Raw genomic sequence first — 72,089 nt, 5'->3', positions numbered from 1 at the left:
GTTCCTGAGGTTCAAGGGGAGACTTTGTGTACCAGCAAAGAAAGAATTACGGGATCTACTACTGAGGGAGATGCACAGGTCTTTATACACAGTGCGTCCGGGTAGCACCAAGATGTATCAAGACCTAAGACAACACTATTGATGGAGCGGAATGAAGAGGGAAGTATCTAATTTTGTAGCTCAATGTCTGGTGTGCCCGATGGTTAAGGCCGAGCATCAAAGGCCTTCAGGAACACTACAACCAGTGTTGATCCTAGTTTGGCCATGGGACAAGATCAGCATGGACTTCGTGACAGGATTTCCTAAAGCCCCTACGCGGACAAGACTCAGCATGGGTGATCATCAATAGGTTGTCCAAGACAGCTCACTTCATCCTCATTCAAATGAGCTATTCAATGAGCAAATTGGCATAACTGTATGTCCGGGAGATAGTCAGACTACATGAGATTTCATCCAAGATTGTGCCGAATCAGGATTCTCGGTTCACGTTAGCATTCTGCAAGAGTGTGCAAAAGAATCTGGGGATTAGTATTTCTAAGGGTAGCTCCCATGAAAGGGTGATGAGGTTTTGAAAGAAAAGCAAGCTAACTCCCAAATTTATTGGCCCGTTTGAGACCCTGGAAAGAGTAGGGGTAGTGGCTCACAGACTAGCACTCCTGCCACAATTCACAGCCATGTACAATGTATTTCACATCTCAATGCTTCCAAAGTATGTGCATGATTCCTCCCATGTGATCGAGTACGTGCCCTTCAAGTACACAAGGATTTCTCCTATGAAGAAGCACCGATTCAAATTCTGGATCGAAAAGTTCAAGTGCTCTGTAGCAAAACAATCTCGACGGTCCAAGTGCTGTGGAACCACCACCTCGAACAAGAGGCAATGTGGGAGCATGAGGACGGTATGAGGGAAAAGTATCCCACCCTTTTCTTTGTGGTACGTTCAATCTCGAGGACGAGATTGTTTTTAGGGGGGTAGAGTTGTAACACTCAAGTCCTACTACGTAGGTCCTTACATCATTTTATTAATTCTTTAACTTCAATATTTTGAGATAAAGATTTTTATTACTTTTTATTATTTTATTTTAATATGAGTATGCTTTATTTTTAAAATATGATTTATTAAAATAAATCAAGGGTATTATTTTTTTTTTTTTAAGACTTTGAAATATTTTCTCTTAAGTCCTTTAATTTTATTCATTTAGGAAATGATCCAATTATTCTCTACCATTGGATTGGTAAGTGAAAAGTATCCTTGAGGTGGATAGATCTCCACCCTCCATCTCCCTAGCTTATGGAATAAGCTTTGACTAAAGCAAAAAGTTCCTCCCACCCTTTGAACCCGTAAGCTTCCAAGATAAGCAACAAAATCTTTTTTTTTTTTGTTTTTGTTTCCTTGGACTTGAGCCAGTAGGCTTCCTAAGCAAGTCACAAAATTCTTTTCTTTTCCTTGCACCCATCGGCTAAGGCAACGAAAGAGAGAAGAAAAAAACAAAAACTAATCCTAAGGTATATCTACTCCTACCTGTCGACCCTCACCCAAGGAAAAGAGAAAATTTTACTTCCTTTCCAAGCAAGCTAAAGCCAAAGCCACCTTCATCCATTTCCTTCTTCTTTCCTTTTAATTTATTCCCTAGTATGATTTATATGTGGGTTTTGAGTTTCACCATTTTCTTACCCATAATGTTTCAGTTTTAGGGTTAAAACAGTTCTATCATTTTGGCTCTTCATCCACATGACTATACCACCATTTGGTCCTCTATCTTGCCTCTTGAAAAGAGCTAAGAGCTTAAGGTAAAAAAATATTAATTTGACTCATTTGTTTTTAGTGTGATTTTGGAAGCCAACTAAGTTGTTTTAGCTTGTGTTTTAATGTGGTTAATTTCCTATATTGCAAATAAATATGTATGTTCTATTTTTGGCCCAAACCGAATGGTATTATAGTTGTTTTGCTATGTATTTTCCTATATTTCAAAAATACTATGTTGTTATTAAACTTGGTTTAATCATAGGTGATGATTAAAGTGATTTTAAAATATATATGTTGGTATCATGTGCCTTGTATTGAGGTTTGGTTTAAAATTTTTGCTTGGTTCTATAATTTTATATCCTACTCTTTAAAGGTATTAAGTGGGTAAAACATAAGCTTGAGTGTTTAAAGGTTTTATAGTCGCTTAATGGGTAACTTTGCTATACTTTATGCTATATTTAATTTTAATGGGATATGCTAGTTAAACTAGAAAATATCGCTTATATGAATAGATCATAGCTTAGTAGTTTAGATATAAGAGATTAATTGTGCATGATATATTATGATATGCAAAGCTGTCCAAACATTCCTAAGTCCATATCATGTCATGTCTTGATGTAAAAATAGTCCATTTATGTTGTCCCTTGTTTGGTTAAATTCTACCTAACCCAAGAGTTCAAAATGTTGATAAGCTAACTTTTTATAATAAGGGACTACAAATTGATTTAAAGGGCAAGTTTCCTAAACTTGTTTATCCTACTTGAGATGCCTAAATCTATTTTAAAGCTCATTATTGAGAATTTCCAGATTTTATCTCCTAATGTCCACAACCCAAAGTGAGCTTGAACCAAAGAGACCTTGCTTGAAGTCTATGAATTCATAACTACTTTTCATGTAAGCTTTTAAAATAGTCTTTCCATGGGCAGCTAGCATGTCTTAATATTTAAATTATTTCTCTTGTAAGTCGGGATGAGGAGTAGTCATTTGGGTTAATGTTAAGCATATAAGAGACGTTAGATTGTAGTATCGTGGCTTTCTCTTTTTGAAAGGAGGGCTAAAGAATATTGTATGAGTATTAACACGCTTATGCCATTTAATGGAATAGGACCTATATTGACGTTGGAAGTATCGAGGAGTATAAAGGTAAGTAGCTATGACCATACTTCTTACACCAAGTTCTCTTTATGAAAGAATGTCTCTCTCTCTCTTTTCAAATGTTCTTCTAAAGAAAGAGTGAATGTATATATTATGTACAAACTCTTTCTTGATAGCCCCTGTTAAACACTCTATTGATTATAATTGTGTGTATGTGTATAAGGTAATGCATGCACGAAGGTTATAAATCATGAGATTTTCATACATGCTCTCTCAAGAAACTTATTGGTTGTTTCTATATATATTATAGCGTGGAAATGTATTTTGTTTATAAAAATGCATGTGCATTAGATTAAGAAAAGATGATGAAAATGTTTTGATTGCAAAGGAAATGAAATTAATGTCTCATGTCTTATGCTTTAAGTGATGCTTTAAATGAGTTTTAAAATGTCGATATGAACTGATGTTAAAATGTTCCTATGAATTGATGTTAAAATATCCCTATAAACTGATGTTTTATGGATGCCATGAAAGATGATGTTTAAGCTCATGCTTTTAAATGATGTTCTTCCATGAATGAACTGTTAAATGAAAATGACTGAAAAGAAAGAAATGAAAAGACTAACATGAATGGAAGAAGGAAATGACTGAATGAATGAATATTTTATTGTATGAAAATACGTAACAGCCATATGAATGAAAATGGTACCAAAGGAATGGACAGATTGCAATGCTGGGTAAGTAATACTGGTAGTGCACCCAGTGCTGCCCTGACTAAAAGGGATTCCCAACCTGTGGCCATGGGTAGAATCCAGATCCAAAGGAAGACTGCTAACCCTAACACACATGGCGTAATAGTGTGTACCGGCCAAAAAAAGTGAAACATGAAAGTGTAGTTATTTCTTAAAATGCCTATGTATGAAATCATAATTATTGCTTATTTCTTAAAATGTTTATGCATGAAAGTATAACTTATTCCTTAAATTGTTATGCATAAAAGCATTGTCAAGATTAGCAATTGTTTATGTATGCATGTTTTCAAAAGAAAAGATTACGTGATTAATAAGTTAATAGCATGGTGTACTACTTACTGAGTATTCGACTCACTTTTGTTTTAAATGTTTTAAACGACCAGGTAATGACGAAAAGGCTGGGAGAAAGGCACTACTGCAGAAGGAGAGGCTGATGCTTAGGGTCTTCCTTAACTAGAACTATTATGATTATGAATGATAGGTTATGTTTATGGTTGAACATTCTATTCGACCTTATATGGATGATGGGTTATGTTTTATGTATAGACGTTTTATATTGGGATGGACTCTGAAAATCTTTTATGGATGAATGTTCGAATATAATGTCTATCAGGTGTTCCCTTTATTAGATTAGAAATTTAGATTACACGTGTGTCATGTTCATGTTGATCGCATATTACTAGAAAAAAAAAATAGAAAGTAAAGGACAGGTATGTACATCGCAATCCTTGCCTTCCCGGGGCAGGGTTGTGACAATTATGCCAGAAGTACCTCTCGTGAATTATACATGGAGATGTTTGAAAAATCATAATGATATTACATCACGAGTATCCCAGATATAACTAACTGAGAAAATATTGTTTTAAAGACACACTTTGTACTAGAGACATAATGTTACTTGAAGCGAACTGATAGATAATATGTTATATATAACATGACATATATGTGAGATGCATGACTTGACATAACATGAAACAGATAAATAATTCGTTACATGGCATAACATGCAGTAGACAATATACTTAACAAGGCATACTTGCAACAATGAATATTATATGACATGACATACATGTAACAGATGGTATACTTAACTGAACATGACATACTTGCAATGTACAGCAATATGTGACAGAATATCTTGTGTAACAGATGAATATCTCGTGATAGAATAAATTATGTGTAACAGATAAATATGTAATGACTTAGCATGACACATATGATAACAAACATACACACTTTAGTTCCTTTACTTTTCACTTATACACATTAAACTGATAGTAAGTTAGAAGCTAACTTACCTCAATTTTCGCGTTTCTAAATAAAACTCAAGTGCGATCATGAGAAATTGAAAGTAATGATTTTTAAAAGTTAGAACTCAATCAGTAACAATTAGAGATATGGAAAAGTATCAACTTAGAGTAAAATTACTATTTTACCCTTTATATATGGGAAAATAACTATTTTACCCATAATTTAAGGATTTTACATCCTAACTCCAAAAATTACTATGTAAATTTTGTCATAAGCTCAAATATCAATTCAAAAAAATTTAAAACTAAACACAACCATTAAAACTCTATAAGGGCCGAAACTTACATAAGCTATTTTTCTTAATTTTTGTTACAATTCTTAGAAATTTTAAAACTCATGATTAAACAAAAATTTTCTTCTAATATAATCATAATATATTCCTAAGAATAATCATGTTTTGAATAATAAAAAAAAATCAACAAAATCACTAAAACCATATTTGAACTTTTTGGTTTTTTTTTTCTTCCAACTTCAAAACAGATTTTTGTTTCTAACTTGTTTTGATCAACCTCTTGATCCAAGACTTAAAAAGATGTGATCTTCAAACCAAAATATCGCATGGTTTAAAAAGGCGTCCTAAAATATATCTAAGCTTTAAACTCAAGATCACATGGTTAAAAATAACCAAAACATGAATTTAGCCAAGAACATCATCACTTTGGCCTAACCAAATATCTCCTTGCATAAAATTTCTTTGAAACTAACATCAAATATCTTCAAAACGACATTCTAAGATGTATATAAGAGGCTTAGGATCTTCAAATAAAAATATCAAAGCTATTGAAATAAAATTAAACCATAAAATATTTAAACTTTCTGAAAACAGAAACTGTTTTTCTTCTTCCAGTTTCTAAGTTTCTAGATTTAAGAAAATCTTTCATCATGCAGCAAATCCTCAACCAATAACCATATACACATGTTAATAGTACTCTATAAAAAGTTCAGACCAAGATCTATTCAATAGCTTGGTCAAAAACTTCAAAATATAACACTCTCCAGGTTATCTCCCAGAATGACCTTTCTAGGGCTTAAATAACTTTTGACCAATCCAATAATCTTCAAATAGAACAAATAAGGTATCTATGTAAACTAAACTAAACTAAAAAATTAATAACATTCATGAAGGAAACTTTTCGAGAAAACACTTACAAAATCTTCTAATAAGGCGTGCAAAAGAGCTCAGAAAAGCTGCCCGAGAGTGTCTTTTGTATTTTATCAAAGCAAAGTGTAAAGAAGAGATGATTTCTTGGGAAGTGGACTGGAGGGCTTCTTATACAACTTATAGAAGAAGATAAGGCTGAAATGAAGCTTGAATATTGGTCTTTTCTACCTAATACAATATACAAAAATCAGTCTAAGATATTTTCTCTTGGTTGAGTGTAAAATTTAAAGAGTGAGGTGGTCCTTTAGCTTTTTACTTCAAGAACATTTTAGGCCCTTCTTTTGGAATGATCTGGCTAGCCAAGTGGAGGTGCAAAACTTAGCCAATAAGCAATGCTAATGTGGTCAAATTCATGGGCCTTAATGAGCCTAAACCAAATGTGCCTAAATTTTGGGTTTTAAGAGGTTGCCCAAATCCAATATAGAGGCCCAATCAAATTTTCAAGGTTAACAAGACTAGATAATGATATTCTAATACAAATTTGAATGATTAATAGCATGTAGAAGTAAGTTAATCAAGCGATTAAACACAGTGCTAGAAACTGATTCATTTAGGTTTTGGATATCAAATTTATGGTTTGGATAAAATTGTTTCGCCATAAAGTCTAAAATAATCAATTTAGTCTAATGGCACAAGCCATAATGTATTCTGACACTTATAACTACTTCAAATAATTAGAATAGCACTTCTGGCACCATAGTGAGTAATAACACTAACTATACGTTTGATCAATTTGTGAAAACTTATAAGGTTTTCATAAGGTTCTTAAAGCCAATAGAAATTCTACCATTGAATTTCTAGCGGGCTATTATACCATACCTCATGTGCCACACTCACTGTGAACCCTACAAGAACTAAAATGTGGCTCCATCAGTGTTAGTGCCTAGTGCACTCCAGTGACCAACTAGTTAGGCCCCGACTGCTACCCGTTGACAGTATTTTGTCAATTCAGAAAATTTCACACCTATTTAGATACTCTGGCGTGCACTAAGGAGTTTCACTAGGAGATTTCCTCATCCTAGCACTTAGAGTCATGATTGACATGAATAACTTGACATGACTATTCTCGAAATATACAAACTATATTCAAGACAAAACATGATTGGAATACGAAAGGACATAAATCCTAACTTAACCCAACATGACTTGAATGTAACTCGAAAGACATGACTTACTTGAGATAGAAACATTTCGTAAATTGACATAACATGTAACAGACAATATTTCATAACATAGCATAACATGTAACAGATAACATACTTAACATGACATTCTTGCAGCAATGAATATTGCATGATATGACATACATGTAACAGATGACATATTTAACATGTCATACTTGCAATGTATAGCAATACGTGATAGAATATCTTGCATAACAGATGAATAATTTGTGACAGAATAAATTCTGTATAACAGATGAATATGTAATGCATGGCACCTATGATAACATACATGCATAAACTGTAGTTCATTTACTCATTACATATACACATTAAACTAGTAGTAAGTTAAAAACTAACTTATCTCGATCTTCGTATTTCTGGGCAAAACTCAAATGCGATCACGAGGAACTGAAAGTAGTGATTTTTAAAAGTTAGAATTTAATTACTAACAATTAGAAATATGAAAAAATATTAACTTAGAGTAATATTACCATTTTACCATCTACAAGTGGAAAAATGACAATTTTACTCTTAACTTAAGGATTTTGCATCCTAACTCCAAAAATACCAAAATTTACATATCTCATATAGATTTTGTCCTAAACTCAAATATCAATTCATAAAAATTTAAAACTAAACATAATCTTGAAAACTCTATAAGGGCCGAAACTTACATAGGCTATTTCCTTTGATTTTTGTTGCAATTCTTTCAATTTCAAAACTCATGATTGAACCAACATTTTTATTATAATATAATCATAACATATTCCTAAGAATAATTATGTTTTGAATCATAAACAAAAGTCATCAAAATCACTAAACCATACTTTTACTTTTCAGTTTTTCTTCTAAGTTCAAAAACAGATTTTTGTTTCTAACTTGTTTTTATCAACCTCTTGATCTAGGACTTAGAAAGATGTGATCTTCAAACCAAAACATCACATGGTTTAAAAATGTGTCCTGAAACAGATCTAGGCTTTAAACTCAAGATCACATGGTTAAAAATCAACCAAAACATGAATTTAGCCAAGAACATCATCACCTTGGCCTATCCGAATATCTCTTGCATAAAATTTCATATCTTTGAAACTAACATCAAATATCTTCAAAAAAATATTCTAACACGTAGATAAGAGGTTTAAGATCCTCAAATAAAAATATCAAATCCATTGGAATAAGATTAGACCATAAAAGATTTAAACTTTCTTGAAACAAAAACTAATTTTCCTCTTTCAGTTTCTAAGTTTCTAGATCTAAGCAAATATTTCACCAAAACTTTTAATCATGCAACAAATCCTCAACCAATAATCATATGTACATCTTAACAATGCTCCATAAAAATTTTGGAACAAGATCTATCTATTAGCTTGGTCAAAAACTACAAAATATGACACACTCTCTAATTTATAAACCAGAATGACCTTCTGGGTTTTAAACGACATTTCACTGATCAAATGATCTTCAAATAGAACAAATAAGGTATCCACGTAAACTAGAATAAAAAAAGTAACAACTTTTATAAATGAAACTTTGTGAGAAAACACTTACAAAAGCTTAGAATCAGGCATGCAAAAACGTTTAGAAAAGCTGCCCGAGAGTGTTTTTTGTGTTCTATCAAAGAAAAGTGTAAAAGAGAGATAATTTTCGTGGAAAGTGGGCTAGAGGGCTTCTTACACAAGTTATGGAAGATAATAAGGCTGAAATGAAGCTTGAGTGTTGGTCCTTCTTACCCAATACAATATACAAAAATAAGTCCAAAATATATTTCCTTAAGGTGGAGTGTACAATTGAAAGAGTGAGGTGACCCTTTAGCTTTTTACTTCAAAAACCTTCTAGGCCCTCTTTTGGAAAGATCTGGTCAGCCAAGTGGGAGTGCAAAACTTAGCCAATAAGCAATGCTAATGTGGCCAAATTCGTGGGCTTTAAAGGGCCTTAACCGAATAGGCCTCAATTTCGAGTTTTAAGAGGGTTTGGGTTGCTATCGAGGTCAAATCCAATTTATCTTAGCCCAATCAATTATCCAAAGTTAACAAGGTTGGATAATGATATTCTAACATAAATTTAAAGGATTAATGTGAAAGTAATTTAATTATGTGATTAAACACAATGCTAGAGAACGATTCAGTTAGGTTTTGGAGGTCATCTTTATGGTTTGGATAAAACAGTTTAAAATTTTAGTTTCCACCATGCTTTTGGGTTCTCAGTTGGATTCCAACCATAAAGGGTTTTACTAGGGTGTAAATCCTCTTTGGTTTGTCACAATTTGATTGGTCGGATGGAATAGAGTTTTGCTTAAGTGGCATGATCTCACACCTTGATTCCTTCAAGTCCATCAAATGTTCCTCATGGTGTCAATTGTCTAATACTATTCACTATGTGTGGCTAAGATCTTGTCAAGTATTCAAATAAAACTTCTCTAACCTAATTTGGATATTCCACACTGTGTCTTGAAAAACACTACACTTAGTGCGCTTATCAAGGTTACTATTCACTCCAAAAAAGTGAATAATAAACTTAGTACTGAAAAATTTTAAATATTCTTATAAACCTACAGTGAAATTCGTTTACTGAAATTCAACCCCGAAGTGCCCCTAAAAATAAAAACACAGTTTCTAACATGTGTTTTGTCCGAAAATTTGAAAATGGGTTATTGCTCCATAAAATCCTAAATTATCAACTGAGTCTAATCACGTGTTTGACCCACTGTTTTTGAAGTAGCATATAAATATGTAAAAAAACTTCTGAACAGCTTGATTTATCTCTTGTGAGGAAGTATATAGATGCCCTTCTCCATCACAAATTTTATTAATTGTATTGGTCTTACGCCTCTGAAAACCACATTTGTGAAAATAACTAGTGTTCCCGTCACCCTCTTGAAGCCATCTTTGTTTTCACTTCAATTCCTCTTGTTCCATTCTCAAATTAACCTGCTTTTGAATATGTTTTATTTTCTTGCTGATCTGATCCTTGATTCCTTTCATGCAGTTGTAGTACTTTTCCTAACTTATTTTCAATAGCTTCTGATGTTTCCTTCTCTTGTTTCTTGTTCCAGTTGAGTAACTGAACTTTGCAACTGTTTAGTTTGTTTGAAAAGGCTACCTCTAAGTTTTCATTTCTATATTGACCATTCCAAGTTGCTGAAATCAAATGTTTACAATCATTATTGAGGCCCCTAGTGTATTCATATCTAAACATTCTTGCTCTCTTTGCTGGTTGTAACTGAGTACTTATTGTTGTTAAAATAAGATTGTGATCTGAAGAACATGTTGCTAATGTGGTGACATAAATTTCTTGGAACAAGGTCATGCATTCAGTATTAGCACAAACTCTGTCTAATCTCAACTTGGTAAACTCCAAACCTTCTCTATTGTTAGACCAGGTATGTTTGAGGCCACTATACCCCATGTCACTCAAGTTAGTATCCTGCAGAGCTAGTCTCAGCCCTTCCATTTGAGCAAAGGTTCTTTGTGGTCCTCCCCATTTTTCATGTTGGTGAAATATTTTGTTAAAGTCTCATATACACAACCATGGTCTATGGTCAGAAGGTTGTAATATTCTTAGTAATGCCTTCTCTTTTTGCAATTATTGGGTTGCCATAGAACCTTGTTAGTGTTCCTAACTTTTGAATCATTAAGTTTGACATAAATGTGGTAATTGGTATAAGTTTCCAGTTCTATATCACAAACTGAATTCCACATCATTGCCAACCCTCCACTACCTCCTTTTGCATTGACAGTAAAGATTCTATCATATCCTATGGTATTTCTGATTCTTTCTATCCTCTCCCTCGAGCTCTTAGTTTCCATGAGAAATAGTATTTTTGGGCACTTTTGCTTCACTAAAAAATGAAGCTTTTGAAATGTTTGAGGGTTCCAAGCCCTCCTCGACAGTTCCATGTTATGCCGCTCATTGTTGCTAGTGGGGTTGCTCAACAGCCTTCACCATAGATTCTTGAGTTTTGCTCCTTTAGGAGTGAGCCCTTCTTTCTATTTTTTGGCAACTACTTTTTGGTTTCCACTGTTTATCATGTCTTTGTCTCTTTTCCTTCCTCTTGTTTCAACTCTATTGGTGATGTCACTATCCATCTCATCTGGCATAGTTAAGTTAATAGCTCGTGCCCTTCTTTTCCAACCCATTGGCTTTGGTACCACATCCACTTTCTGCACAGGAATTGTAAGTAGTTACCACATCCACAATTTGCACATGAATTGTGTTAGCAACATTCTGACTTGCTTGAAGACTTAGGTTGGAGTTCTTGATTGTGTTCTGATTTCCTTCCTAAGCCTTAATATCCTTGTTCCCTCATGATACTCCAATTCAACTATTTGTTTTCCTTTGCCATTAGCTACTTCAGATGGATTATAGTTATCAAGTTGCTTACCCTGAGCAGCTTCAAGAGGAACTTCTTCTTGGGTTACCTGATTACCATGTATAGTAATTATAGCCCTAGTACTTGGACCCTCCTCATGTCCTTGGTTAGAACTCTGAATTATGTTTCCCTTACCCTGTAATCTTTTATCTCCATTGCCTAGTAAATTGAAAGTTGTGGCCCTTAACTATTAACCATATTGAGATTGAACATTTCCTGAATTGCTGAATCTTGTTTTTCCCATTACACACACTCGGCCAACATGTTGAATAACCCCACAATGAAAACAGAATAAAGGTGGTCTTTCATACTTCAAGTCAATCTAACTTAGTTTGCCTTCTACTCTAACCAACTTCCCACGAGGAATAGGTTTAGTGATGTCTATGTTGACCCTAATTTTGAAGTATTTTCCCGGTCCAATTCCATCCACATCCACATTCCCTTAGAGAGGATCCAATTCTTTCATCTCCTTCATAGGTCATGCCTGCTAAAGGCAAACCATGTAGTTGGATCTAAAATGGTTCTTGGTAAAAAAACCACTTCATTAGGGGGAATACTTCTATCAAAAGTTTGAATACAGATTAAATGTTTATCAAAGGTCAAAGGTCTTCCATTTATTACACGTTCAATATCCACATCTCTTTAAAATTCAACCAAGAACATGTGATGCCCCACCTCATTGAAGCTAATAGAACCCTCAAGATTCCAAACTTTTATCAAAGTTGCTTTAAAAGTTCTTTTGTTAAGACTCTTGTCCATCAAAATTAGTAAAAGAACGAACCTTTGAGCTCTTGCATCTGCACGTTTAGTATCTTCAACTGTGAATTCCACCTCTTCTTTCTCAATATCTATTAGTTTGAAACCTTCCCATAACTTTGTTAGTTCATCTGCCATGGCTATTTGTTTGCAAACTTTGCAAACAGTTGAATTCTGATGTGAATATAGAGAAATCCTACTCCATTGCCTCACTCAAAAAAGAAAGGACTTTGGATCTAAATATTAAAACTGAAGATTTCAGGTATCAAAACCATGATATTAATCTGATCCTATTTTGTTTTGTTTTGGTTTTTTTTTTTTTTCGTTTTTATTGTTTTGTTTTGTTTTTTTGTTTTTTGTTTTTTTTCTCTCTCTTTAACATTGAAGTTGGACTCGACCGCCCAAATTTGGACCAATCGAACTACCCAGCCACCGAGTTTCAGGTTATGGCAAGCCCATGGACAGCCCCACTAGAAGTAAGACTCACAAACCCATCTCTCTCTCCCCCCCCCCCCCCCCCCCCCCCCCCCCTCAAACCCATTTAGTTGGAACTTGGTTACCTCTACGCAAAGAGAACTCGGTGTGTTCCTTCTACCCGCAAAGGTTCCAAAGAATCCAAACACCTTCCTTCTGAAGGGGTACGAATACCTTTTAGCTGTAAATTCTACTTTCTGTACGCATATTTCACAAATTTTCGGTCTCCACTCCAATCCTGCGCTTGCCCCCCTCTTTTATTACTGTTATGTGCCGACAAGTAAGAAAAAAAAAAGTCCTTTGTTTTGGGGGTTCGATCCTTTGGTGTTACCTCTACTCTTTACTGATAATCAATCTGTTTTCTTGTCCTGGGTTCATTTGCTGTTCATCCGAATTGGCTCCCACACTAAATCGCTTTCTGGGTATTGAAGTTTTGTTATCTTACTGCATAATTACGTCTAAAGTTGGGTAATTTGTACTCTTCTATTCGTTCTCGGATTTTTTCTCTTTTTTTAATGCAGGAGTTTGTTTTGGGATTTTGTTTATTGCTTAAATTTATAGTAGATTACTTATTCTTATGGGGTTTGATTGCTTCGTACGGTAGGATTTCCTTTTCCCTTTCTATTGATATTTTTGTAGTGGGTTTTAATTAATATTGCTAAGAAGCATGCATATTGCGATCTATTTAGTTTCTTTCCCTTTCTTGGGAACTATTCAGATCTCAGGAAGACATTAACAGTAACTATTTTCTTCCTGTGAGGTCAAGTACATTTTAATTTAGTGCAATGTGTTTGCTTAAACTCGTTTTGTTCTTTTATAAATATGTTTTTAATTTATTGGAACGTGGATCATCAATTTTATGGGCCATTTTACTGGTAACATACAGAATTTAGATTTATCCACATGAGAATTTGTGTTAAATGCCCGTAAAATCCTTGAGTTGACTTGATAAAATGTATTGTTGAAGTCATGTAATGTAAATTTCTTTCATTGATTATAGAGTTTGTATTGCGAGCCAATGTGATTGAGCTTGTAAAATGATATTTCATTAAACTTATGCTCTCTATGAGATAGAACACAGCTTAAATTGGCGTTTGAACAATTGTTTGACCATTAACTGTAACTTGCATAATTGGATCAGACTTTTCAAGGACAGTTAAATTGTTGTGTAGATATAGTTTCCCTCTGTCCATTTCCCTCTGGCAAAAACAAAGGTTACAAAATCCGGCAAGTTTTGGAAATGCTGCCACCTAACTGGAAATAATTTTTTGAACACGAAGGAGTAACTGTAGAAGTATGGAAGTATCACAAGAAATAAAAAAACAGCCTGCTTTGAATGTGTAATGATATCATGGATTATATATACTTATGGTGTGTATAAATATCTCCAAATCTTTTTACTTACCAAAAAATGAACATTGTCTGGTCTTTTAGAATTTTACAATGTAGTGGTAAAAATGTATATGATAAGAATGCTATTAGAAATGTAATGTAATACTCTGAATGGAGTATAGGAAGGTGGTGAATTGGATCCCACATTGCTTGAGAGATAACAGTTCTAATGACTCCAAAGATCCCATGTTGACTAGTTTTTTCTGGAGTATAGGCCTAAATGTTGCTTGAAATTTCTTTGGGTCATTATAAATGGTATTAGAGACAATCCCAACTAGACTTGTGAGACTGGAGTTGTAACACCTATGATGAAATGGCTTGATGAGGACGTCAACGATTTAAAAGGGGGGGGGGGGGGGCTTGTAATACCTCCCACTTTGAGTATAAGTAGGTGGTTTATGAGATCCTACATTGCTTGAGAATGAGAAGTTTTTGCCCTTTTTAATGATTCCAAGGGTCTCCAATTGTAACATCATAAGCTTCTTACGTATTACCTTCCTCTTTTCCCTTTGCCTGCAGGGGTGGATAATAAAATTGGGAGGATTTTCCAAAATTTTTTGTGGGTTGGTCTTGGAGAGGAAAGAAAGTTTCACTTGGTAAGTTGGAACAAGGTATGCTCACTTGTTTCTTGTGAAGGTTTGGTGTAACAACCCGGCTCAATAATTCTAAGGTCGAAATATTGATAATTTTTATTGGGCCTAAATTATATCTAATGGGTCATATTGGATAAGCCCACGGGAAGGTTGTGGGGGAGTTGGTGTTCTAAGGAAGTTAGAGGAGTGTATGGGGTAGGTTTGTGGAAGTTCATTTGGGTTGGTTGGGGGAATTTGTCAATCATATTAAATATAAGGTGGGTGATGGGACAAGGATTAGTTTTTGGCATGATACTTAGTGTGGGGATACGGCTCTCAAGAATGTTTATCCTTCTCTAGTCAGGATTGCTAGTGATCAAGAAGCTGCAGTGGCTGACTCCTTTATTTTTTTAAACAATAAGCTCCAATGGAATGTAAATTTCATTAGAGATGTGCATGACTGGGAAGTGAACATTGTTTCTGATTGTTTTGGAAGATTACACCACATGAAGATTGTGCAGGGAAGGGAAGACAGTCTGCAGTGGATACATGCTGGAAATTCCAGATTTTCAGTTAGCTCCTTTTATAAGGCATTAACTTGTCATTGTGCCAACAAATTCCCTTGGAAGAGCATTTGGAGATCTAAGGTTCCTAGTAAGGTTGCATATTTTTGTTGGTTGGCATCTCTTGGAAAAATCTTGACCACGAATAATTTTAGAAAGCATGGTTTTTTTGTTTCGGATTGGTGCTGCTTGTGTAAAAAAAAATGGTGAATCTGTTGACCATTTATTTCTACATTGTGACGTGGCTAAGACTTTGATGGATGAGATTTTTGGTAGGATAGGTTTTGCTTGGGTGATGCCCAAGCAAGTGGTGGATCTTTTAGGCATGTTGGCAAGGATTTAAGGGGAGCCATCATATTGTTGCGACATGGAAGATGATTCCTTCATGTTTGATGTGGTGCTTATGGTTGGAAAGGAATGGGCGATGCTTTGAAGATAGAGAACACTCAAGGGGAGAGCTTAGAGAGTTTTTCTATAGTACTTTGTGTACTTGGGCTAAGCTTCTTGTATTAAATGGAGATAATGTTCATGATTTGCTCTTAGCTTATACTAGCTCTTAGCTTGTATTTAGGTGTTATCTCTTGTATACTTCCCGTGTATTTGGGCTATGCATATTTACTTGTCAATAAAATCCCTTATTACTTATAAAAAAAAAAAAAAAAACATTATATGCTAGTGGGATGATATCCAAACAACCTGTGAAACCCACGTAGAATTGTGGTAAGTGTGTACATCCAAACTTTCAATTATTTGATCTTTAGAAACACAGAAAGGTAGAGGAATCTACTTTCCAAAGTTTCTAATATATGTAATATGTCTAGTTTATTGATTCATTTTTGGTGATAATGATTAGAGTCTTTGCTGTTGCTTTCCGTATTGTTACATTTAGCTTTGGAATTTATAACTGATAGTTTGACAAATTTATCCAGAGAGTTATTCTTGTGATTTACTGGTGATGGGTTTCAAATTAGATTCTTTATTGTCTTTCTGGTTGTAGTAATATATGGGCTGAGGTGCACATTTCATGGGAGGCGTTGAGGATGAAGAACCAGCCACAAAACGCACGAAAGTGTCTTTTGAAGAATTGAGAGGTCTTTCAAACGGTTCATCTTTTATAGAGCCTGTATCTGCTTCTTCGAGTGATTTGATGGCTCGACCCCTAGCATCTGAAGGGGACAAAGAGGTTGTTGGTTCTAAAGGAATTATTAAAAGAGTGGAATTCGTTCGAATAATAGCCAACGCGTTGTACTCTCTTGGCTATAAGAAGAGTGGTGCGCACCTAGAGGAAGAGTCTGGAATACCATTACACTCCTCCGTGATAAATGTGTTTATGCAGCAAATACTTGATGGAAATTGGGATGAAAGTGTTTCTACATTGCTCAAAATTGGACTGTCAGATGAAAGGATTGTTTTATCAGCCTCTCTTCTGATTCTAGAGCAGAAGTTTTTTGAACTTTTGGATGCAGAAAAGGTCATGGATGCATTGAAGACATTGAGGACTGAGATTGCACCTCTATGCATTAATAAGAGAGTTCGTGAACTTTCTTCCTGCATAGTTGCTCCTTCACAGTGTAATCTAGTTGGGTCTTGCAGTCAAGACATTGTGAGGTCAAAGTCTCGTTCAAAGCTACTGCTGGAGTTGCAGAAACTGCTTCCCCCAACAGTTATGATTCCTGAAGACAGGTTGGAACATTTAGTTGAACAGGCGCTTCTTTTGCAACGAGATGCTTGCATTTTCCACAACTCTTTGGATTATGAAGTGTCATTGTACACTGATCATCTGTGTGGAAGAGATCAGATTCCCTCCCAAACGTTGCAGGTTAGAGAATACTTTTCTGATAATGTTTGTAAGCTTCACAAATAGTTTTTACACATTTCCATTTTTACTCTCCTTTTACTGTAACTTGATGCACGGGAAGCTTCTTTCTGTGGTTGTAATCTGCTTCAGTGGTGAACAGTATTAGTGGTATGGTATAGGTCTTTATCTTCTTTCTAATGCATGTATTATGGATCTGGAAAACTTATGTTTCTGCATGTGTCTACCATTACTACTGGTCACAACTATAATTTTCTCATCATGTTTAGCAATTGAAGCCTTTTACTCAGGTTTAGTACTTATTCTGTGGGGTTTTCTCAATGTTGGGGCTATTGCTTGAAGCCTTTATTATTTTATAGGTATTGCTTGAAGCATTTTTTAAATAATATGCATATTTTTTACTTATTAAAAAAGGATATATATATATATATATATTTCTTGCTATTTTTTTATTTTTTTTTGCTATATTTTCTTTGTTTTTGCTAGGATTTCATTTGGATTGGAATAGACAGAAAGGGGTTTCAAGTAAGATTTGGAGAAGGCAAATGACCAATAAACTACTGGGATCATAATACTTGTGATAAGTGTTTGACTCATTGTTAAAATATTGGCTGACCATAGCTGCACAGAATTTGACTGATCAGAAGTAGTTGAACATTGAGTATGCTAAGGTGGGTTGGGACATCTGATTTGAAGAATGGGAAGCTTCTAAGTGAAAGATCTTGTGGTAGATGAGATAATGACCTGGAATCTAATGTATGTGGGATATCCGTTTTCTCATTGGAGCTCTTGGGTAAAACTTGTGTGGAATTTGCATATATTTGGCCAAGCATAGTTTTTGTGGATTGCTTGTGAAGGAGAAGAGCTACTGTTCATGTTAGTTTAGATTAAGCTTACTTGATTCAGTGGTTTCACTTATCATCCCTCTAATTTCATGTGTTTGAGAGATTTTCCTCCTTTCGTAAATTGGGAGGACATTTGATTTTGGATACATGTCGAAAGAGGCTCTTTTCTAGTAACTAAGAGGAAAGTGTTGAATCTGGTTCAGTGGAGTTTCAGGTAATGAGTTTCTGGAAAATTTCTTAAAACCCCATGGATCACTGGTTTTTTCATACAGTAGGTGCACTGTAATCCTCTGAAAGACATACATGTCTGTTTGGAAGGGCTGGTCAGGATCTGGAAGTTACAACCTGGTTTCCTTATAAGATATGAAAGGCTGTAGTGTTCAATTGCTAGTTTTTCTGTCTAGCGATAAATTAGGGAACCAAATGAAAACATTATATTGGATATATAAACATTTGAAGGATAAATCTGGGAAGGAATAGCATTAATAAAATTATGAAGCGTGGAAGGATTGAAAAGGGCAGTTGTATATAACCTCCAGCATGTCTGATGATTCCGTACAAATGGGGTTTAGAGAATGTTACAGCTATGGGTAGTTAATGTAACGCCCACCCTTGTGGTGAGACTTTAAGAAATAGTTTTTGAAAATGAGACAAGAATTACTGAACTTTTTAAAGCTTTTCCATTCCTCCCCAGGATATAAAAGATTCCATGATTAAAAACTAAACCTGCTTTGAAAATCAAAAGAGAGTTTGCAGCGGAACTCATTAAATTAAATTACAAAGTCCTTTTACAAACCATGAATTTATACATTAAATAAAACATGCCTAGGCTTCTATCCACTTTTCTGTGGGCCATGTCCGTCCAGACTCTTTGTCCTCATTTCATTCCTGGGTGGGGCATACATAAAAACAAAATGAGCCAAATACTTAGTAAGTGTTACTTCATACTGTAAACATAGGCTAACGTAGGTTTTCATTCATATATTTTTCATTTCTATCCATACATTACATAAAACATTTATTCACTTGGTAAACATTACAAGGTGGTGTTTTCTTTAAGAAGGTTTTCCTTCCTCACTAAAAAATTTCCCATACCTTGTTCATTCCTTCACAAAGAGTTAAACAATTTCACAACATTCAATTTAACTATTATCACTTTTCATTGAATGACACACTGTTATGCCCCTTGTGTTATAGCTTTAGCGGTCGGAGTCCATTTCACCCACTTCATTGATACCATCATTCATTCAGTCATTGACTGTTATATAGCATCATACATTAAAACATTAATTTTTTTTCATTTATTTTATTTCATTTATTCCTTTCAATACTTTCCGTTTCATTTTTTTCATCCCTCGGGTTTATAAAACATCATTTCATAACATTGAGCATAAAACATCATCATTTTGCTAAGGTGACGCTCTTGTATGTCCCGTTTACCAGGCTTTTGCCAATTCTTATGATCAATAAAATTTTGTTTACCAATAAAAAAAGTCATCATTTCATTTTATGGATCATAAAGACAATAATTACTGCATATAACATCCATTTCATCATGCATACAATTCCCATAGAGATGCATAAAAAGGGGTTGCCAAAGAAAGGTCATTACATACATATACTTCAAAGCATCTTTACCTTAGCATAGATTTTAAAAACATCATTTCATTTCTAAGAAAAATATTTCACTTTCTTCCATTGCATAAAAAGACATTTTCTCATAAAAGCATTTCATATCAATAGAAAACTCTAAAATATGAACATAATATTTACCTGGACTCCATGCCATTTTCATTTCATGCAATCCATTCATGTGTGTGTGAGATAGCAACCTACATTCATACATAGCTTTACATTGTTTCATTTTCAAGTGTATATGCAACTTAATCTTAAACTTTCATAAAATTACCATTGACTTAAACTTTGTTCACTTTGACTCATTCAATTATCCAATCCATCCTCCATACATTCTCTTACCACTATTTTCTTAATTTCAAAGCCATAACTTGTGACCCTTTGAGGTCACCTTTGCAACAAATTGCATCCAACTTCTTGGCCCGTCACACTGTTGCATCTATTCAATTCATCTACAAAATGCTCAGCACCCTTCCTCCATATATGTATCATTCAACCCACATGGTATAATCCAAGACCCTCCAGCATACATACATTGATCCCAACACTTCAACATCGTACATAATCAAGCTCCATTCACAGTCATCTAACCATAATTTTAATATGTGTAAAATAAAGAGAAAGGAATAGAAGTTATACCGAGAGAGAGGCTAGAATCCGAGTGTTGAAAATGTCAAATATAATATTGCCATGACTGTAAAAAAGGTGTTGCTGTTGTCTACAGCTTGCATCAATTCTGTTGCTACTTGAAGCTTTTGTGGCTGCTGCTTGATGCTTTTACAAGGCACCTTGGATGGAGCAACCAGCTATGGCTTGAGGGAAGGGGAGATTGGGTGGTAGAGGGCTAGAATAGACTGCTGCACAGCCAACTGCTGTTTCGGTTGTGACACAGATTTAGACTTGTGATTGCTGTTGATTGGTGTGTTGCAGCTGCTGCTTGGTACATCTATTGATGCTGATTGATGGTTCTGCAAGAGACCTAGGGTGGTGTAGTCATTTGTGGCTTTGTGGAAGAGGAATTCGAATTGTTAAGGAGTTGGAACAAACTGCTGCATCTGTTGCTATTTTTCTACTGCGGTTGCAGTTGTTGCTGTACTATAATTTTCTTCTTCTGCTGCTTTAGAGCTGGTTGTGGTCTTAGATTTTAAGGTCATTTGGTACTCCTAATGTCACATGTTGAGGCTGAGTTGAAGAGATGAAATAAAGGTAAACAAAGGGGCTGAAATTTAAGATGAAATGAGAGTTAAAGTTGCTGACTTTTCTGCACTAGTAGGACAGCCAACAGCTTCTGTATTTTATTGTTTTCAAATCTTCCCACTTTCTAATACCTTCCTAATTGCAAAAGCAAGGATTTAGAAGTGATTAAAATGAAGATAAACAAGCTAAAAAGTCGACCCAATAGAAACTAGTAGGAAGGAAACTATTGCAGAAATTCAGAGGAGAACATGTTGCTGAAATTCTGCTGCTATGTTTCAGTTTTGGACAGAATTAAAAGAGTGATTCTATTTGTTGCTTTGGTGGTTGCTATGGTGGCTTATTGAAGTGTCCTATAACAATATGATACAAGTGGCTGAAGGTGGCTTGAAGGTTGGAGTTAAGGAGGGGAAAAAGAGTATACAGGGTGACTAAAGGCTGGGCAGAGGAAATGTAAAGATCAGCCAAAATCAAGCTGAAAATAGAAGTGTATGCTTGATCTTATCGGGTTGCTGCAGAATTTCCAGTTGCTTCTTGTTTGAGGTGTTCCCATGACATTGAACTCCTTCCTCAAATAAACATACTTCTAAATAAACCAAAAAGGCAAGACATGAATAAAGAAAGTGACAGTTATATCATATCTGAAAATGCTATAACTGCCAAAACAGGAAATTGTAGGCCTCGTTTGGTTACACAGATGAGATGAGATGAAAATTGAATAAAATTGTTAGAATATAATTTTTTAATATAATTTTTTAATATAATTTTTGTTTTCAGATTTGAAAAAGTTGAATTGTTTATTGTATTTTGTGTGGGAGTTTGGGAAAGTTATAATAATTAGATTAGATGAGATGAGATGAGATGATTTGTTTGATCAAATGAGGCCTTAATATCTATTGCTTGAAGTTCTTGGTTTGGCTAGGATGGCTGAAATGGTGAAGACGAAGGAGGGTTCTAACTAATAGACAATGCTTTAAAGTGGTCTAATACTAAGTTGTTTTTTATAAGTAAACGATTGTATTAATAAAAATAGGCATTTTCAAGCAGTTAGAGCTGACATGGGTTATGCCTGCAACAGTAATGGAACTTTTGCCATGCTAGTCGAACCTTGGTGGTCTTCCACAAATCTCAGTCGTGTGGAAAATGATTCCTATATGTATTCTTTTGGTGTATTTGGCAGGAACAAAGTGACCGGATATTTGAAGATCGGGAACGCTCCTTGGAGGGGATTAGATTGCTTGTTGTTAGCACTTTATTTTCTTGGGCCAGATCTGTAGACTTTAATGATCTTGATTTTCATGACTTTCTCTTTTCTATTTCTACTAGCTAACTTGGTGTAATCTCTTGTATACTTTGGGTGTACCTGGGCCATGCCTATTCTATTAATATATTATAATCATTTACTTATATATAAAAAAAAAAGAATAGGCATGGCCCAAGTACACAAGATGGTATACATGAGGTAACGCCTATCTAGGAAGAAGAAAGGAAACAAGAAAGTCATGAAAACCAAGGCCATTAAAATCTACAGCTATGGCCTATAAAAATAATGTTCTAACAGAGTTTTCTAAGTTCCTCTAGAGAGTGTTCCTCGTCTTCGAATGTCCGATCATTCACTCTTGCCATAAGCACCACAGGATACATATGGGCTCCATTTTCCACACAACTGTGATTTGTAGAGCACCTCTTAGATTTTTCCAACTAGCCAAGAATGCAACCATTGTGGCGGGCATAACCCAAGCTAGCTCTAACCTGCAGAACACATCATCCCATATTGCTCTAGCCACCTTACAATGCAGTTGAAGATGATCCACAGTCTCACACCACTTTTCTTGCATATACAACACCAGTCTACTATGATCACCCCGCGTTTTCTTAAGTTAACATCTTATCCAGAGAAGTTGACCAAGCAAGAAATGCTGCTTTAGGAGGCACCTTATTTCGCCAAATCCTCCTCCATGGGAATTGATTGTCTTGCGATTGTGTGAGACGTATAGAAAAAATGAACCGAGAATGTGCCTTTACCCGTGGATATCCACCACAACCTATTAGCTCCTTGAATGCTCGGTCTCATGGAGTATAGAAGACAAAAAAAAATCTTCAAAGTTACCAACTTCCCAATCTTGGGAAGCCCTTCTAAACTTCACGTTCCATTGGACTTGATCCCTGGATATCACTATAAGATCAGCCACTAAGGCTTCCTTTTCACATGCAATCTTGAAAACTGAGGGTAATAAGTACTTAAGGGCGTTATCTCCACACTATTTCCCAAGTAAAACCCTATTAAAGATCCTTAGATTTCTGATTCCCAGCCCACCAAAAGAGATTGGGGAACATATCTTATCCCACTTGACTAGGTGGAATTTAAATTCATCCCCTATACCACTCCAACGGAAATCACGATGCAGTTTCTCAATTCGAGTTGCCACACTTGCTAGAATTGGGAATAAAGATAAGAAATACGTTGGTAAATTAGGCAAAGCGCTTTTGATTAAGGTGATCCTACCACCTTTTGACAAGTACAATCGCTTGCAACCAGCCAATCTACGTTCAATCTTCTCAATCACTGATCCCGAATTGATTTAGCCCTTGATGCTGGTCCCAATGTAAGACCAAGGAAATTCATGGGAAGAGAGGAAACCTCACATCTAAGAATGTTAGCTAACTGTCGGATGTTGCGCACATTACCAATTGGCACCAACTCTGATTTGTCGAAGTTTATTTTCAGACTTGATGTCGCTTCAAAATAGAGTAAGAGAGCCCTCAATGCCTGCATTTGGTTTTGTTCAGCCTCACAAAAAATCAGTGTCATCTGCAAACAATAAGTGAGAATGTTAAAATTACCCCTATTGGGGTTACCAACCAAGAATCCAGCTACAAAACCACTGTTAACTAAGGCCGAGATCATAATAATGATAAACAAAAGTGGGGACAAAGGACCCCCTTGTCTTAGGTCTTGCCAGCTGTTAAAGAAGCCAACTGGACTGCCATTTACAAGCACTGAAAACTTTACCGTTGAGATGCACCATCTAATCTACGAGCACCATCTCTCCCCAAGTCCACACCTCCCAAGCAAGTATATTAATAATTCCCAATTCACATAATCATGAGCCTTCTCCATATCCAACTTACATACGATCCCCTTATTGCCAGACTTTAATTGATTCTCTAGGCATTCATTGGCGATGAGAACTGAGTCTAGAATTTGCCTACCCCTTAAAAATGCATTTAGGGGTTTCAAAATGATCTTTCCCAAGACCTCCCCTGGGCAGTTTGCAAGCACCTTGGATAAGATCTTATACACATTCACAAGACTAATAGGTCAATAATATTTCACTTCCATTGCCCCAATCTTCTTAGGAATAAGTGCAATAAAAGTGGAATTTAGGCTTTTTTCAAATGTTCCAACCAAAATAAATTCTTGAAACACCTTCTTCATTAAATCCTCATTCACCACATCCCAACATGTTTGGAAAAATCCCATAGATAATCCATCAGAACCAGGTGCTTTATTTATAACCATTTTCCTCACCACGCCCATGAACCTCGATCTCGGTCTCTCCAACCAAGAAACATTTTGTGGCTCTATGGACTCAAAGACTAGTCTATCGAGTTTTGGCCGCCATCCCACATGTTCAGTAAGTAAGTGTTCGAAAAACTCAGCAACCTGCTCTCAAATCACAGGAGCCTCTGTACAAGCCACACTATCCATATTTAGTATCTCAATGGTATCAGTTCTCCCATGAGAGTTGGCCACTCTATGGAAGAACTTCATACTTCGATCTCCTTTTAATCACAGTGCTCTTGACTTTTGCTGCCAAGAGATCTCCAATAAGATAACCCTCGCTAATTTTGATACTAACTCTACCTTTGGAGATAACTCTTCCAAGGAAAGAATTTGACCCTCTTGTATCCTTTCTAACTTCTGTATCTCGTCCAATATAGACTTCTTACGGTCACCAATATCACCAAAAGATTGAGCATTCCAAAGTTTTAGATCTTGTTTCAAAGCTTTCAGCTTACTTGCAAAACTGAAACCTAGGAGTGACATGAATCTGATATGAGGACCACCATTGCCTAACCCTATCTACAAAACCTTCAGTTTTCAGCCATATATTTTTGAATTTAAAATAGCGATGCCCTCATTGAATATCACCACAATCCAGCAAGATAGGAAAGTGATCTAAACAAAGGCGAGCCATTTTTGACATAGGTCTAGCTAATGACTTCCCACTTTGATGAGACCAAAAATCTATATAGTCTACACTGTGTATGTGATTGGATCACGTGTATGCTTCGCCAATGGGAGGAAAATCCATGAATCCCAAGTCAAAAATACATTGAGAATTGTTGGTCGCAGCCTACCTTTTTTTTACTGTTCACATGAGAACCTTGTAACATTAAAATCACCACCTATGTGCCATGGTATATCCCACCAACTATGAACTCCCACTATTTTGTCCCATTGATGTCTTCTATTGCTATCTGAGTTCGGCCCATAAATACCAGCAAACACCCACAAAAAATTGTCTTCCATATTCTTAAAAGAACATGCCATTGTGTACTGCCCAATGAATTCTTTTATTTACTCTACCACTCTTCTATCCCACATAACTAATATACCTCCTAACGCCCAATCAGATGCTAAATAAGCCCAGTCCACATGTGTAAAACTCTATAAACTTTGAGCAATTCTTCTTGTAATGTATTTCAGCTTAGTTTCTTGTAAACACAATATGTTCGCCTTCCACTCACGAAGTAAATTTATTACTTGAAGACGCTTATTGGCCTCATTAAGCCCTCGGACATTCCAAGAAATAATTTTGGGCTTCATAAAGACGATGCTATCCCCTTCCCTTTGGATCTTTCTTTGCTTGAACTGCCCTCATAGTTTAGAGACCAAGTTAATCTCTTGAGCTCCCTCTGTTTTTTTGAACCTGATTTCTTTTGCTGAACATGTCCAACTTCAATGGTTGTAAGCAAAGCCATGAATTGTTCCTCAAAACCCTCACATTCAATTCCCACACAATGTTGGATTTCCTTCACCTTGTGTAAAACCCAATCGAAGATGCTATACTGACCTGGCAGAAAACAGTTGAGGGGTACGGGCTCCCCAACCATGTCTATCTCGTCCTTGGGTGTCCATTGTGATTTCAACGGCACCCCCATCTCTTCCTTTGCACAGTTGAATCTACCATACCACCCAGAGGGGTCGATTATAGGCACCAACATCTGAGATGGCCCCACTGTGACTTCATCAATACTCTAAGCTTTTGTAAACAACACACATGCTACGTCAGGATGTTGTGAAACCTTTGCCAGAGGGGAACCACCTGGATCTTGAGTGAGGACTCTCCCTTTCTGTCTATTGGCCTTGTTTGGCCTTGTTGGGCCTGGGATCCGACGTCTAACGGTACGACATCAATGAGATCCAATTCTGGTTCTACTGTTGTCAACTCCCCCTATATCAAGTTTGTCATCTAGGCTACCATCGAAGGTTCCGTGGTTAGAGTCATGTCTGTTGGGACCTTTTTTGGCAAGGTCAGTAGACTCTTGCTAGTGGAAGGCCCAGCCACGCCCCCGCCTCTAACCCTCCACATGGGCTGAATACCAACCTTGGCCTTCACTCTATACTCCCCCACAGGTTGAAGCCCAGATGATCGGCCCACAATATTACCTGCCATTACACTCCCTTTTGACGGCCCTATGGGCCGAGGCCCAGCGGATTGTCCCAAGTCCAATGGGTCCTTATTAAGTCCCACGGGTTGAAACCCAGAGTGACTGCCCAAAACAACTCTTAGCTGCATAGCCCAGCCCCACAACCTTATCCTACTCAACGCAGCGTATTAAGCAGCCACTTTCTCCTGCAGAGCTATTAGTAGGGATTGCATGTCCTTCAAGGTACTGTTCACGCCATTGCCTGCCAGAGTGACAATAGGCCTGCCACCGCCACCCTTCTAGTGCACACATACTGTACCAATGGTGTGAAGGACCATTTCGGTCCCCTTTACCTTGAATGTGTCGTACGGTGGCTTGCTGTTTGTACCACCGCCAACCACTACATGCATATATTGCTCTCGGGACTGCACCGGCTCCGTCGTCTGCATTAGGGGCCTCCTTGTACGACAGACTTTGTGTTTGGGTCCCCACCCCTAATGGTCTCTGTGATCGTCCACCAGTGTTACGAAACAAGATCCCCTCCCCCGATCCGATATGGCCTCCCTCAATGCACCTGCCATCTTCCTCTATCTCTTCCCCTCCATATCTTCCGGTATGAGTATAAAATTTCGCCTTCCACCCCCACCGTACTCTACTAACGCCATGAATCAACCATTAGCATTTGAGCACCTCTGTGCAATGAAACTTCTCGCACCCTCCCCTGATGTAGTATAAAAATCCTTCATTCCCCCCCCCCCCCCCCCCCTCTTCAAACACTCCTCCAAAACTTTTGCAAACCAATGCACCGATACCATCCCAAGTCTCACTTCCTTCACTATCTTCCAACTTCTTTCTGTTATGAGCAAGGAGCTTCGATCCTTTATCAAAACAAAGGCTTTTGATTATATAAACTAGTTTTTTTCTGCACCCCATCCTACTCTACCACCCGTACAACTCATTGCTCCGTTGTGATCTCACTGCTGAATTCCATCAAACCTCATCGGAGTGTTTGGTTGTAGAGAAACCTTTGGGAAAGAAACTTTTTGCTTCAAAAGCTTGTAATACTAAGTAACACAACTAGAAGAGGTCATGAACCAAAAATAAAAAGGAGCACATCCAAGGCTATCGGGTTGGGGTGTTTTATGTGCCTAAGCTAGTCTCGATGGTGGAAATGAATGAATTGTGGCAACTATTATCTAATTTATGCTACTACCATGATCAAGAAGCAAGCCAAAGAAAAGGAAAACATAGTTCTAAGCTGTACAAAGAATGGTAAGGAGATTAGAAGCAAACTGAAATAAATGGACTAAAGTGAAAACCAGAAATGTAAAAGGAAAACTTACTGGGATGGTGTAATCTATGGCTGCTTGCATTGGTTTAAGCTTGAGGAGGTGGCTCACAATTACACAGTGAATTCTAAAGGTTTGACACACAAAAATGGAGAGTTGAGCTGAATTAAAAAGGGATTGAAAGAGAGGAAAAGAGAGGACTAAAACCATGGCAGAAATTGAAATGTTTGGAGCAAAACAGAGCAGAAAAATCCTCCTATTCACAAGGTCTCATTTAAACATAAGAATATATTTGGAGCTTTTAAAATAATTTCCAAGCTGATAAAATAATTTAAATTAATTCATTATTAAAAACTATTTTATTTTTGGGGCTCCAAATTTGAAGGAGCTAGATTCAAAAATTAAGTTTGGTTCTATAACACTTAAAATACCCCATTTAAAATAATTTTGGACTTTAAAAAAATTATGTGGACGATTTTAAAATATTTGACCCAATTTTGAAATCTTCCTCTAAATTTAAAATAAGAATTTGAGATACAAGACTTTTTTAGGCGAGGCTCGTGACCAACCTGAGAGGAAATCGGAGCACTTGGTCACAGCTAATTTGGCACAAACTTCAAGAATTTCATGACTATGGGATGTGTCAAAAACTTGGAAATTTCATTCATTAGGTTTCATTTGTGGACATGGTAGAATAAAATGTCAAGGCCGTTATTAAGGGAATACTATTTTGGAAGATGGTGCTGGTTATTTTATCATCATTGTGGAACCTAGTATTGATGAAGTCATTGAAATTGTTTCTTATTTCAAGAGATGATAATCGGATTTTTCACTTCTGACAGGGATAGTTTTCTGACTTTGGTGTGGGCATCAGTGGTAAGTAGACATAGTTAATGAACACAGTTTAGCTCAACGTGCTCCCTTAGCTTAGTGTGGGCAAACCCACACTCCACTGCACTGAACAAAATTTATTTACCCCATGCCTGAAGCAGACAAAATATCACTTAAAAGTAGCCTCTTTTTTTTTTTTTTCCCTCTCTTTCTTTCCATTAAAACCGTCTATATTATGGGTTTAATTTATAGATTCCTATCGTCTTTAACTAAACTATGATAGTAGCTTATGCGAGTGGTCACCTCTATGTGTTGGATCCATTATCTTGCTAACTGGTTGGAAATGCAAATTAAACAAGACTACAGTACTGACTGCATGTGATGGTTGTGCTTTCAAGTTGGAGATTCTGAATTGAGAATGACCTTTTATTTTAATTAAGTGGAGATAATCCTAAAATTCCTGAAAGCTTAAAGAGATATGTAGACGCTCTAGTTATACACTTGAATAGACTTGCCAATCTAAGGCATGTTGAACGTGTGCTTCTTTTGCCCTTTTATATCAAATCTGGAGGCATTTGCCCTGCCTAAATACTATTGGGCTCTCTCCCCCTCCCTCCCTCCCTCCCTCCCTCCCTCTCATTTGGATGACATTTGTGAGAAAGAAATAAATATGAGGAGTTTATGTTTAGTTGTGGGTGTGGTTTTCTTCTGGTTTATTTGACATTTATTTTCCTCTCATACCTTTCTCTTTAAATCACAGTACCACTGTGTTTTCTTAATCAATCAACAAGCAGCCCTCGTTCTTAATTACTAAAAGTACAGCTCTAATTTGATGATCATAGTATATTTTTTGACTATAAGGCCAGCACCGAAACCTCAAACCAGAACATAGGTATCAGCCTTATTGTTTCAGGAATCGAAGTGACTTTCAGCCCCAGACTGCCATAGACTCCATCGAGCACCTCCCTTCACTATTACTTTGCAAGATGTACCATAAGCTTATCCTTCCTTAAGTTGTCCTGCATGCCAATTAACAATAACATCCTGGTTCATTTATTCTAAAACATTTATAGTCTTTGGATACATTTTACATCATTTGATGGTGGGAATTGCACTTGATGTTTGGAAAAATTAATAAGCACGTCTACTTGTATCTATCTCTTTGTACACCCTCGAGAAAAAAAGTGAAACAAGAGAAGTTCCTTTGTGCGTGAGAAAAGACCATGAATGTCTTTTGTATAAGTAATGTCCTTTCAGGAATGTAATAACGGTGTTGATTCAAGTTAAGCCTACATCTTCGGTGACCCCTTTTGGTTAATTTCTATAAATTGTAGTTATTGAGTTTTCTTTCCTAACTTAGTTGCTTTGTTTCTATTCTGGATCTTATTAACCTTAGGCTTATTATGTCTTTGCTTCTTTTATAGTTGCTATTGTGAATTTAGTTTCCACTTCATTCATTCTTTCACTTAAATCATTCTTTTTATTCATATTTGAATAGATATTACAAGAACACAGGGATGAAGTCTGGTTCTTGCAGTTTTCACATAATGGGAAATATTTGGCTTCATCATCGAATGATCGTTCAGCAATCATATGGGAGGTAAGCTTGATATTGACCTACAAATGCTCCATACTGTTTCTAATGCCCCTTCTATGCTGTTCTCTCCTCCTTTCGTTCATTCAATTTAGATTTGACTGTATGATGAACTCTTTTTTTTTTGAGTCTAAATTTGTTAAATTTAATAGCTTTCTTTGTGCTTCTATGATTGTTTGTATATCTACCTGCAGCAAAATGTCAGAATTCTACTATTTTTCATCAGATGATCACTCAGCAATCAATTTGTTGCGTATATATCCTCCGGATGTTCCAGGGCTATGAAAAATATTGCTGAATTTCTGGAAAGTAACTTGATTGATTTTCAGATAGCTAGGGCTACGGTTTTGGAGGTTAAACGGCTTAAAAGTTTTAGTGAAATTGGCATTTCATATTGTGTACGGAAGGGTTTGGGTGGTTGTTCCTAGCACTTCGTGGACTGAATAGTATTTTCTGGTCATAGAAACAAACCCTGAAATACCCATTTCACCTGCAGCAAGAGTCTTCCTGCAACCTAATTCCTTCAAGAAACCACCTCCCACTTGGACTATTTTTTCAATAAGTATGGTGAACTTTTATTAAAAAGAGTAAATAGGCATAGCCAAGTACACAGAAATTATACAACAGAGAACACCTAATTACAAGTCAGGAGAAAAAAGGCATAGACTTTCTTGATAGAATCAGAATATGATTTTGAGAATAAAAGAATTTAATAGCTGAAACTAGAGAGAAAAAAGGCACTAGCACTGTCTGAAATTTGATTAATTAACTCCAAAAAGTGGTGTTACAACTTTACCAAATCCTAAACAAGAGTAAGACAATGTTTCCCTAGCAAAGATGTGATCACAACTACTAATTCACTTTTAATAGTTCCAAATCGTACTTACTGCAATTTTTATTTGTTGCCTGAGATTGAGATTCTACCATAGCTTGATTTGTTGCAAAGATGCCTGGGTGTTCATTTATTGAGAAGACGCACCACTAAGTCTTTTGGATGGACCTGAAAACTGCACTGCTGTATCCTTGCAGTTTGAAATCAAGACACTGATGTATTTACTTTCGCAATTCAGATTTAATGGTTCCACTTGAACTTTGAAAATCAATGTGTTAAGTAAAGCTTTTAGTTTCTTGCTTTTGCTGATTAAAGCTTAAAGGTTATGGTTAAGTTTAAGCCGCAATCTATGAAGCAATTGACTTTCAGAATTTGGCTTTGGAATATTGGTAGTTAGCTTCAAGAGCCTCTCATAACGGGGAAGCCCCAAAAAAACCCTTTCAACAATCTTTTTCTAATCTGCTAGGGTGCACTAAACAATTTTCTCTTGAATGACAATTCCTCTCTCCCCGATGGCTGTTGCAGAGCTTCTTGTTGGAAATCTTGTTTGTAGACATGTTAGATATTTTACATGGTTGGAAGTTGATGGACTAGTGGACATGGCCAGACAGTGGTGGCCATCTTATCAAATTTTCGGTTCCCCAAGGTTCAAATTGGCCAGAAAGCTTAAAGTTTTGAAGAATGACTTGAAGAAGTGGAATGTGGAAGTTTTTGGGAATGTTAATTGTTAGAAGGAATCCCAGCTTGAGGAGTTGCAGGGTTTAGATGGTAGGGAGGAGTTTGGGATTCTTTCAGATGAGATGTTGAGGAGTTGTGTGGCTGCTAAACTTGAGAAGTGGTCTTGATGGAGGAGATCTCGTGGAGGCAAAAATCTATGGCTCTTTGGATTAAGGAAGGGGGATATTTCTACTAATGTTTTCATTGTGTGGTAATTCACAAAAGAGGAACAATGCCATTGAGATGCTACACAGTAATGAATCTGTTCTTCTGGACTACTTTGAGATCAATGATCATATTGTTCACTATTATGAAAGACTCCTTACGGAGCAATTCACTTGGAGGCCTAAACTTGATGGTTTAACTTTCATGTCCTGTCATCTTACAAGTGAAAATTGGATCTATTGGATGGAAAGACCATTCGAAGAGGATGACGTTTGTTAGTTGATAAGAGGGATGACTAAAGATAAAGCTCATGGAATAGATGGCTTCTCCATGGCATTCTTTTAGGCTTGTTGGGACATTGTTATGGAGGATGTCATGAAGATTTTTCATGAATTTTATTCTTTCAAGAAGTTTGAGAAAAGCCTTCATTGCTCTCATCCCGAAGAGGGATGGGGCCTCGGATGTGAAGGATCATCGCCCATTAGCCTTGTGAATGGGGTGTACAATATCATATGCAAAATTCTTTCCAATCACATGAGCACGGTTATAGAGAAGATTATATCTCAAAGCCTAAAAACGCCTTCGTCAAGGGGAGATAAATTTTGGATTTAGTGCCGCCGATGAATGTTTGGAGAGTAGAATCAAAGCTAGAGTGGCAGGCATTCCATGCAAGTTGGATATGGAGAAGGCTTAAGACCATTTGAATTAGGATTTTCTTTTCTATTTACATGGGAGGTGTGCTTTTGGGGAGTCGTGGTGCATCTAGATCATTCATTGTGAATCCACTACTTGATTCTTGGATTTGGTGAACGGTTGTTAATTTTTTTAATAGCTCTAGTGGATTGAGTCAAGGGGATCTGCTATATTTTCCACTTTTTTATTTTCATGGATGCTTAGTCGAATGTTGGAGGATGTTGCAGGTAAGGATTTTCTCCCAGGCCTCCCACCTTCTTTTTGTAGATGATACATTGAGTTATTGTGAATCGGACCAAGGCCACATTTGTTCATTAAGGGCTTCTCTGCTTTGCTTTGAAGCTATCTTTGGCCTAAAAGGATATATCTTGCAAAATCCGAAATGGTCCTAGTGGGTCATGTGCATAATCTAAGAGGCTTGGCCAATTTCTTGGGATGCAAGATATCTTCCCTTCTAATGAAATACTTTTATCTTTCTCAGAGGTCTACTTATAAGTCGAAGACGATTTGGAATGATGCCATTTAAAAGATTGAGAGAAGGTTGATAGGATGGAAAATAATATAATTGTGAAAAGGGGGAAGAATCACTATGATCATGAACACTTTCTAACTTTCCTACATATTTTCTATCATTATTTTCCTTGCCTGGAGGGGTGGCTAATTGGATTGAAAACTTTGTTTTATGCTTTCTTGATGGGAGGAATTGGGGAGCAAGCCAAGTTCCATCTAATGAATTGGGAAAATGTCTGCTCCCCGATTCCAAGTGGAGGGTTGGGGATTCGAAAATTTGAGGATTTTTAATAAGAAACTTCTTGGGAAATGGCTTTTGTGGTACCGTCAGGAAGGAGAGTCATTGTGGAGGGCTATTATTAACTCCAAATACAAGAGTGGTTGTGGGGCTTGGTGCTGTAATGTAGTGAGATGTGCACATAGTGTGGGACTGTGGAAAAATTTTAGGAAGGGCTAGGGGGATTGTTTTAGGGCTTGCTTTGGAATTGAGATGATCCCATCTCATCATCTCATCTCAAAACTTTTCATAATTTTCTTACCAAACATCATTCAACCACAAACACTTCTTAATTTCAAATCTTCAACTTTTTCATCTAATCATTATAACTTTTCGAAACTTCCAAACAAAACACAAAAAATAATACAACTTTTTCAAATTTCTAATAAAAAATAATATTAAAAAAATAATATTCTAACAATATTTAATTTTGTAATATTTTCATTAAACTTTCTCTCTCATTTCCCAAAACAATTCATCTCATTACCCAAACATGCCCTTAGTCATTTTACGCCTCGTTTGGTTAGACAAACCATCTCATTTCATCTCATCTAATCATTACAATTTTTCCAAACTCTCACACAAAATATAATAAACAATTCGGCTTTTTCAAATTCCAAAACAAAAATAATATTAAAAATAATATTATAACAATATTTTATTCAACTTTCAACTCTCATCTTATCTCATACTTACAAAAAAAAAAAAACTCTCATCTCATCTCATCTCATCTGTGTAACCAAACGAGGCCTTAGATATGTGGTTTCCCTAGGTATTGAGGATCAGGTTTGGTGTGGTGATTTGGCCATTAAGATTGTGTTTCCTACCCTTTTTTGGATAGGTTATGATCGAGATGCTTCTATGGCAGATATTCTAGACAACTCTAGTTCCTTACAATGGAATGTTTGTTTTCTTAGGGCTTCCCAGGATTGGGAAGTGGGGCTATTTCCAAGCTTCTGAGGTTGCATGATACAAGCATGGGTAGTGGTGAGATGCACAAGTTGCTTTGGATTCATGCTGGGAACAAGAAGTTCACAGTTCGATCTTTGTATAAGGTGGTGTTATGTCAAATCCATAATCCTTTCCCATGGAAGTGCATTTGGAGGAGTAAGGTGCCATCCAAAGTTGCTTTTTTTGGGTTGGACGGCTTCCCATGGGGAACATTTGACTGTGGACTATCTGAGAAAGCAGGGCACATTATTATGATGTGAATCTGTGGACCATCAAGACAATTTTTCCAAGCAGTATGGACGGTGTTAGCCCCAAAAATGTTTAAGTATTCGCATATTAAACATCAATGTGCAAGCCACATTTAACAAATTACATGTTTGCGCTCAATAACACCATTTTGTTGAGAAATGTGAGCACTAGTTCTGATGAATAATATTGTGATCATCACAAAAATATTTCACACTAGATAGAACAAGAGTTTCATGTTATAATTTAGAAAAATTTGTGTAACAGATTTTTTCTTTCATTTAAAACATTCTTATCATTTGAGAAGGATTGATCAACAAAATGGCAAAATAAATAAATCTATTTAAAATTGAAATGTGGGAACGACCCCATATGTCTGTGTGGACTACATTAAAAGACTCAGACTGACAACTATGACTATTACTTGCGAAGGAACTGCAAAGATGTTCCCTTAATTGACATGCTCCGCACTCTAGACTGGACACATGGCTCAATGTAATACTAACTTGAGTTTGGTCAAGGACGACCCAAATGAAGGTGCTACTAGAAGGGAGATAGGACAATACTCAAAATCGATGAATGAGAGAAAGAGAGCTATCAAGATCTAGATCTAGATCTAGATAATATAAGTCATCTTCATTCACCAAATGAATCTTCTTCTTGGTCTTGAGATCCTGAAAGAAGTGGAAGGAAAATGAATTTCACAGACTTTTAGTTAATTGACTAACAAAACCAATTAAAGGGAGAATCTAGAACAGAAAGAGAAGATGGTAATTTCACATTCATCATAAAAAGAAAGACAAGATGGTAAGGATAAAAAATTGGTAGGATGAAGGAAACCTTTTTCAGCAAGGTGTTCAATAGGAATCAAATGAGAAGAGAAATGATATACCAATCGGATGTATGCTAGCACCAGAGTAAATGATCCAAGACATGGATGAATTGGCTACACATGTAACATTACTGAATCATTTAATGTAGCAGTGAAGGAAGGAAATGTAGTGCTCAGACGTTAAGCTGATCAAATTGAGTGGTGAGTGCAAGATGGGAATCAGAATTGAAAGGTATGTGCCTAGAGGAAGTAGAAGTAGGTTGTGACTTAGTAGTTTCTTAACTGACTTGATGCACATAATCTGAGTAGCCATACTTCACCCAAAAATGTGGCGTAACATGATTAATACCACCACAATGATCACATTTATACTTGCATAGAGAGAGATAAGGGACTTCTGTTGGTACACTGAATGTTTAATGGTGGCTGAGGGTGTTTGACGGCGAGAATTTACCCGTGCTTTGGAGTGGAATATGGGTTTCCTGAAACTGGTAGTAATCGAATCAATTAGAGGTAACAAGGGATGAAAGATATTTGGACATTACTGAGAGGAGTTGGAGAGTTGTGAAAGGAATGAGTCTAGGGTTGGCCACGGTGCTTTGGTTTACCAAAGCATTGGGGGATTGTTTGAAGGGCGAAAGAAGGGAGTTTTATACTGCTCGTCGGGAGGGAGATAAAGGTTTCATCATGCAGAGATATTCTTATTCCCGCGGCTATTACATGGCATTAGTGGAGTATGGAGGAGGTGGTCGACGAAATTTCATCTTCATTCCAGAGGAGAAGGATGGAGGAAGTTGGTGGATGCACTGAGGGAGGCAGGAAGAGAGGGTGGATATGTTCATATGCTGCCGGCGGTGGCGATGGTGGCTACGAACCAACCTCACACATGTTTGTACATGGAGTTTCTCCAACAGCTGCGGGCACCAGTGCTGTCCCATGCACATAACAGGTCGGGAGGATGGTCTGACATGTCATAAAGCCTAAGTGGAGCTGCTGGTTCAGGGAGGGTTGGTTGTGCCGCTGGTACAGTATACAAAGGCAAGATGGTGGTGGCAGGTGTGCTGTCGGCCTGGCAGAGGAAGGCGTGTATCGTTCTCTTACGGACATTAAAAAATAGTTAGATGCATTGCAGGAGAGAATGGAGTGCCTTATATGGCGCGTTGAGGAGAATGAGGTGGTGGGCTTGGGCTTGGGCTTGGGCCATGGACTGGTTAAAGGAAAATTTATGGGTGGTTTGGGAACAAAAGGGCCAGTCAGCATGGATGAAAGTGCTGTGGGCCACTCCAGTGTACTTCAAGCCGTGAACCAAATTAGAGGGAAGGCAAAGCAAGACTCACCATAGTAAATAGAGAAATGACAGTGCCACTGAAATTTTGTACACATATTTTGTACCGATTTGTTTTTTTAATTTTTTTTTACTTATAGTGTTTTGTAATGACTGTGATTTCTTTTTTTGAAAAATGTTTAAAGGGGTTTAAAAAATGTTTGAAAAAAAAAAAAAAAGAAAAAATAAATTACACCATTCGATGGAAAAAATCGATAGAAGCTTCTGTGCGTGTAGCATCATCCTATTAAATATATGAGACAGGTTGGCCCTGTATGGAGGAGCGAGAGGAATGGTCGCTGTTTTGACAATAGGGAATGCTCATCAGAAGGATTTAGGGACTTTTTCTTTCATATATTGTTGTTTTGGGCTTCACCTATAATGGGACAAGTTTTAATGACTTATGCGCATTACTTCATTCAGCACTTTGGGCCAAGGTGCTAGACAGAAATTGTCGGTCAAGTTCTTATTATCAAGATATCTGGTTAGGCTGTCTTCTAATTGGGTTCCTGTTATATAAAATTCTGTGATTCCAGCTTTTTGAACATCCCTTTGTGATCCCAAGTCAATGCATATATCTCATCTCAACACGTTTTTCTTTCACTTTTTTTTTTAGTTCAGTTTTGTATTTTTCCTGGTTTGTGCAGGTTGATGTTAATGGTGGAGTGTCTTTAAAGCATAGATTATGTGGCCACCAGAAACCTGTCTGCGCTGCTTCGTGGAGTCCTGATGATCATGAACTCCTTACCTGTGGACTGGAGGAGGTTATCAGGCGCTGGGATGTTTCTTCTGGTGAGTGCCTACATGTTTATGAGAAAGCTGACAGTGGCCTTGTGTCCTGTGGATGGTTTCCAGATGGCAAATGGATATTCTCTGGTGTCAATGACAAGAGTATTTGCCTGTGGCAATTAGATGGGAGAGAGCTGCAGTGTTGGAAAGGGCAACGAACTCTTAGGATATCTGATTTGGAAATAACGAATGATGGAAAACAGATTATAAGTATTTGTAGAGAAAATGTAATACTCTTACATAACAGAGAAGCAAACACCGAAAGATTAATTGAAGAGGATCAAACAGTAACCTCGTTTTCACTATCGAGGGATAATAGGTTTCTGCTGGTTAATCTTCTGGACCAAGAAATCCATCTCTGGAACATTGATGGTGACCTCAAGCTTGTTGCCAAGTACAAAGGTCACAAACGCGCCCGGTTTGTGATCAGATCTTGCTTTGGTGGACTTGCCCAAGCTTTTATTGCCAGCGGCAGTGAGGATTCTCAGGTACGGGTTTTTATTTTTTCTTTCAGGTTTTTTTAGAGTATGCTTCTTGGTTTTTATGGACAGGTTCTATTCTGTAAAATTCATTGGGTTTAACCGCTCCTATTCTAACCAAGAGAATGCTTTGTATGTATTATGTGTGCTTTTGCGGATATTATATCCACATTGAGCTGCTATTTTGCACGTTGGTATAATTTGTGATATCCAAAATTATTATTGGTGAGAAGAAATTAAAAATGTAGCTTGTAGTTGCTTTTCTATGCCACCTCTTGTTAGAGTATTAACTACTATTAAATAATAACTAAATTGCTAGATGCAATTATCTGTCTGCTTCAGATGTACAGCTTCGGACAAAATTCAAAATGTGAATTCTAGATAGTATGGTAGAATTTATATTAATGACTTTTTCTAAAATATCAATCTATTTTCAAGTGGATTATCTCTTTGGATGCGTGGTGATCTCAATTTGATCATTATACAAGGCATTGATTCGTACTCGGCCCATATGATAAAACCTTTGTATACAATTCCTTGGGAGATGCATCTATAATAATTCTTCCGTCTTAAGTAGGAGAAAACCTGATTTGAATGATTTTATGTTAATAGACAAATTGCCTATTGCTAGGTTATAGTTGTTATTGACAAGCAATTGAAGGCACTACTGTATGTATGGTAACTTTAGCAGCTCTACAAGTGAGAACCATCAACTATTGGTAAAAAGGACCCCTGATTCATTTACTTCCTTTTGGAAATATATAGCTTCCATCTATATTTTGGAAGGTCTCATTCATTGTCTACATCAAAAAGTCAAACATAACTTATGTTTGCTTAGCATTTATACATTAAAACATAATGTAACACCCATTCCCTAAGGTTATGAATGTCACATGCTTACGTAAAAATAGCCAGGCTAGAGATTACGTAACTTAATAAAATAAATATAAGAAGCCTGAAACTAAATCAAACTGCTCCATCTAAGCTTGTTCTACCTGCTCGTAATCATCATCATCCTCACCTGGGTGGTTAAAAACATGAAATCAAACTAAAATGAGTCGAAGACTCCGTAAGAAAGCCATCACAACGTAAACATAATAAACGTAAGGGTTTTCATAAAATTTTTCATTTGCTGATAATTAAAAATCATGACTATTCATACTCATACTTATGCTATACATGACTTTTCTTGATTTGTCTGAATTAGTTGACTGATCTGACTGGCTAACACACTTAATCCTGTGTGCAATATTGTGCACCAGCCCCACATCTCGCAGTTGTAAGTGGAGCCGTTGAGTAGTATTCTAGTATGGTACGGTGAACCATGCTTGAGTCCGTGGCTTGCACATCCACCCTGAAACTACATTGGTACTATGTATCTGAATGATCATCTGATTATATTGATATGATCTTATCTTGCACTTGATTTTAAGAAAGCTTACGTGTCTTATTTGACGTGAGATGCATGACATACATACTAATATACATAACTGTAAAATGTCGAATCTGAACTTGATGCGGAAAATTAACATAATCGTATGCTATGATGAATGACATGCATGCATAAATCATGACATGCGTGGTACATAAAAAGTGGCTATCAAAGAACTAGTTTTAATAATAATTTATCTAAACTAACTAATATGTGCTAATCCTAATTTATGATCAAGCTACTTACCTCATTGCACTGCTTCCTAAATCTTACTTCATAGTTCTTTACCTATATGAAATACGAATCATTACTAACGATTCTAGAAAAATGTGTCGTAATATTCTACTTAATTAATACATACCATGGAGAATAATTTAATAAATATTTTATTTCATACAAAATCATTGAATACTAATATAATTATTTAAAACTAATAACATATTTTAAGTGATAATTTAGTAGGAAATATATTTTATCTAGTTCTGTAAAATAACAGTGGAGAATACTCAGTTCATGATTAGACTTAATAATACTTAATATTAAAATCCTTATAAACTAATACTATAGTTTAATCATAATTTAATAATTAGTAATTTAATTCAAAACCCTTAAAATATTTACTGTAAAATCGAGTTTCTGGGTTAACATATTTATTCAATTAAAACTAAGAACAACTTAACATATTATAATAGTTTTCTGAAATATATAAAACCAATCCTAACGTAAAATTTAAGCCAAACATAAGATACAAAAGTCTAAACTAATATCCATTCAACATAAACTTAACTCAAAACAACCGTCCAATAAAATTCAAGCCTGCCAAAGTCCAAGACATAATTTGCCATGGCTTACATCCCAAGGGTAGCAAGGTAAATAAACTTAAAGTTCTACCCTTTATAAACAATAGGGTTACAGGGGAATGATATGAACCCGTGGGAATGGAATCCTTTGAACTCACAATCAATTTGAAAACTCACCCAAGAAAGTCAAAATCAAGCGAATAGAAAATTTAGACCCGTTGAGGAACTCGTTTTAAGAATCTAGATTATATGAAAATTTAGACCCGTTGAAGAAACTGTCTCAAGAACCTAAATTATAAGGAAGAATGCCACAAAGGTTGTGATTTGCCTTTGATAAGTTCAAAAGTTCATTCAAGAACAAGAGGAGATAAACTCAACTCACAATGAATAAATTCATCAAATTTCATAAACTCAAAATGAGGTTACAAAGAGTATTTAAATTAAAACCTAATTAAAACTCTAGCCAAAGTAAATCCATATCTTCCAAAAATACCCATGAGTGAATAGTGTCGCGGTTACAGTACTCTGCTATAGTAACTTACATATCTCAATCTCTCAAAAACTCTAGGTTAACATAAAATCCTTTCCCGAAATTCCCTTGGGAAAAATACAAGGCCTTCTCAAAAGAAAACCCTAGCTGCAAATTAAAACAATCCCTAAACTACCATTAAAAACTTCTCTTGAAACCCTAGTTCATAAAACATAAAACATATGTGAGCCAAACATTCTCACGCCCCGTTATTCTAAACTAATTTCTATAACTAATAAAATAAGCCATTTTAATAAATTAAACAAGGTCCAAACAATAACTCTAGCTCATGTCTTCCATAACTTGTATCAAGTGGATCAAAACTGGATCTCCTTCTCTGAAGCCCATCCTTGAGTGTTGGAGTCTTCCAAACTTCATCCCAAGTAGATTGCACCAATCCTTGCATTGCCTACTTGATCTTCTTGGCTCTTGACCTTGTAATTAGCCCATCTGGAACTTGCAAAGGATCTTTAAGACTAGATCCATCTTGGTGCCCATCATATAAGGTCCCTTTCAAATTGAAAGCAATAGACATGAGAGAGAGAGTGTTGGGCTGCAGAGGCTTACCGAGGAAGAAAGTGATGCCATGCGACGGTTGTTCTAGGTGGCTGGACCGAGGTCAACGACGGCAAGGCTTCGGGAGCAGAGTAATGTTGTTAGACTAGGAAAAATGGTTTATGCGCCGCTAGGGAAGAAAAGCAATGGGAAAAGGAGATGATGGTTCGCAACAGTGACTCGCTGTGGGAAAGTTGTGTCCGACGGATCTGAGGGCTTTCTGGGTGGTTTCCGATGATATGGGGGTGGTTACCTTGGGTTCACACACAAGGTTCTTTCGGTGTTTGATGGCCCACGGTGCCTGTCGTGATTTAATAGTACTTCGGCTTCGAGCAACAGCAGGATGTGGAGGCTCTGGCAAAAGCTTGCCGTGGGAAGGGAAGGAGTCGTGATGGTGTAAGGCGGTGCAGGGCGGAGCTAGCTTCCTCTCTTGGTGGTTGAGTGATGGCGGCATGCTTTGTTCTTGGTATCGCCAGACAGAGAATGACAGGTGGTCTTAAAAAGCCGTGCATGGGCTGAAAGGCAACTGCACTGCCGTGCATGGTGATCCCTTGGTTCTCTGATTTGTTTATGGTGGTTTGTGTAGGTATAGGGGCCGTACTTACGTTGGGTTCTCTCTGCTGGTAGTGGGTTTTCACAGTGAACTGCCTTGTGGTGCCAAGGAGTGCTTCCTGTGAGGATAACGATAAACTGCTGCAGTTTTTGGGAAGATTTCTGAAGGAGAGGGAGAGTTTTAAACAAGCCCAACACGTTCCAGTTACTTCAGTTACGGCTGATGTAATGGCTCTCACTGAAGAATCATTTGAGAGAAGGGGAAGAGTGACAGATGTCTAAACCATTTAACTTAATTTTTAACAATAATAATAAAAACAATCCGAATTAAAATGAACAACTTATTAATGAATAAAATTTGATAAAAATACAATAGTAATAATAAAATTAATAGAATGTTTATAATGACAATAAAACAAAAATTATTCACGTTCTATCCTTGATAATATTTGGTTTGGGTTGTTACACAAATTATGTTTTAATACACCTCTTTAATATTTTGCCCTCTCACCAATGGAGTATGCAGAGATTGGTAATGAGCTGTAAATTTTGTTGCAGTGTAACATCTATTCCCAATAAGGTGAAGAATGTTACTTCTATACTTTCCTTGGCACCAAGTAATAAAAGTTCTATAAATCACACTATCAATAATAAATCTACTAAATTCAACATACCCAAACTTAAGGAAAACCATATGTCATATAATTATTCTAAATAAATCTCTAACGGCCTATGTAAGAACACAAAGGCATTTTAAAATGTATAGGCAAATTGAATCAAATACTAAGTAGCACATCATACAATGAAAAAAGCTATAAACATTCTATCTTTAAAAAAAGCCGATAAAACATTTTTCACACCGTAAAACATTCTTCTTAGAATAGAAGTTTGTCGTCCGCAAATGGCAAGTGAGTTATGTTGGGGCTGGATCCATCCTTCAAGTCCACAGGAAAACCTGACAATAATCCCTATGCTCCATAGCCGATGTCATTCTACCAAGAGCCTCCATGACAATAACAAAAGTAAGGGCACAAAGGATCTACTTGCTGAATGCCTCTGGAATTACTAAAGAAACCTATGGGGTGTGTTCGCTGATACTGAAAATGCACTGAGGAGATTCAATGTTTTAGAACATGAAGTCCCAATTGACAAGATCATAAGCCTTTTCAATATCCAACTTACAAATGACCCCTGGCTGGCCAGATCTCAACCTGCTGTCCAAGCATTCGTTTGCACTCCCGAGTCTAGAATTTTCCCTCCAATGACAAATGCATTTTGAGAGTTGTGGATGATCTTGGGTAGCACTCGTTTTAATATATTAGCAATGACTTTAGCAATAATCTTATAAATACCTCCCAGGACGGAAATCCTTTACCTCAGTTGCTCCTAGCTTCTTTGGGATAAGAGATATGAAGGTGGCATTAAGGTTCTTTTCAAACTTGTTTTTTTCGTGGAACCCATGAAAGACCTTCATAATATCTTCCTTCACCACCTCCCAACAAGCTTGGAAAATGGAAGTTTAGAGCTCTTAGAATGTATATAGGTGTTTCTTTTGTATACTCCCCGTGTACTTGGGCTATGCCTATTTATATTCACATCAATAAAGTTACTTCTTACCTATAAAAAAAAAAAGCTTGGAAAAAGCCCTTCGAATATATATCTGGGCCTGGTGCCTTGTTGCTATTTAGTGCTTTCACCACTTCCCAAACAGCATTTTCCTCCAAAGGTATTTCCAGCCATGAGGCATCATCTTCTTCAATTGATGCATAGGATTGCACAACTCAGAATTGCACAATGTGATCTCTCACAACCAAGAATGTTCCCCTGAACCAGTAAGGAGTTAATTGAATTATTCCTTATATGGGAATTTGCCACCTGATGGAAATACTTTGTGCATCTATCCCCCTCTCTCAACCACAATGCGCTTGAATTTCGTCTCCAACTTATCTCCTCTAGAAGAGTTAGTTTGTTGTTGTTGTTTTTTTTTTTTTTTTTTTTTTTTTTTTTTTTTTTTTTTTTTTTTTTTTCCAGCTCATTGAGCAGCTCAATCTTTCTTGACTTCTCTTCCTCGTTCATTAACCTCTCTTCTTCAGTAATCTCCAAATCTCTTAGTTCTTGAAAGAGGAGTTTCTTCTTCATCCCAATGTCTCCGATCACCTCCTTGTTCTAGTCCCTTAATCAGCCTTTTGCACCTTGAGTTTTTGTGCCAAAACAAAACTAGCAGACCCTTGGAAGTGGTATGCACTCCACCATTGCTTTACTTTTTCCATAAACACTTCTGATTTAAGCTAAATGTTTTTCAAACTTGAACTATCCTCTACCGCCCTCTACAACCTACAGTCTAGGAGGATTGGAAAGTGGTTAGAGCACAATCTATCCAAGCATTTCTGATTAGCATTAGGAAAGTGTTCGTCCCACTCCGAGGAGATCAAGAATTGGTCCAATCTTGACCCAGCCGGAACATCACGGTTGTTGGACCAAATGAATGATCCTCCAATCATTGGTAAGTCCATCAAAGATAAAATTAGAGAATTCCATCATTGGTAGGCTCACAGGAGCGAAACCTGACCTTTCACTAGTGGATTCAAGTGACATTGAAGTCCCCCCCCCCAAAAAAAAAAACCTTTGGCGCGTTCTCTTTTCTATTTCTAGTTTTCTAGACTTCATAGCACTTTTTTCCAAATATCCCTTCTTATTAATAAAATTTATCCTACATATAAAAAAAAAAAAAATTCTTTAGATGCTAGATCTATCGCTCCCTACCCATTTGTACCATACACACACCCCAGCAATGGACTACACTCCCTGAGCTCCTAACCGAGCAATCTTTGCAGCCTCCATATCACCAGTGTTTGGCCCACAAGAATCCTCACTGGGGCGCATAATGTCCAAGCGCCGGTCCATTGCATCTCAATCAATGCCTCTTTTGGTTTTCTGATGTGCTAGTGATCCCTGACATGTTCTCCGGTTCCTTTACGACTTTTTTGGCACTTTTTCTCCTCCATTTTCCTATTTTTTGTTCCAAAGAAACCCTAGATCTGCTGTCATCCAAAACTCAACTGACACACGCCCCACCTATGGACTGGAAATTCTCCAATTTATCATTCCTCGACACTAGACCACAACTCCACTGACACACCTGGCGAGTGTGGTCCAAGCCCTATTTCTGGTATCTTAGAGCATGTTCTTTAAGATTCATGGAAGAGTTGCTTTGTTTTCTTGAAGCATATATCTATGTTTTGGCAGTTCCTCTTCATTTGTAGCATTGGGTTTGGCCTGTGCATTGCATCAACAGTGCTGCAAACCTTTTGTGGTTTAGCGTCCATAACCACCTTTCGGGGTCATTTCCTCTATCTAATTGAGGAACATGGGCTGGGACCAATGTTTTTGGATCCATTGCCCTTTTTTTGCTTTTAATTCTATGCACTGAATTAATTGTAATGGGGTATTTTGTTAGAGAAGCTCACCATCTGCTACTACCAATCCATGAATACACATAATGCAAGTCCATTTCCGTGGAGTATTTGGAAGACAAAGCCCCCCCCAAAGGCAATCGTTTCTGTATTGACGCTTCCTTGGGGAAGATCCTTACACTAGATTTACACTAGACATCTTCTTTTTTGTTATGAATAAAAACTTTATTGAGACAAGTAACAAGGCAAAGCCAAGTACACAGGAATATACAAAAACCGAACCTATTTCATGTTAGGAACTAGAAAAAGAAACAAGAAAATCATGGACACTAGTTACATTAAATACAATTGCCGAAGCCCATTCAAATAAGGAATTAAAGAAAAAACATCTAAATTTGTCCACCGAGCGCTCCTTATCTTCAAAGCATCGACCATTCCTCTCTACCCAAATGCACCACACAAGGCATAAATGTATCATATTCCGAACAGCGGCAACTTGCACATTACCCCTTAAACCTCTCCAGCAAGCAAAAAGGTCCACCACCCTCCATGGTATCACCCAAGCCATACCACACGTACTGAACACTTCATTCCATAACAACTGGTCACATCACAGTGTAGTAATAGATGATCCACTAATTCACCAGATTTCTTGCATAAGAAACACTAATCCAAAACAAATGCCAAATCATTGTCATGAATTGGTGTTGTTTGTACAAAAAGAGTGGGGAGTCTGTTGATCATCTACTAATTCATTGAGATTGCACCATGAAATTGTGGAATTAATTCTTTGCTAGGGTGGGTTTTGCTTGGGTGATGCCATGAAGGGTGATCAATTTCCTAGCTTCTCGGAGAGGCCTTAAGGGCAATTTTCAGTTTGAAGCAATTAGGAAGATGGTTTCGATTTGCCTTGGTGGTTCTTTGAAGGGAGAGGTGGCAACAATGTAACTTTCCCTTATAAGTTGAGAATGCTACTAACTTCAAAATTTACAGGTATAAAAGATTTCAGAACCATAAAATAATTTAGATTTTTTGTAATATGTGACACCTCAAGACAAAGCAAGAATCAAGAAATTCGCTTATGGACTTTGGACTTGAGAAGTCATGGGAGGGGAAATAGATGTTAGTCCCAAGAATTCATGGTGACCTTATAGTTGGTCTAATTTCTCAGAATTTTTCGAGGTACTTAGGGTTATGATTTGACAAAAAGATTAGCACCACTGCCTTGCTACGGAGATAATTTAGGGATTTGATTTGTAATATTTTAGGGATGTTTTCCTTGATATCTAGATTGTATATAGCAGATAATTAGGCTGTAAATAAGTTGGAAATACTTACCATGTATAGCATTTAGGCACTGGAAATCTGCCATTAATTATGTAAATCTCTTCTATATAATGAAAGGAAACCCTATGGAAAGGGCATTCAAACCAATTTGACATGGTACCAGAGCACCTACTCTGTTTTCAATCTCTGTGGTCTTAATCTCTGGTGTGCAATTTGCATCACTATTCGTGAAAATTTCTGAGTTGTCGGCGAGAGGAATTTTTTTTTTCCCCGCACGTTTTTCTGGTTCCTGGTTGAGTGCCGAAGCTCTCTGTGGTGTTCATATTTCTGAGTTTGCCATTTCGTTGGCTGTCGGAGCTCTGTCAGTGTTGTGCTTCTTGTTGCGGGCTCCTTATTCTGGTGTCTCTGTGGTTGTCGGTGATCTCTGTGGGTGGCTGTGTGTCCGTCGGCGTCTTCTGTGGCAGTCGGCGACTCCGTGGGTGGCTGGGCTCCTTCTGGGTGATCGACAAAGGTGCTGCCTCTTTCTCTGCTGTGTCGTTTCCACACAGGGCAGGTATTTTTGAGTTTGGCTTCCGTGGTTGATCTGGGCCTTCTGTGTTTGATTTGGGCTTTTATTTCTGCTGGGCTTTTGTAATCTGGTTGTGTCTGTGGACCTCTTATTATTTGGATTTTGGGCCTGATTTGAGTTAGGCTTGCCAATTATTTGGTTGACTGCTTGGGCTTATTTCTTTTAGTGCCTTTCATCATGTCTATTGAAAATACTATTGTTCGATTTATCGGAAAGAATTTCCCTACATGAGAATTTCAATTTAAAATGTTCTTGAAAGGAAAAGAATTATCAAATCATCTTGATAGTTCTGCTCCAGTTCCCACTGATGAAAAGGAATTTGCACAATGGGAGATTAAGGATGCTAAGGTGGTCTCTTGGCTATTGGGGACGATTGAATCCCATCTTGTGACAAATCTTTGTTGTTTTACTACGGCTCATGCTATGTGGGACTACCTGCACCGTATTTATCACCAAGATCACAGTGCCCAGAAATTCCAATTGGAGTTGGAAATTAGCAATTACAATATTTAGAAATTTTTGTGATGATGTGGGGCCAAGTGGCATAATTCGACCTTGACGTGTTGCAGCCCACTTTACCACCTCAGTTTTGGGTCCCTACCGCCCATGGCCACCTGGACAAAGGTCATTGGCTGTCCTAAATCCATGGCTAAGTTACCTCTTGCTTCCTTCCATCATTTCACTTTACACTTGGCAAAAAGATTCTTTCCAAGAACACTTTTCAGATTTTGTTCCCCATGCCATGGCCTAGTGTACCACCCCTCTTCACCAATAAAATTCACTGACTTTGGCCAGCTTTTTAATCATTTTTAGTCAGTATAATGATGAGGTTTCAGATCTTGTTGATGCTTGTAAGAAATCTGGAAAATGGAGAGGGAAAAGGCTAGAAGCTTGGCCGAAATTGCAAGCAACCTTCCTCACCTTTTCACCTGTGTTGCCATCCCTCTCCAGGTGACTCACATTTGTTCTTTTGGTCTGACCTTTTAACCATTTCTAGTCAGTTTAATTAATGGGATTTCTGCATCTTTTATTGGCTGCATTGGTTGGAATTCACACAAAGGAAATGTTCAAATGAGGCAATTCAGGCCTATGCTGAGCCCCTTACAAGCAACCACACCCATGTCGTTTATTTTCTGCTGATGCTGCCCACTTCCACCAATGGAATTCATGCAATATCTGATTATTACTTGGTAGATTTCTGAGCACATAATTATTAGGCACCCACAAAATTCTTGGCTGCAAGTTAGGACACAAACTTGGGGGAAGAAACCCTTGGGGAACCCGAGCACCCCCACCCAGCCTTTCACCATCATTTCTTGCTGTCTTTTGCTGACAGGGCTGGACTGCACCTCTATAACTCTTGGATATTAGCTTGATCTTGAGGTGTGATATCCCATTCTGATAGGGGTAAGTGGTATATGAGATCCCACATTGCTTGGAAAGAAGACGTTCTTACTCTTTATAATGTTCCAATGGGGCTCCAATTGTATTAGTGACTAGTCTTTTTGCAGTATAGGTCATGTGGCTTAGGCCTTCCATTGGGGTGTTACATGAGGGATTTTGGAGGTTTATGATTGGGCAACAAAGAGGTGAAGCAAGAGAGGTTATGGGCGGTTTTATAGCTTGAAGACTAGAGTTATTTTTCTCACTTCACCACCTGGAAACCAAGAGCCCCAAGTGTGGATTGCCATCTTCTTTCTTTCCTTCTTTCTTCTTATCAAATAACCACACTTGTAGTAAGACACCAAGCCAAACATTCCCATTTGTCCCAAACGGAGAGTGAGTAGTTTGTGAGTTGTGTGGTAAGGCTTCTTCGTGAAGTTGAGTTCTCCAACCTCGTAAGTAATCTCTTACCTTGCTTTCTATAGGCTTTAGAAGGTTATGTTAGTGCTTGTGTGAGAATCTTGTATCTTTAAGGAAGGATAGCTTAATGGTGATCATGGTTGGATTAAGTTGGTGGTTGTCACTAATGATGGATTTATTGGTTTCGGTTTGAGCTAGTAAGGAGTTGGGTTTTGTGATTTGTAATGTGTTTGGATACTTGGTTGGACGTGTCTATGGAGTTATTATTTAATGTGCATGATTCATGTGAAAGACTTGAAGAATAGAAGTTAGAATGTCATCTAAGTCCATGAATGTTCCGATTTGGAGTCTTGTTGTACACGGATCTCTTGAGTTAATCTTCATGCAATGAGAATTCTCATGCATGATAAGATGTTTGAAGACTTAGATCTAGTTTGTAAATGGAAGGTATGGTCTCAAATGTCTAAGAAAAACTATCAAGATGCATGAGGTTGTAAGCCAAAGGAGTAGAGTGGTTAAAAGCATGTTTTGATTTCAAGTTTCATCGTTGCATATGTATATGGTTCTCCTCAATGTGTTTCGGATTAAGTGCTTGTGAAGGGTTTGCATCTTAAAGAAAGGGGTATTGATTGTGCTTATGATTAGTACTCATAATAATATGAATGATCTTTGTGTTAAAGGCACCAAAAGAAAGTGAGATTGATATGGTTGAGTTTTGGGTTTAAAGTGGGATTTGTTTCTATGCATGTACTAGTAAAATGTTCCCTTGCAATCCGAATATGAAGAGTTTGAATCAAGAGAATGAATGTGCTTCTCAGACCTGTTTTAGGAAATAAAATTGCATGATGTTTCGGCTATGATGATTTCTTGATGCCCGAATAGGTCTAAATGCATGTTAGTGATTCAAGGTTTCAGGTTTGGTCTATGTTTTTTGCAAGAGGCGTGAATATCAATGTTTTAAGGTTAAAAATGAGATTAACATAGAAGTCCCATGATGTTGTTAAGTTCATAAGTTTTGGGATTGGTTTTGTAAATATTGAAAGTTTAGGGGTCTTGTTAGTTGAAGGGTTAGTTTATGATTTTAGGAATTTGATATTCCTCTATGTGACATTCGAAGTAGTCCTAGCATTAAGTATTGCTTTTTGCAGCATGACAACTTTCTTTTTAGGTGAAAAGTTTGTAAGTTAGGCTCTAATGGTGAAGTCCCGGAGCGAAGGTAAGAGCATTCTAGCTGGTGGATGTGCAATAGTACTCATGGTGAAGGTTGTTTCGTGCTGCCTAAGTATTCTTGAGATGAAGCCATCAATGGTGTCACCCCTCGTGTGGTGAAGATCACTAGTGGGTGCACACGGTTTACGAGGAACCATGAGGTATCCATACGTATGAACAAGAAAAGATGCAAGATGTTTCATGAATGTTATGATGTCACAAGTTGCTAAATTTTGGAAAGGAATACGGATGGGTGAAAAATAAAATTTCATGAAATGCAAGTTCATATTCATGCATACGTGTTCATGTTTACTCTAATCATGTTCATGATATCTTTGTGTATGTTCGGGATACCCCATATGATAAGGGTAGTTGGTGTATGAGATCTTACATTACTTGGAAAGGAGAAGTTCTTGCTCTTTAGAAGGTTCCAATGGGACTCTAATTGTATCATTGAGTAGTCCTTTTGGAGTATAGGGCATGTGGTTTGGGTCTTCCATTGGGGCGTTATAACGAGTTTGCTAGAGCTCTGGGAAACAACTTCTCTGGTAGAGTTGGGCTAAGTGTGGGTAATGCCCAAAGGTTGGTTGATTTTCTTGCAAATTAGAGAGGTTTGGTAGCTCACAACTCACAACGGTGTGGAAGGTGAATCCCCTAAGCTTAGTGTGGTGTAGTTGTAAGGAACGAACAACCAACATTTTGAAACATCATAAACGGTCAATGGATAAACTTAAAAGCCTCTTCTTCAATACTTTGTCTGAGGGAAAGATATAAATTTTCATGGACTCCATTTTCTTTTCTTTCTTTTTCTGTTTCTAGTTATTAATCAACTGCTTTTTCTTATATACATCTTTTGTAATTGGACTATAAAAAAATGAATTTCTATTATGATTTCTACTTGGTTCTTGATGTGAACTCGAGAGGACATCAGCTATTGATATGAGTGGTGGCAAAGCTTTAAATAATTATATGTTTTCATTCAAGAAATCTAGGGTTTGGAAGTGGAGGTGTTGCAGCAAGGGGTTTTAACTTTTAACTAGGACATTAGTAGGAGATTTGATGTTAAGTAGAAAAGTAAAATCCTTTATATAATTCAAGTTGGTGGCAGAACTGGAACTCTTATTCCTTGAAGAAGTTGGTCTTTTATTTCTACTGGCTTTAGGAGGAGCTGGTAGACTGTAATTTGGACTGTAGCTTCTTTAAAAAGTTACAAAACTTGTGGGGCTCATATCTGGTTTTGTCCAAAAAAGGGAATCCTAACATCTTTAAACTTCCTTTAGGCAGCCCGCAGAAAGCGCTTTCTAAAATCAGAAGCCCTAAAATTTCTGGTGTGACGTGAATAAGGATGAGTATAGTTCATAGTGTATATATAGGAAAAATCTAATTGTAAGCGGTTCTGCGCACTAATACGCGCACTCATTCAATATGATTGATCAGAAAGTAGATTTTATTGAAAACAGTGCTAATTTGAATTTAGAATATGAAGGCAACAACATTAGTACGCAGATTGGTACGCAAACTTGCTTGTACATAGCAAAACTCATATATATATACTTGACTATAGTATTTTTTCCTAAAATCTCACTTCATAGTATATACTCGACTCTTTGATTTTAGGCTTTCTACATTTTTAATTTCTTTAATGTGATGCCTCCATATATTGCATGAGTACTGTTTTCCATTTCTTTTGGAGCATTGATCATTTGATTTTATTGGGATTGCAGGTTTATATATGGCACAGAGGGTCAGGTGAGCTGATAGAGGCATTGCCTGGCCATTCTGGAGCTGTGAATTGTGTGAGCTGGAATCCAGTGAACCCCCACATGTTGGCATCAGCCAGTGATGACCACACAATACGGATATGGGGCCTAAATGATCTAAGAATGAAGCGCAAAGATACACATAGTAATAGCGTCCACTATTGCAATGGGGGACCTGAAAGGAGTCTGAAAGGAAGTCATTGGTTGTAATTTGTTATTTTCTCTGATCATTGTTTCTTTTGTGTAAATACTTGCTCGTCGCTGCAAGCAGACATTTTTTATCAAACAAGCATGTGAATTCTGCAACAAGTTTATGAAAATAAATCTACCATTTTATTTTTACCTTTTTATATATTGGAGTACTTGATTATGGATAAAAGTGACTTTGATCTAATTGCTCGGCAGTTGGGCGAGGCATCAATTTGATTAACAGTAATGACCCTTTTGGTGCTTGAGCTGTTGTATTTTTAGCTCTGTTTAGTTCAATTGCTAGTTGATATTTATATGGAATGTAGGTTAAACTACGATATGCTGCTTTTATATTATTTAACCCACATAAGTTGCTTTAAGGCTTGTTTGGACGTTTAGATATTTTCAAACATTCTCATAATTTCTTTTTCAAACATCACTCACACAAAACTCTTTAATTTCAAATCTTCAACTTTTTCATCTAATCATTATTTAATCATTATCCAAATACAAAATTTAATATAACTTTTTTCAAATTTCAAAGCACAAATTATATTTAAATAATTTTTTAACTTTATAATATTTTTATTTAATTTTTTTAATCTTCTTTCTCAAAATTTAATAAAATATCTTAATTCAAACTATTTCACTGATATTGTAAGTGTCTAAACGAGCCCTTAGTGTACTGTGCTTTTCTAGCATCACAGATGACCTTTTGTTTTTGCTGTCGTCCATATGCTGTTGGTTGTTTGACTTGTTTGAAAGTCACTATCAGCTGCAGTACGCCAATATTAGAAGGGATGTTCATAAAACCTGCTAATTTAATGAATTAAGACAACCTTTTTGTAATTAAATTTCTGATTATGCCTCCCAATTGTTAAATGGAATGGTCATTAAACCATCTAATCCCTATTATCTCTTTGCCTTGAATAAAGAAATAATGCCCACTACCTCTTTTATTTAGCAGTCAACGCTGCGTATTCATGTTTCGTGTTACTTTGTTTATTTTTCCACCATTTTGCCACCACATCATTACGATGAAAGTTCCAATATTTGACGTTTTCAGTTATTTCAGAATTCATATGAGATGGTCATGTTTGGCAACCAAAAATCAAATCCTTTTTAAAGATCTAATTCAGAGGGGCTTTTTTATTTCTTAGAGTCTTCTTCCCAAACATAAAAAGAATTGTACTGTGTAAAAGCTCTCCCAGATTTTTTCTGAACACTCAAAAATTCAAAAGAGAATATCTACCTGAACAATAATTAAAAAAAAATTTGCCACCCAAGGGTTGACAACCTTGCCTCCGCAGAGGCACAAAACTAGTCGCCGGTGTGGCGGCTACCATAGGGTGGCAAACCTAACCATAGGGTGGTAGCTTCCAGTGACGGCTAGATTGCAGCAACAACGTGGTGCCTATGTTCTTAATTAAATGAAATTTTTTGAAGTGTACTTTTTACAACCTCTATAAAAACTCATCTGAAAAATGTTTACTTAGATGCGCATGCCTATTGGATTTGGTGCTCGTTCCATTAAGGCTTGAGATGCCGATGCTTGCGGTAGGTGTGATGTTCGGAGTCTCACCAGTACTTGTGGTCATGTAGATGTTAATGTGTTTATTTATAGTTTTTTGTTATTTTAGTTATTAATAAAAAAGAAATAGGCTATTGGATTTGGTGTCCATAGCAGTGTCCGGTACTCATCCTCCCTGGGAGGACAGAGGGGGCCTTTAAGTTTTGTTTTACAGAGCGCTTTCTTTATTAGGAGAGAGTTTGTTTAGAAGTTAAGACAATGTCCACCACAAATGAATTTGTATGTGGGGAAGCCTCAGAGCTGATGCGTAGTTTGACTTTTAGTCTGGATTTTTCATGTATTGATAAGTCACAGTTGAACTTCAGTTCATTAATGAAATGAGTCTGTTTCCTTAAAAAAAAAAAAAGATGCTCATGCCTATAATTATACTAGTAGGAGGGCACGTGTAGGACTGTTCATCCTGGTTTCGGCTCGGGAACCCGGGTTTTAAATCCAGGTTAGATTTCAGACCGGATTAGCCTGGGTCAGACCCTGCCCGGAACCTGGATGAATCCTGGTTTCCGGTTGAGCCCTTTTCTTTTTCTTTTTTTTTTTTTTTGAATCTACCTTAAGAACAAGTTTGTAAGGAAAAGGATTCTTTCGGTTTGTGCCCGTCCGTTAACTTCATTTAAATCCTGATGTTACTGTTATTTTAGTGTGTAGTTAGTTTGCTGAGAATGGACGACTTGGAAATAGGTTCAAATTTTCATCTCTTTGATCGAAAGGAAACTCATGGACTGGTCTTTTCATTCTTTAATGGTGGCAGTCATAGCTCAATCAACCATCTTCTCTCTCTCTCAAACTATTTCCTCGGGCATGCCGCATTCACATCTCTCCAATACAGAGCTTCTCCTGATTTGGAAATAGTGTATGGCAGAAGAAAACGTGGCTAGGGTTTTGCTTTCCAGTTCCTTTTCAGTGCCAACCAGGAGCCGTAGCGCCGTAGCCATAGAGAATATGGCTGCACCCTCCCAGCCTACAAGAATTGGCCTATAAAAAAGAAAAAAAAAAAAAAACTCAATACTTGGACCGGGTGTATCCGGATTTTGTAACTTGGGTTTCGAAGCAGGTCAGGAAAAAACTCAGCCCTGATGAACAGTCCTAGGCACGTGCCCAGACCCCCTATAAAGGTTATTTGAAGTCTAAGAGTATTGACATTGGTTTCATCAAATTTATTTCTAAAATTTGATGAAAAGTACATATTTTTCATAAGTCCATAACCCCACATTGGATTAACCATTGGATTAGTCAAAATAATAATATTTTTAATTTATTTTTTTCATATTTTACAATTATACTAACTATATTTGTAATTAATAATTTAATTTGATACTTAAATTATTGTTTCCTAACTTAAATATATTGTAACTCAAAATTGGGAAACAATAATTTAAGTAAATAAAATAATGGTTATAGAGTGTGAACAATTAGTCTTCAAATTTGGAGATGAACTTAAATGTATTGTACTTCAAAGTTGAAGAATTTAGTGTATACTGAATCCAATGCAATGATTTTAAATACAAATTCATCAAATTTTAAAGATGACACTCATTTAATGAGTCCAATGCCAATGTTCTAAGGTAGGATGATTTGGTTTAACAAATCTTTAAAATTATCTCATCGCATTTCAACATTCAAACAAAGACATTTTTCAATTTTCAATTTTCAAATTTTCAAATTTTTCATCTAATTATTATCTAATTGATACAACTTTCCCAACCTTCCAAACAAAACACAAAAATAATTTAACTTTTTCAAATTCCAAAATAAAATTATATTTTAACCCTCTTTTCACTTTATAATTTTTTTTATTCAACATTTTCTCTTTCCTTTCTTAAAATCTCATAAAAATCTTAACTCAAACTATTTCACTACTATTCACAAATTATCTCACTAATATTCATAGATTTCTCATTGCATCTCATCTATGTAACCAAACGAGGCAAGAAAAAAAAAACAAGAAATGATATTTTCAAAACATCACGAGAGGCAAGTACTTGGACCCCGGGTCTAGTAAACAATTCTTGCACCTCAAGGCAAGCATAAATATACTTGAACCCCAAGGCAAGCAATGAGAGCACCCCGAGTGAGTAAACAATGCTTGGACACAAGGGCGAGCATACCCGAGCGTGCAAGGAGAACTCGTACCCCGTGTGAGCAAAAAGCGTCCGCACTCGAGGAGAACAAAAAGTGTTCGGACCCTGGGCGAGTTGAACCTCGGGGTGAGCACAGATAGTTTGCGCTTGGGGTGAGCACTGTGACAGAGCATGAAGGTTCAGCCAGGGGATAAGAGTGCTTGCAAGGTGGAGTGGTGAGAAAAAATGTTCATCCTAAGACTAAAAAATGATGGTAGGCTGGAAAAATGAAGCTTGGTCAGAAAATGAAGGTAGGCTAGAAAAATGAAGATAGATTGGCAACGAGCTTGTGTGGAAAATGAAAGTAGGCTGGAAAAATGAAGATAGGCCATTAAATGAATCTTGGGTGGAAAATTAAGGTAGGACAAAAAAATAAAAGTAGGTTAGAAAACAAAGATCGAATGGAAAAATGAACTTAGGTGAACAAAAGAGTTTGCCCTAGAATGTGCTCCTCTTTGGGGCGAGCATTCAAACAAATAACTCAACTAATCTCACATCCAAGAGGTGAGAACTTTGCTTGGTTCAAGCAAAAGTCCTCCCATCCAAGAAGGCAAGTGAAGCATTCGCATTTTGCTTGGTGTGAGTAAAAATACTTGCCACCTCTACTCCCGGGTGGGAGGATAGGGAGCTCGCTCTCTAGGGTGAGCAAAGACTGCTCCAAGCCCAGGGGTGACCAAAGATTGCTCAAACCAAATCAAGCAGCTTGTACCAAAGGGCGAGGAAAGAGTGTCCCACTTGGGAAGCAAGAAGTGCTCCTCTCATGGGTGAGCATTCAAAAAATAAATAAATGAAGTGATGATTTCGAAAGTGCTTGTCTCAAGCCACACAAAAGTAAAAAGTACTCGTGGCCACAAGCACTTTGGTCGCATTACATGCTCGGGAAGAATGCCTGATGATCGTGGGAGCTCACACAAATTGTACCAGCTCCACCAAATCTAATGCTTATGTGGAAATTTGGATTGCATGGGAGCCTGACTCCCAAGCATGTAAAGCATATCCGATCTCCATTAAGTATTTAACCCTCGATCAAATTGATTGGATTGCATGGGAGCAGAGCTACCCATGCATGTAAAGCATACTAGATCGCCAATAGTATCCGATCAAGTCCACGAAAAAAATTCCAACCAGAAATGTCCATTTCAAAACAGCCAACACGACAACAATACCAACAAAAATTCTTTATATGAGAAATATCAAGCCGAAGATAGAAATATCCACCATAAATCTCCATCTCAGACAGCAACGTCATGGGTCTCTAGTGTGGAAGTGAAGATATTTTTAGTTGTTTCTCTATATTTCCATTTTTGTTGTGGCCTTGGGTGGCGTTGTGGTTAGATCCAGTCACATCGACGCAATCGTCCATCTCTGTCATGGCTCTTGCCTTGGTCGATGAACAAACATGTTCTGCAATTTCTCTGAAGAAGAAGTTTGAAGCAGAAGGAGAAGGGAAAGAATAAAAGAATGAAGAATACGCAGAAGGTAGATGGAGAGTGGGGAGTGTGAGAGAAGATGAAGATGAAGATGAAGTTGGTTATGGAGATTTTTAGTTGTCATTAGCTAGTTTGATTTGGATAAGGGTTGCTGCTGTCTAATTTGATTTGTTGTAGGAGTATTTTAGTTAGTTAGGATATGTGGTAGGGGCATTTTAGCTAATTTGGGTCTTAGGGTTCCTGCTGGGTACATTTTGCCTATGAACGCTTGCCAAATTTTTGCTATGCCTGTAGTAAACTGGGTCATAATCATAAATATTGCAATGTATGGCAGATCAACAAGAACCTCTTCTCTGAGGACGCTCTTCCATTTGGCTAGTGGATGCGCACTAGAGGGGAGGGGGAAGGGCCAACACTACTGTGATCTGAGGGAGGAAGGGGATAGGAATTCATAGCCATCAAGAACCACCAGTCATGTTGCGGATTTGGTGCAACAACAGGGTGGAAAAAAGGATGAAAATGGCATGGGAACCAACATGGAGCAAGCCAACAATGAGGGTTATTGGAACTTACCAAATGGGAAAGGAGACATTACTGGTTCAAACAAGGAAGTATTACATTAGGCAATGAAAGAACATGATCAACATCCGACTACTAAGGAGGGTGCAACAAGTATTGGGGAAAAGCCAATTATGGAATGTGCAAAAGATATGGGAGTAGACCCCAATGGGACAAGACCAACCTCTATGAGTAGTGGACCAAAGGGAGCAAGGGGGAAAGAGGTCAATGAGACCCAAAAAGGAATACATGGAGAGAGCCCAACAGTGGTGCAGTTAGTCACACCTACTGAAAAATAAGTAACACATCTGCAAAGAGATAGTCCAGGCGCAACAAGAAGGCTATTACTGAGGGAATTATTAATGTCAAGGAGAGCCAAGCTCATAAGGGAAAGGAGAGGGAGGTGGTAGGCTTTGATAGCCATCAGACCAAAAAAATAAGAAAGGAAGCTGACAGTGAAGGAGCTGGATAACCAACTTAAGATATCGGTGGAGGCTGATGCTCAGCCCTACTGGATGCAATGAAAATCATAAGTTGGAACTCCCGTGGGCTTAGGAACTCACGTGGAGTTTGAGCACTTCGTGATTTGATCATGAAGGAAGGTCTTGAGATCCTGTTTCTACAAGAAACTAAGTTGATAGGAAAGAAGTTAGAAAGATTGAAATTTCAATTGGGATACCATGGTTGCTTGGCTATGGACAAGGTGGGTCTTAGTGGTGACCTAGCTTTGATTTGGAGATTTCAATGAAATTTTAAGTAGAGAAGAGAAGTATGGGGGTATAGCTAGACCTGAAAGACAAATGATGGAGTTCAGGGATGCTGTCAATGAGTACCAATTGATTGATTTGAGGTATGCTAGACAAAAATTACCTAGTGGAGTAATCGAGATCAAATGAGAAACATATGTGAAAGATTAGACAGATATCTAGCCAATACTATGTGGGCTGAGATGTTCCCATTTGCTAAGGTGATCCATGGTTTTGCTACACACTCATACCACATTCCCATTATTATGCAGACAGAATGTGATGCAATTATAAGAAGAGGGCCCAAACCTTTTAGGTTTGAGGCCATGTGGGTAGAGGTAGCTGGTTGTGAAGAAGTCATTTTGAGATCATGGAGTGGTCATCAAGAGTAGGGTGATATGAAAGGTGTCATGAAGAAAATTTATGTGTGTAGTAAAAATCTTACAAAATGGAACAAATTGTCCTTTGGTAATGTGCCAAGACAGCTACAACAGGCTAAAGATAGACTACATAGGTTACAAGAGGGTGATCCTACTCATCTCAATAAAGAGGTCATTAAGAAAGCTCATGAGGAAGTGCAATGTTGGCTGAAACGAAATGAAATTCTCTGGAGGCAAAGATCAAAGGCCTTGTGGCTCAAGGAGGGGAAACAAAATACCAGGTTTTTTCATAGTAAAGCTCCTCAGAAGAGGAAAAAGAATTTTATAAGCTGACTGAAAGATGGGGAAGGTGTGTGTAAAGAAGGTGATGCAAAAGACCATCTAATTCTGTAATGTTTCAAAGAGCTCTTCACTGCAAATACACAGGAAGGCAACATGGACTTTCTGTCTGCTCTTCAAGGAAGGATTACAAGAGAGATGAACCAGGAACTCACCAAGACTTTCATAGCTACATAAGTGGAGGAAGCTCTGCACCAAATGAACCCAACTAAAGCTCCTGGCCCAAATGGTATGGCTCCCATTTTTTATCAACAGTATTGGCACATAGTTGGAGCATCAATCACCATTGCTATGCTGCAAGCATTGAATGAAGGTCTTTTTCTACCCTCTTTAAATCACACTTTTATAACTTTGATCACAAAAACAAAAAACTGAAAAAGTACAAGAGTTTAGACCTATAAGTTTGTGTAATGTGGTTTATAAGTTGCTTTCAAAAGTATTAGCAAATAGGCTGAAATTAACTCTACTTGCTATTATTTCCAGCACCCAAAGTGCTTTTGTTCCTGGTAGGATTATTTCAGATAACATTCTTGTTGCTTGTAGAAAAGTTTTACAACGACCAAGGCTCTTCCTCGTGGCAGCACAAGCAATAGTTTCAAATGGCAACTCCCTCCTTAGGGCGCTTTCAAACTCAACATAGATGGTGCTATATTTCATGAACAAGAATGTGCTGGGATCGGTGTAGTACTCAGAGACTGTTCAGGAGAGGTCATTATGGCAGCAAAAAAAAGGAGGCAACAATCTAAGACTCTTCTAAAATTGAGCTGTTGGTGATCTTTAAGGGCTTACAACTATGCACCCCACTTGGGTTACAACACTTGTACATTGAGAGTGATTCCCTACTAATGGTGAAAGAGGTTCAAGCTTCAGATCAATCAAATTCGTTGATGGGAAACCTTGTTATAGATGTGAGGCAAATGATGAAAAGATTTTAGAATTGCACAATAGAGCATGCTTACAGATTTTCGAATGGAGTAGCTCGCACACTTGCTAGATATGCAAGACATGTAGATGACTTACTTGTTTGGGGGGAGCATGTTCCCCCTTGTATTCAGCAAGTCATTTGGACTGAGAAGTTTTTGTAAGTGTCAATTTATGATTGAATGAAGTTATATCATTCAATGCCAAGCAAGTCATTTGGACTGAGAAGTTTTTGTGAGTGTCAAGAAAAAAAGACACCTTGGTTGGATCACCATATGTAGCAACAGTATTTCAGTCCAACATGTGTGATAATCTGGACTTAGCTAGACTTTTATCTGTATTTTCATTGCCTAAGTTTTTATTTTATTAAGTGTCATGAATTAGGCATAGAGTAATTAAAACCTTGGGCCTCAGGATTAGGCATCCAAGGCTAAGAGAAGGGCCACTTAAACCCTTGCATTTTCGGCCAACTAGGTGGGCTTAAGCCCAAAAGCCCCAAAGGACCATAGGTCACGCCCAACACCATGTGGCTGGTGCCACTTATCGCGTATGCATAGTCCATGAATCAGGATGTGATAGTGGGATAGGGGGGGGGGGGGGAGAGAGAGAGAGTAGGGTTTAGGAAGGCCAAGGGAGGCTTGCATGCCTACCCTAGTGACAAGCCATTGGACTTACCACATGTCATCCATGCATGAAGGATTCTAGAAGTTAATCATGAGATTCACCTAGGGGAGGCCAAGGGCCACTCGGCCAACATGCTCCACACTCACCAAGGAACCCACTTCAAGCCACTTGTCATTTTGAAGAATCCCAAGAGATCTACATAGGGAAGTGGCGCATGGGAAGACTAAAGGGCTGATTTGTCCCAAGAATTACATGGGGAACACTAAGAGGCATTCAGATTTCTAAGCCACATGCCCACCCAAGGGAATTTTTAGCCCACTATGACATTTGTCACTCACTTGTTGGGGGAAGAAAGGTTTTAGAAGATTTACCTTAGGGAAATGGAAAATGCATCACATGAAATTACATTTCTAAGCCTAGATTTTCGGCTACCCTCAACTAACCACCACCCTCGCTTGCCACATGTCATCCTTTGGACATTCTAGAAGGCTTGAAAAAAGGAAGTGACACCTAGGGAACACGTAAAAAGGGAAAGGAAAAGATCTTGCATACTCAAAATCTTTACGGCTAAAACTACAGTGGGCAGTTCTAAGTCGTGTGATAAGTGTGATTTTTATTACTCTTATATTTATGAAAAGTTTTAGTTTTCCTTCAATTCTATTGATTTTATTTTATTTCTATATTTTATTTCTTTATTTTCTTAGATTTGAAGGAATGAGAAGATTTAGTGTGAAATGAGAGCATTTTGGTACAAAAGAAGAGACTACGAATCCAGACTGACGAGAGGCGACGAGATCTGAAGAGAGCCGAAGAGATTTAGGCGAGGAGTCCAGATGGCGACTAGACTTGGCGACAAGGCTCCGAGCGGATATATTGGGCGACCAGTCTAAACGACTAACTTAAAAGACCAATCTAAACGAAATCGTGGGCAAAAACTAGCCAAGGGTTTGAGAGTAATTTAGGTCAAGAAAAAGAGAAAGAAATCACAGAAGGAATCCATAAGAAGTCCAAGTTCGAAATGCGCTAGGAGACAGCCTAGACATACTATAGTATTTCGATCATAACTTTCTACTCACATATCCAATTGATGCGATTCTTGATGGGTTAGAAAGCTATCGTAAAAGAATACAACTTTCTCTCTAATAAGGATTTCTAAATTCTGAATCTTGAAGTGCGTATGAGGCTGCCAATATAAGTCCTAAAAGTTAGGCCATTTTTTAGGCAGGAATCATGAAAACGTTAGGGTTTCTTTTCTACCTAATATAAGCATATCATTAGCACAAAATTGAGGGGTTGAGTTGGAGTTTCAGCGTCCAATAGTCTAGAGATTATTCTTTAAGTTTCTTTCAAGAAGGCGGATATGGAGAGGGAGGCAAGAGTCGCATGCTTCATCAACCGACTCCAACGAAGAATGCCAGTTCTATGTTTTTTTTTCAGTTTCATTATGAACTAATTTTATTTCCTAGAGCTGTTATGTAGTCTAGCCTTGAACACACAATTTATATTCTACGTTATTTTATTTTCAATATTTCCATGACTGAGTATTTATTCCTTATTCGTAATGCTTGCAACTTTGTAACTAATTATTGTTCAATCTATTGAATCCCAATGAGACCGAGAGGTAATGTGTGATTAAGAGCTATAGGATTAAACACCATTAGTTGAGCAAAAGTAGAGGCACTTTATCGTGACTAATGTGATTTTCAAGAAAATTCCAAATAATTTAATGAGTCTCCAATTAGTTAAATTCACATAGAGATATGATGGGTTATTAGTTGAAGATACTTTTAATATTATTCGGGGGAAGATGTTGAATAGTTAAGGGATTTTTATCATCAACTTCGGATAATTGAAATGCTATAACAAGGAAGAATACATTGTTTGGGATTTGTTAGGTGAATCAAATGCTCTAGATCTATTCTTATTATATTTACAATCTTAGATTTTTACGCTCTTTTATTCTTAAATTTATGTTTGTTAAGTATTTCAATTTAATTTAGATAGTAGAATCTTTCATTTTTTGGTTTTCCAAATAGTAATCAATTTAGTAAATTTTAGTACTCAATAACAAAATTATTCTCTGTGGGTTCGACATCTGTTTTCTTTAAAACACTTTACTACTTGTTATGATTTTGTACACTTGCAAATATTTTCAGCATAACAAGTTTTTGGCACTGTTGCCAGAGATTAATTATTTGTTATTGATATTGATACTAGCTAGATTGTTTCTAATTTGGATTTCATTTTATTTATTTTTAAAAGTTGTTTAAATAGACCTTAGTTTTGCTTTTCTTCTATTTCTATTTCAAGATTTAGAAGTGTATGCCCCGATCTAAACCATTAGAGCCTACACTTTTCGATTCCGAGATTGAAAGAACTTTACGTTGAATCAATAAAAATAAGAAGCAAGAGGGTATCGCATCTGCATTCACCATGGCCGATTAAGATAATAAAGCTTTGAGGGACTATGCTATGCCCTCTGTCAATGGGGCGACATCTAGTATACGGCGGCTAGCTATACAAGTCAATAACATCGAGATCAAGCCAGCCATCATTCAAATGATTCAACAAAACGTCCAGTTTGGGGGCTGTCAAAAGAGGATCCTAAAGTCTATATTGTAAATTTTTTAGAAATTTGTAATACTTTTAAATATAATGGAGTAACAAATGATGTGATTCGATTGAGACTTTTTCCTTTCTCACTTAGGGAAAAAGCAAAAATTGGGTTGAACTCTTTGTTGCCCGACATCATCACCACATGGGAGGAGTTGGCACAAAAATTCTTAGCAAAATATTTCTCTCCGGCCAAGACAGCGAAATTAAGGAATGATATTACTGCCTTCACCCAATTTGTGGGTGAATCATTATATGAGGCAAGGGAGAGATACATGGACTTATTATGTAAGTGTCTGCATCACAACCTCCCCGCCTGGCTTCAAGTACAAACATTTTACAAGTTTGGGACCCACAAATTGATCTATGGCTGATGCAACCGTGGGAGGAGTATTAATGAGTAAGACCCATGAAGCCACATATGAACTTCCAGAAGAGTTGGCGTCTAACAACTATCAGTGGGCCACAGAGAGACCAATGCCAAGGAAGGCGGCCAACGTCGTTGAGCTTGACTCTATGTCCGCAATTGCGGCCTAGTTTGCAAATCTATCCAAACAACTAGGTACGATGAACGTTAATGCTATTCAAACTAATGTTTTTTGTGATCATTGCATAGGAAATCATTCAAATGTAGATTGCCAAGTAGGGAATCCTTTTGCCCAAACGAGTTATGAACAAGCCCATTACGTGTCCAATTTTCAACGTCAAAACAATCCTTATTCAAACACGTTCAATCCCAAATGGAGAAATCACCCCAACTTTTCATGGAGCAATAATCAAGGGCCGGCTAGACCACCTCAACAGTTTCCACAGCAAGAGAAGAAACCAACACTTAAGGATATGTTTATGTAGTACATGCAAAAGACTGATATGGTGATCCAAAACAACTCAACTTCAATCTGCAATCTTGAGGAGCAAATCGATCAGCTCTCAAATATGCTTACCGAGAGGATAGCAGGGACTTTACCGAGCAACACTATGACCAATTCGAAAGACACCAGGGACTTTGTAGACATATGACCAGCTGCAAACAGTAAGTACTGAGAGAGATGCAGAAGCTGCCGAAAAATTGGAGTCTTGGATGACGGAAGTCAAGTCCGAGGTGAAAGAAGCAGAGAGGGATGCAGCCGAGTAGCAAGCTGAGAAGACTAAGGAGAATAAGGGGGTTTCAAAACCCAAGAAATCCAGGGAGTTTATATCTGAAACTTATTCTCCTTCAATTTATGATCCACCAATTCCTTTTCTGCAAAGATTAAGAAAAAATAAGATTGATAATCAGTTCTCTAAATTTCTGAGTATATTTAAGCAACTGCATATTAATATTCCTCTCATTGAAGTTTTAGAGCAAATGCCTAAATATGCAAAAATTTTAAAGGATATATTATCGAACAAGCGGAAGTTGGAGGAGCATGAGACTGTAATGCTGACCAAGGAGAGCAGTGTAATTTTACAAAAGAAGCCACCATCTAAGTTGAAAGGTTCAGAGAGTTTCACGATCCCTTGCACTATAGGAAATTCCTATTTTGATAAAACTTTATGCGACTTAGGGGCAAGTATTAATCTAATCCCTCTCTCTGTTGTCAGGAAACTAGGTCTTGGATAAGCAAAGTCGACCAACATCTCTCTATAGTTGGCGGACAGATTTATTAAATACCCGAGAGGACTCATTGAGGGCGTATTGGTAAAAGTTGATAAGTTCATCTTCCTGGGCTGACCTTTCCTTGTGATGGGGAGAAATTTAATTGATGTCTAGTAAAGAAAAATCATTTTGAGGGTTCACAAGGAGCAGGTCACTTTTGACATATTTAGATCTATGGAATTTCCTTTCGAGGTACATTCTTGTTTTCAAATAAGCGACCGAGATGTGGTCATGATCGACGAGACTTATAGAGCTGAATTTCCAAAGCTACCACTTGAGTTATGTCTTATTCACTCTACGTCTATCGAATCCGAAGATGAAGAGGTTAGGGAGTGTGAGAGATATTTGGAAGCTACCCATCCTTTTCTCCTTCAATAAAACCTAAAGTGGAAGAGCTAAACTCATCTTGGCCGACATCTCCAAGTAAGGAACCACCAAAGCTTGAACTCAAACCACTTCCATCAAATTTAAGGTATGTTTTCTTAGACCAAGAATATACTTTTCTAGTTATTATTAACAGTTCCTTAAGTGATGTAAAGGAGGAGAAGTTACTGAGAGTCTTATGGGAACAAAGATGGCCTTGAGTTGGACCATCTCGGACATCAAATGAATTAGTGATTCAATTTGCATACACAAGATTTTAATGGAGATTTAATCTTAAGTCGATCATCCAACCCCAGAGGAGATTGAATCCATCCATGAAATAAGAGTGCATAAAGAAGTACTGAAGATGTTAGATGTCAGAATCAGTTATCCAATCTCAGATAGCGCATGGGTAAGTCTAGTGCAAGTCGTCCCAAAGAAAGGAGGGATAACTGTGATCAAGAATGACAACAATGAACTCATATTGACGAGGACGGTCATGGGATGATGAGTATGCATAGACTATCAAAGATTTAATGATGCAACTCGGAAAGACCATTTTCCCTTACCTTAATCAAATCTAGAAAGACTCGCTGGCCACGCCTACTACTGCTTTCTAGATGGATATTCCGGTTACAATTAAATAGCCATTGCACCCGAGGATCAAGAGAAGACCACTTTCACCTGTTTATGGCACTTTTGCATATAGGCGCATGGCTTTTGGTCTTTGCAATGCACTAGCCACTTTCCAAAGATGCATGATGTCCATCTTCTCGAACTTGGTGGAAACATTTTTAGAAGTTTTCATGGATGACTTCTCCATTTTTGGTCAATTTTTTTTATAATTGTTTATCTAATTTATCTTTGATTTTGTAGAGATGCAAGGAGACAAATCTTGTTTTAAATTGGAAGAAATGCCACTTTATGGTTGAGGAGGGAATAGTGCTTGGCTACCACATTTCCTTCAAGGGAATTGAGGTCGACCGAGCAAAGATAGAAGTTATTGACAAACTCCCACCACCGACCAATGTGAAGGGCATGAGAAGCTTCTTGGGTCACGCCGGGTTCTATCGTCAGTTTATCGAGAATTTTTCCCAATGTGAGTTTTCTAATGAATGCTTGCATGCTTTTGAAATATTGAAAAAGAAATTAATTTCAGCACCTATCACTGTATCCTCGGATTGGAATTTGTCTTTTGAATTAAAGTGTAATGCTAGCGATTATGCTATAGGGGCTATTTTGGGGTAGAGAAAAGATAAAACTTTTCATATTATTTATTATGCAAGTTGGACCTTAATAGAAGCTTAACTTAATTATGCTACTACTGAAAAAGAATTGTTAGCGATTGTGTTTGCCTTCGACAAATTTTGTTCTTATTTGATAGGTTCAAAGGTGGTCGTTTACTCCGATCACTCCGCTCTTAAATACTTGTTGTCGAAGAGGGATGGCAAACTGAGACTATTAAGGTGGATTTTGCTTTGACAAGAGTTCGATTTGGAAATAAAAGATAAGAAAGGTACTGAGAATGTAGTGGCCGACCACTTATCTCCTCTTGAGCTGAAAGAGGCAGTTGGCGAGGAGAAATTCTCAATTAATGAGACCTTCCTAGACGAGCAATTAGTGGTTATAAAAGTTGTTTGATGGTATGCCGACATGGTAAATTATTGGTGTCCATAATTCTACCAGTTGAGATGACATATCTACAAAAGAAGAAGTTCTTCTCAGACTTGAAATATTATTGAGGAACCTTTTCTATACCGCCATTGCATGGACTAGATAATCAGGAGATGTGTGCCCAAGGAGGAGATGGAGAGCATACTCAGACACTACCACTCATTGGAATCGGGCGATCACTTTGGTAGAGCAAAAACGACAGCAAAAATTTTACAATGCTGCTTTTATTAGGCAACTATTTTTAAAGACTCTTTTAATTTTGTTAATTTATATTATCATTGTCAAAGGGTTGACAATATTTCTAGGAAACATGAGATGCCTTTAAACAATATTTTAGTAGTTGAATTGTTTGATGTTTGGGGTATAGATTTCATAGATCCTTTTCCATCATCACATTCTAATATATTTATTTTGGTGGCTGTAGATTATGTCTCCAAATGGGTGGAAGCGGTCGCCTTATCGGCCGATGATGCGAGAGTCGTGGTGAATTTCCTATGGAAGAACATCTTTTCCCGATTCGGCACTCCGAAGGCCATAATCAGTGATGGCGTGAAGCAATTTTGCAATCGCAAATTTGAAGTGCTACTGACTAAGTATGGAGTTACCCATCATGTGGCGACACCATACCATCCTCAAACGAGCGGCTAGGTTGAGGTATCTAATCGGAAGCTAAAGCGCATACTGGTGAAGACCGTGAGTTTCTTTTAGACAGACTTGGTAGGAAGTTTAGATGATGCGCTATAGGCCTATCAGACAACATTCAAAACACCGATCGAGATATTGCCTTATTGGCTTGTTTATGGAAAAACATGTCATCTACCCGTGGAGCTAGAACACAGAGCCTATTGGGCGACGAGGACATTGAATTTTGATTTACAAGTGGCTGGCGAGAAGAGAATATTGCAAGTCAATGAGATGGAGGAGTTTCGCAATGATGCTTAGGAGAATGCTCGAATTTACAAAGATAAAACTAAAAGATGGCATGATAAGCATATTATGAGAAGGGAATTTGAAGTCATGCAAAAGGTTTTATTATTTAACTCAAGACTTCGACTCTTCCAGGGAAAGCTGCGCTCTCGGTGGTCGGGACCGTTTGTGGTGACTCGTATCTCTCCTTATAGGGCAGTTGAAGTCCATCACAAGACAAAATGGACATTTAAAGTAAATTGATAGAGATTAAACCCCCATGTGGATGGAGACTTTAACTCGGAAAAGTGTTCCATTGATCTCGCCAGTGATAAATGATGAGTGGATAATGTCTAGCTATAGACTTTAACTAAAGCACTTTTGGGAGGCAACCCAAGTTTTTATTTTTATTTTTTGTAAGTTTTATTTTTGCTTAATCTTATTCTTTTGCTTTCATCTTGTAGGAACGAAGAGGCTGAAGAGATCTCCAAGGGGTAAACGTGTAATGCCCATCCTTGTGGTGGGACCTTTAGAAAATGATTTTAAGAAAGGACGACGGGAATTACCGTTCATTTTAAAATAACTTTTCGTTACATGCCAGGATACAAAAGACTCCATGTCTTTAAAATAAACTGTGTTTCTTAATTAAAAAGGTACAACGGAAAACAATAAACTTTTATAAATTAAAGTCTTTCATACAAAATGTTATGCCTAGGCTTTCGTGCTCTTTCCCTGGGTTGTGTCCGTCCTGACGCTTTCTGCTTATTTAGTTCCTAAGGGGGGAAGGGCATACAAAAAAACTAAAATGAGTCGAATACTCAGTAAACATTACTTCGTACAATTAACATATAGTAACATAGGTTTTCAGTCATGCGTTCATCACTCCATACATACTATACGTACATGAAACACACATTCATCTTGAAAACTTCACTAGGCGGGATTTTTCTCAAAAAGGGTTTTCCTTTCGTAAAAAATTTCTCCCATCAGTGCCTTCATTACTTAAAGAGCTCAATGCATTCATACATTCTTTCTTATTACATTCCTTTGTCTGATACACACTGTTATGCCCCGCGTGTTAGGGTTAGTGGTCTTCTTTTGAACTTAGATTCGGCCCGTGGCCACAGGTTGGGAATTCCTTTCAGTTAAGGGGCAGCACTGGGTGCATTACCAGTACTACTTACCCGACATTGCAATCTGCCATTCCTCTTTCATTCAATCATGGTTGTTACGTATTTTGATACACTAAAATATCCATTTCCTTTCAGTCCTTTCCTTTTTAGTCCTTTTCATTTAACAATCCATTCATGAAAAAACGTCATTTAAAAGCATGAACTTAAACATCATCTTTCATGGAATCCATAAAGCATCAATTCATAGGGACATTTTAAAGCACTTTCTTTGCATCATTTAAAGCATACTTTCTTCGCATTATTTAAAGCATCATTTAAAGCATAAGGCATAAGGCTCACATCTCATTTCATGAAAATACATACAATAGATACTGTGTATAGTCATATATTCACATGCATACAATTAATACTTTGGTTGCATAAAAAGGGGCTGCCAAGAAGGGTCATACATACATATATCTTTGAACACTTTGCGTGGTTTTCATAAGATATCATTTCCTTTCATTTCGTAAAGCATCGTAAAGAGAAACATTTCATTTTCATTTCATATCGTTTAGAAAACTCTAGAAGAGTATGAACATAATACTTACTTGGACTCCATGCTATACTCATTTCATGCAGTTCATTCATGTGCGTGTCAGATGGCAACCTACATGCATACACATAACCTTAGCGTCATTCTTTATCTAATGCATAAGCAGCTAAACTAGAAGTAGAATTACATTTCGCTTGGAAACACTCTCATTTTATCTCGTGCTCTTACGTGTCCCTTACTATGCTAAAACCTTGGGGATCTGCTTACAGTCATTACCTCTTCCAAAATCAAGATCTTAACATTGAGTGCTCATCCACTAAAGTGAACCTCCACGATTCACCCTAGGGTTAAGACACTAAGACCTTCGTCTTACTTTTCCTATTGACCACATTCCAATGCGTGATTCCGACCAACGAAATCATGCATCCCAATCCTAAACAATACACCCGTCACTACCTTCATGCATCTTAGTTCATACTAAATTCTCATTCCCATCCATACCCGCGACATAGGTTTAAGCCAACTCTAAGGCTTAAGCACCGTGTAACCATGCTTAGGACAGATTACCCATTACATATGGTGAATCTATTCGGCACATGTGTCTAACCAGATGCACATGTACCCTACCCCTTTATCACCTATACCAACATATAATCCGTTGATCACATGCTCGTATGGACAAGCGCCATACTCCGATACCAACTTGTTCAAACCCGGTCGGTAGGACTTTTCCTACTTCCCGACCCTTTTAAAAGTTCATCCATACACTTAACATGATAGGACTCCTTCCCAACTACACTCTACGTCGTGTCACCTAGCTCGAGACTACTCCCAAGCTACACCACACACTACTACGATGCACACCACATAGTGCATCACTACACAACATGGAGTACATGCCACAAGTACTCCCTTCACAACATAATGCCACATCACTACTACAACACACACTTCACACCCACACTTCATAGCACACTAAACATTTACACCCAACACTTCACTACATAGCGAACTCCACAATCAACCAACTAATATCTAACATAAATAATGAGGGATAGAGGGTTATACCATCATCGGGATTGACCCGTGCGTTATTTGCTGACCGTCACGGCCATTGACGTCAGAAGGGTCGTACGTGGCGGCTAAACTGCATATGGTGGCTATCCACCTTACATGGTGGTTCTCCACCATGTAAAGTGGTGGTTTGGGCTTAGGGCTAGGCTAGGGGAGATCAAGGGAGGTTGAGGGTGGTCTCATGGTGGCTGTGGTGGCAGAGCACGGCGGAGCCATGGGTTTTCAAGTGGAATCCGTGGGTCTCAAGGCATGGAAATGGAGGGGGAGCTCGGCTGGTTGTTGGCTGGCCATGGAGGGCTTGGCTAGCACAGAGGAGCTAGGGGAGAAGTCTTGGTGGTCAGGGGAGGTGCTCGGTGGGGCTAGAATCTATGCACGGCGGTGCTAGGGCCATCAGTGGTGGTGAAGCCGTGGGAGACCCATATTGGGAAAGGGACAAGAGGGAGAGAAATGGAGGTTACCATGGCTTGGGTTCCATGGAGGGGGTTCACCGGTGAGAGGGGAGGTCGTTGGTGACGGTGTGGTGGCCTGGGTTTCCACGTACGGCGGTGCTGGGGGGAGAGAAATGGGTGAAACCCATTTCGGTTGGGCTACCGCAAAAGGAGAGAGAGAGCTGCATGGTGGCTACCAATGGTGGGGAGGTGCTCGCCTGCGTGAGGGGGAGTCGCCAGTGGTAGCGGTGAGGCTGGGCGGTGCCTAGCTGGAGGAGATTCGACTAAGGGGAGAGGGTGGCGTACGCGTGAGCTGAGGGAGAGGGAGGAGAGAGAGGGAAAGATAGGAAATGGGGAAAAAGCTAAAGGCCTTAGGGATTTAATCCCAATCCTTCATCTTGGGGTCTTCAAATCAATCTAACGGTGGGGAATTAAAACACGGATTTAACTTAAAACACTAAGGAGAATTAAGATAGAATATTATTTAAACTAAACTTTAGTTTATAAAATAATATTCTTTCATCATTAATTAAATGATGGAGTTTTGCTAATTACTTTTCAGAGAATAAAACCATTTAATTAATTAGAGTTTTCAACTTAATTTAAATCCCATAATATTTTAAATAATTGAAATCATTTTAATAAAATGATTTTTTACAATTATAATATTTTTGGAACTCTTTAAAAATATTATAATTATCATACTTAAAATGAAGATTGGTCAAATAACACCGGAAATATCCCGTATAAATATTTCTAGGACATTTAAAATATTCAAGGACTTTAAAGTACTGAGCTTACTTTAGAAATCACTTTAATATCTTTAAAAACACGCCATCTTGGTTCATCATGTATAACGAGACCCATAACCCTTAAAGAGAAAAAGGA

The 72,089-nt window shown here is 37.5% G+C and overlaps 1 protein-coding gene and 1 non-coding gene across 7 annotated transcripts; one reads left to right on the top strand and one right to left on the bottom strand.

The window, feature by feature from the left end:
* The first annotated feature begins 12,747 nt into the window (after positions 1-12,747).
* Positions 12,748-52,294, top strand: LOC121251695 (WD repeat-containing protein 26 homolog). Of its 6 annotated transcripts, none has more exons than XM_041151016.1 (6): positions 12,882-13,112; positions 13,264-13,295; positions 16,357-17,178; positions 30,126-30,227; positions 37,416-38,045; positions 51,909-52,294. In XM_041151016.1, exons 3-6 carry the CDS (start codon positions 16,384-16,386, stop codon positions 52,152-52,154), a joined length of 1,773 nt encoding a protein of 590 aa, XP_041006950.1. In that variant the 5' UTR covers positions 12,882-13,112; positions 13,264-13,295; positions 16,357-16,383; the 3' UTR covers positions 52,155-52,294. The 6 variants fall into 6 exon arrangements, with proteins under 6 accessions (XP_041006949.1, XP_041006950.1, XP_041006953.1 ...); XM_041151019.1 differs by having other exon boundaries at positions 13,264-13,300; XM_041151020.1 differs by having other exon boundaries at positions 12,901-12,996.
* An 11,358-nt stretch (positions 52,295-63,652) lies between these two features.
* Positions 63,653-63,759, bottom strand: LOC121253763. The gene has a single exon (XR_005938482.1). It is a non-coding gene; the product is annotated as a small nucleolar RNA R71 (small nucleolar RNA).
* Positions 63,760-72,089: the final 8,330 nt, after the last annotated feature.

Source organism: Juglans microcarpa x Juglans regia, chromosome 2S (genome assembly GCF_004785595.1).
Source record: "Juglans microcarpa x Juglans regia isolate MS1-56 chromosome 2S, Jm3101_v1.0, whole genome shotgun sequence".
NCBI classification, from domain to species: domain Eukaryota; kingdom Viridiplantae; phylum Streptophyta; class Magnoliopsida; order Fagales; family Juglandaceae; genus Juglans; species Juglans microcarpa x Juglans regia.
The sequence above is the reverse complement of the archived record's forward strand: the minus strand, read 5'-3'. Positions and strand labels throughout refer to the sequence as shown.

Coding starts and splice junctions, on each gene's coding strand:
- LOC121251695 (XM_041151015.1), top strand. CDS start 16,384: ATGGGAGGCGTTGAGGATGAAGAACCAGCCACAAAACGCACGAAAGTG. Junction 30,228..37,415: donor GTTCAGCAATCATATGGGAG/GTAAGCTTGATA, acceptor TGGTTTGTGCAG/GTTGATGTTAATGGTGGAGT. Junction 38,046..51,908: donor GCGGCAGTGAGGATTCTCAG/GTACGGGTTTTT, acceptor TTGGGATTGCAG/GTTTATATATGGCACAGAGG.